The sequence below is a fragment of the Somniosus microcephalus genome, chromosome 11, assembly GCF_052327205.1.
Source record: "Somniosus microcephalus isolate GS21.2 chromosome 11, FLI_Smic_1.0, whole genome shotgun sequence".
NCBI lineage: Eukaryota > Metazoa > Chordata > Chondrichthyes > Squaliformes > Somniosidae > Somniosus > Somniosus microcephalus.
This window is the reverse complement of record NC_140997.1, coordinates 149,132,878-149,204,966: the sequence shown is the minus strand read 5'-3', so window position 1 is coordinate 149,204,966 and position 72,089 is coordinate 149,132,878.

The window sequence follows — 72,089 nt, the reverse complement described above, 5'->3', positions numbered from 1 at the left end:
CGGCGCCAGAGTGTCTGCCGTCAATCAACAACTCGCCGCACCGGCGCTGTGCCCGGCCTCGGGGGTATCACTCAGCACCGCCGGCTTAGCGCCTAAACATAGTCGTGCATCGCCTGTTTTAGCGCAGCAGCAGCCTCTTGGGGCGATGCGACTGAATATCGGCGAAGGTGGCGCGACTTTACGCCGGGCGCAAACTTTAGCGGCCGCCCGACTTTAGCGCCCCAAAAGTGGCTATACTGAATTTCTAGGCCCATGTCTCTTGCAACTGACTCAACAGCAGACACTCCACTTCAAAGTAATAATTCATTGTATAGGAACACTTGAGCTTGCTCCACCATTCAGTTGGATCATGGTTGGTCTGTACCTTAACTCCATTTACCTGCCTTGGTTCTATAACCCTTCATACCCTTGCCCAACAAAAATCAACCTCTGTTTTGAAATTTTCAATTGACCCTTAGTCTCAATAGCTTTTTGGGGGAGAGAGTTCCAGATTTCCTCTGCCCTTTTTGTGGAGAAGTGATATCACCTAGTTTTTCTTTATTCGTTTATGGGATGTGGGCATCGCTGGCAAGGCCAGCATTTATTGCCCTGGTGGTGGTGAGCTGCCTTCCTGAACCACTGCAGTCTGTGTGGTGAAGGTACTCCCACAGTGCTGTTAGGTAGGGAGTTCCAGGAATTTGAACCAGCGACGATGAAGGATCGGCAATATAGTTCCAAGTCAGGATGGTGTATGACTTGGAGGGGTACTTGGAGGTGGTGGTGTTCCCATGCACCTGATTCCCTTGTCCTTCTAGGTGGAAGAGGTCGTGGGTTTGGGAGGTGCTGCTGAAGAAGCCTTGGCAAGTTGCTGCAGTGCATTTGTAGATGGTATACACTGCAGCCGTGGAACGCCAGTGGTGGAGGGAGTGAATGTTTAAGGTGGTAGATGGGGTGCCAATCAAGCGGGCTGCTTTGTCGTGGATGGTGTCGAGCTTCTTAAGTGCTGTTGGAGCTGCACTCATCCAGGCAAGTGGAGAGCATTCCATCACACTCCTTATTTGTGTGTTGTAGATGGTGGAAAGGCTTTGGGGAGTCAGAAGGTAAGACACTCGCCACAGAATACGCAGCCTCTGACCTGCTCTTGTTGCCACAGTATTTATATGGCTGGTCCAGTTAAGTTTATGGCCAATGGTGACCCCCCAGGATGTTGATGGTGGAGGATTCGGTGATAGTAATGCCATTGAATGTCAAGGGGCGGTGGTTAAACTCTCACTTGCTGGAGATAGTCATTGCCTGGCACTTCTGTGGCGCGAATGTTACCTGCCACTTATCAGCCCAAGCCTGAACGTCGTCCTGGTCTTGTTGCATGCGGGCATGGACTGCTTCATTATCAGAGGAGTTATGAATGGCACTGAATACTGTGCATTCATTAGCGAACATCCCCATTTCTGAACTTATGTTGGAGGGAAGGTCATTGATGAAGCAGCTGAAGATGGTTGGGCCTAGGACACTGCCCTGAGGAACTCTTGCAGCGATGTCCTGGGGCTGTGATGATGACCTTCAATCACCACAACCATCTACCTTTGTGCTAGGTATGACTCCAGCCAGTGGAGAGTTTTCCCCCCGATTCGCATTGACTTCAGTTTTACGAGGGCTCCTTCATGCTACACTCGGTCAAATGCTGCCTTGATGTCAAGGGCAGTCACTCTCACCTCACCTCTGGAAGTCAGCTCCTTTGTCCATGTTTGAACCAAGGCTGTAATGAGGTCGGGAGCCGAGTGGTCTTGGCGGAGCCCAAACTGGGCATCAGTGAGCAGGATATTGGTGAGTAACTGCCGCTTGATAGCACTGTCGATGACACCTTCCATCACTTTGCTGATGATTGAGAGTAGACTGATAGGGCGGTAATTGGACGGATGGATTTGTCCTACTTTTTGTGGACAGGACACACCTGGGCAGTTTTCCACATTGTCGGATAAATGCCAGTGTTGTAGCTGTACTGGAACAGCTTGGCTAGAGGTATGGCTGGTTCTGGAGCACAAGTCTTCAGCACGATAGCCGGAATATTGTCAGGGTTCATGTCCTTTGCTGTATCCAGTGCGCTCAGCCGTTTCTTGATATCACGTGGAGTGAATCGAATTGGCTGAAGACTGGCTTTGTGATGGTGGGGATCTCAAGAGGAGGCCGATATGAATCATCCACTCAGCACTTCTGGCTGAATATGGTTGCAAATGCTTCAGCCTTGTCTTTTGCACTCACATGCTGGGGTCCATCTTTGAGGTTGGGGATATTCATGGAGCCTCCTCCTCCCATTAGTTGTTTAATGGTCCACCACCATTCATGACTGGATGTGGCATAACTGCAGAGCTATGATCTGATTCATTGATTGTGGGATTGCTTAGCCCTGTCTATAACATGCTGCTTCTGCTTTTCAGCATGCATGTAGCCCTGTCTATAGCATGTAGCTTCCCCAGGTTGGCACCTCATTTTTAGGGATGCCTGGTGCTGCTCCTGGCATTCTCTTCTACACTCCTTATTGAACCAGGGTTGGTCCCCTGGCTTGATGATAATTGTTACGTCCGTGTATAATCAGACACAGACTGCGGAGAACGGTACAAATGGTGTTTACTCAACATGGCTCAGACTGCAACTGATCTGTACAGATTACTACTCAACGTTATATACAGGTGTGGTCACTGCCAGTACTACAGTATACATGAGCTGTAAAAGTAGTTCCCCCCCTTAAAGGTACATACATTACAATTCCTCCCCTTTTAGATTAACAGTACCATAACATTCATTTAACAATTAAATATCAAACTAATTACAATTAACACTTTTAACATGCAACATTAGCTGAAAATAATCTATTTATAAATTCAGTCTTTGGGGAGGCTTCCTGATCCTTTCTGGATAGCGCCTTTCCCGAGTGTCTTGCTCTTGGTGCGGAGGCGATTCTGGCCCCCTGTCGTCGGTTGGTTCATCAGCTTCCGATGCTACTGTTTCTGGGGTAGATGCTACCTGTACGTCGGGTTCATCACCAGGTACGTATGGTCGAGGCATGCGGTTGACTTGTTCCTGTGACTCTAGGATCTGGTCAGCATGGCGTCTCACGATGCTCTCCCCAACGTCCACTGTGTACATTAGTGGGCACTGCCGTGTGCATAGCGTTCCTGGCTGCCATTTTTCTGTTTCGAAGTCGCGGGCCAAGACTGGTTGCCCTACATTGAAGCTCCTTGTTGGCTTTTCATGGATGTGCTGGAATTGATTACTCTCAACATCTCTTCGTACGTTTGGTCTGAGCAAATCCAGGCGAGATCTTAACCTTCGGTTAAAGAACATCATGGCTGGGGCCTGGTTGGTGACTGCATGTGTCGCATTCCGGTAGGCGAACAGGAAATTGTCCACCTTGTGTTGCAGCGGAATGTTGTCATTGTACATAGCCTTTATTGCCTTCTTAAAGGTTTGTACGAACCTCTCAGCCAATCCATTTGTGGCTGGATGATACGGGGCGGATGTGTAATGCCTTACCCCATTCTTTTTCAAGAACCTCCGGAACTCTTCGGACACAAACTGTGGTCCATTGTCGGAGCAAATCTGTTCTGGCAAGCCATTCCTAGCAAAAATGGTCCGTAGGACTGCAATAGTTTTCTCCATGGTGCTGGAGGACATTTTGATGACCTCAGGCCATTTCGAGTGCGCATCCACGGCTATTAAAAACATTGAGTCCATGAATGGACCAGCAAAATCAATATGCACCCGTTGCCATGGAGATGAGGGCCACTCCCATGGGTGTAGAGGGGCCTGTGGTGGTGCATTTTGGACTTTCTGGCATCCTGAGCAGCTCTTGGTCAGGTCCTTGATTTGTTTATCGATTCCCGGCCACCACACATAAGCCCTGGCTAGGCTTTTCATTTTTACCCCTCCCAGATGACCCTCATGAAGCTCATTGAGCACTCTATCCCGTAACTTGGGTGGAATTACCACACGGGATCCACACATCAAGGTTCACCGGCACACTGACAGCTGTTCTCTCCTTGTCAAGAATGCTGGCAACAGTGAGTCACCATATGCTGGCCATCCCTTCACCGTCAAATCATATACCCGAGACAGTGTCGGGTCATTTCGGGTTTCCTTTTCGATACAAGCGTTAGTTACCGGTAGGTATTCAACTATAGTCGAATGGAATATTTCGACAGGATCCACTGCTGGTGCTTCCTCCGCAGCAGGCAGTGGCAGGGGTGATAGCCCATCAGCATTTCCATGCTGTTTCGTGCCCTTATAATCAATCTCATAGTGGTGCGCCCCTAGAAAAAGTGACCATCTTTGTAGTCGTTGCGCAGTCATCACCGGAACGCCCTTCATTGGATTAAAAATGGAGACAAGAGGCTGGTGATCAGTCAGCAAGGTGAATTTCTGCCCGTGCAGATAGTGATTGAACTTTTTCACTCCCCACACTAGGCTGAGGGCCTCCCTGTCAATCTGGGCGTAGTTACGCTCGGCTGAGGTTAGTGATCGTGACGCAAAGGCTATTGGCCTCTCTGAGCCGTCCGAGAATTTGTGCGACAGCATCGCTCCAATGCCATAGGGTGACGCATCACATGTCAACCGAATTGGTAATGCTGGGTTGTAATGGGCCAATACCTCTTTCGATGTGATTAGTGTTTTGCTCTTCTGGAAAGCTCGTCTACATTCGTCACTCCACTTCCATGGCACCCCAGTTTGCAGTAGGGTGTTCAGTGGGTGTAGTATTGTAGACAAATTTGGCAAGAACTTATGGTAGTAGTTTACCAGCCCGAGTAATGACCTCAGTTGTGATACATTTTCCGGTGCTGGAGCCTTGACTACTGCCTCAATCTTCCCTGGGGACTTATGTAACCCCTCTTTATCGATAACATGGCCACAATACGAGATCTGTTTTCTAAAAAACTCGCATTTGGGGCGGTTAGCTCGGAGCCCATATTCCTGCAATCTAGTGAGCACCTGCTCCAGGTTGGCAAGGTGATCACTGTCATTTTCGCCCGTGACCAGGATGTCATCCAAATAACACTGGGTCCCTGGGATCCCTTGCAGGACTTGTTCCATTGCCCTCTGCCAAATAGCCGGAGCTGATGCTATCCCGAATACCAGCCAGTTGTATTTGTAGAGGCCTTTATGGGTGTTGATTGTGAGGTATTTTTTTGATGCTTCTTCTACCTCCATTTGCAGATACGCCTGGACCAGATCAATCTTAGTGAAGCGTTTCCCTCCAGACAGCGAGGCAAAAATATCTTCAATCCGCGGAAGTGGATATTGTACGGTGTGAAGGACCGGGTTCACTGTTACCTTAAAGTCCCCACAGATGCGAACCTTCCTTGGTTCCCCAGGCGTGCTGCTCAGCGACTTTTTCATCACAGGGACGATGGGTGTCGCCCACTCGCTCCAGTCTACCTTGGACCGTACACCTGAGCATTCCAGACTCTCCAGCTCTGCTTCAACGGCTGGACTTGCGTTTTCTTCAATTTTAATCGTCACTGTCATGCCTTTTAGTGTTCTGAGTCCTTGCTGGAACACTTCTTTCGCGTCAGTTAGGATCTTTGACAGTCGCCCAGGTGTGACGTCATCATCCTTTTTGTCAGCCACAGTCAGTGCCTGTATGGAATGCCAATCCAGTTGTATTTTCCGGATCCATTCACGTCCCAGTAATGGTGGTCCTCCATCTTGCAATACCTACAGGTCTAGTTTTGGTGTTTCCTTACTGTTATATATAACGGTCAACCTTATTTTTCCTTTGGGGTAGACCTTTTGCCCCGTGTACGTCTTCAAAATAATTTTTGTGTCTCTCAAGGGTATGTGTGAGAATAGCCGCTCGTAGTCCCGTCGGTTTATGACTGTTAGAGATGATCCTGTGTCCAACTCCATCTTTACCTGGACTCCTGCTATCTTGAGAGTGACCCAAATGGTTCGGTGATCCTCCGTTGTGATCACATTATGCAGTTTCAGACAACTCAGTTCCCTGCTTTCGGAGTCGTTATCACTCTTTTGTTCATCTGAACTATTCTCCGTCATCTTATGTACCTTCTGGTACTTTCCTTTAGTAGGTTTCTTATTGCTAGTTTTCTTTCCCAACCTGCAGACTCGTGCTATGTGTCCTACTTTTCCACACTGTCTGCACACTTTGTCTTTGAACCAGCAATCATTCTGGCCGTGTGTTGTTCTGCCGCAGCGATAGCACTTCTCTGTTCCATATGACATTTCGTTTGTGCCATATTCTTGCGGTCTCTGTTGTACCTCTGCAGCGCCCCGTGCTGCTGCTTCATATGATACTGCAATGCTGAAAGCCTTTTCCAGCGTAAGGTCCTTTTCAGATAAAAGCCGTTTCTGGGTTCCTTCACTTTGAAGCCCACACACAAACTTGTCCCTTAAGGTATCTGCCAGTCCCGCTCCAAACTGGCAGTGTATCGATAGTTTGCGCAGTTCTGTTAAATAATCAGCATTGCTTTCTTCCTTATGCTGGTTCTGTTTGTGAAACTTGAATCTTTCTGCTATCAGCAGCAGTGTGGGGTTTATATGTTCCTGTAGTATCGTTACTATGTCTTCAAAACTCTTTTCCATTGGCTTCGTTGGGGTTACTCGATTTCGTAATAAACCATACGTCTTTGCACCCATTAAATTTAACAATACCGACGCTTTCTTGTCATCTGACACCTCATTTGCCTTGCAGTATACCTCTATTCGTTCGACATATGTAGTCCAATCTTCGACTTCATTGTCAAATGCGGTGATACTGCCACTCTTCGGCATTTTGCGTGTGGTTTGAAATGGCGTCTCCCAATGGCTTAAAATAGCGTCTCCCGCGCTTTCCTTCCTCCCCCGCTGCTGCCAACGCCACTCCCGGCGGTTCTCGTGGCAATGGCGGCACCCTGTAGGTTTTGCACGCTTCTCCTGCGCTGCTGCCAACGCCGCTCTCGGCGGTCCTCGTGGCAATGGCGGCGCCTCGCGGGTTTCTGCGCGTCTCTCTCTCACTCTCTTTGACGCTGCTCGGCCCCTGAACACCGGCTGCGCCCTGTGCACTCTGCCCTCTCTCTCTCTCCCCCATCGATGCTGCGCGGCCCTTTGCTGTGCCGCTCGGTCGGGCTCTAGCCCGCCGCTGTCCGGGAAGGGTCTGCGCACTACCTGTTGCCAGCCCGTTTCGCTGGACCACCTCGACTGGAAAGCCAAGCCTGGCTCTCGACAGCCTCCCCTGCAATTCTCGAGTCTCTGCTGGATGACTGGGCGGTTGCCCGTGGTTGACGCCCGAGTCTCTGGCCTTGACCTCCAATCCACTGATCTCCAGGAACGAATCCCCGGGAGGTGATGCAGAGTTGCAGGTAGGTTCGAACCTGCCTCGTCGCCAATGTTACGTCCGTGTATAATCAGACACAGACTGCGGAGAACGGTACAAATGGTGTTTACTCAACGTGGCTCAGACTGCAACTGATCTGTACAGATTACGACTCAACGTTATATACAGGTGTGGTCACTGCTGGTACTACAGTATACATGAGCTGTAAAAAGTAGTTCCCCCCCCTTAAATGTACATACATTACAGTAATGGTACAGCGAGGGATATGCCGGGCCATGAGGTTACAGATTGTGGTGGGATACAATTCTGCTGCTGCTGATGGCCCACAGCGCCTCATGGATGCCCAGTTTTGAACTGCTAGGTCTGTTCTGAATCTATCCCATTGAGCACGGTGGTAGTGCCACACAACATGATGGAGGGTGTCCTCAGTGTGAAAACGGGTCTTCATCTCCTCAATGACTGTGTGGTGGTTGTTACGTCCGTATATAATAAGAAACGGACTGCGGAGAACGGTACAACAGGTGTTTACTCAACGTGGCTCAAACTGAAACTGAACTGTGCAGATTCCTACTCAGAGATATACAGGTGTAGTCACTGCCGGTACTACAGTATACATGAGCTGTACAAAGTAGTTCCCCCTTAAAGGTACATACATTACAATTCCTCCCCTTTTAGATTAACAGTACCATAACACTCATTTAACAATTAAATATCAAACTAATTACAATTAACACTTTTAACATGCAACATTAGCTGAAAATAGTCTATTTATAAATTCAGTCTTTGGGGAGGCTTCCTGATCCTTTCTGGATAGCGCCTTTCCCGAGTGTCTTGCTCTTGGTGCGGAGGCAATTCTGGTCCCCTGTCGTCGGTTGGTTCATCAGCTTCCGATGCTACTGTTTCTGGGGTAGATGCGACCTGTACGTCGGCGAGGCATGGGGTTGACTTGTTCCTGTGACTCTGGGATCTGGTCAGCATGGCGTCTCACGATGCTCTCCCCAACGTCCACTGTGTACATTAGTGGGCCCTGCCATGTGCATAACGTTCCTGGCTGCCATTTTTCTGTTCGGTAGTCGCGGGCCAAGTCTGGTTGCCCTACAATGAAGCTCCTTGTTGGCTTCTCATGTATGTGCTGGAATTGCTTACTCTCAACATCTCTTCGTACGTTTGGTCTGAGCAAATCCAGGAGAGATCTTAACCTTCGGTTAAAGAACATCATGGCTGGGGCCTGGTTGGTGACTGCATGTGTCGCATTCCGGTAGGCGAACAGGAAATAGTCCACCTTGTGCTGCAGCGGAATGTTGTCATTGTACATAGCCTTTATTCCCTTTTTAAAGGTTTGTACGAACCTCTTAGCCAATCCATTTGTGGTTGGATGATACGGGGCGGATGTGTAATGCCTTACCCCATTCTTTTTTAAGAACCTCCGGAACACTTCGGACACAAACTGTGGTCCGTTGTCGGAGCAAATCTGTTCTGGCAAGCCATTCCTGGCAAAAATGGTCCGTAGGACTGCAATAGTTTTCTCCGTGGTGGTGGAGGATATTTTGATGACCTCAGGCCATTTCGAGTGCGCATCCACGGCTATTAAAAACATTGAGTCCATGAATGAACCAGCAAAATCAATATGCACCCGTTGCCATGGAGATGAGGGCCACTCCCATAGGTGTAGAGGGGCCTGTGGTGGTGCATTCTGGACTTTCTGGCGTCCTGAGCAACTCTTGGTCAGGTCCTCGATTTGTTTATCGATTCCCGGCCACCACACATAAGCCCTGGCTAGACTTTTCATTTTTACCCCTCCCAGATGACCCTCATGAAGCTCATTGAGCACTCTATCCTTTAAATTGGGTGGAATTACCACTCGGGATCCACACATCAAGGTCCCCCGGCACACTGACAGCTGTTCTCTCCTTGTCGAGAATGCTGGCAACAGTGAGTCGCCATGTGCTGGCCATCCCTTCACCGTCAAATCATATACCCGAGAGAGTGTCGGGTCATTTCGGGTTTCCTTTTCGATACAAGTGTTAGTTACCGGTAAGTATTCAACTATAGTCGAATGGAATATTTCGGCAGGATCCACTGCTGGTGCTTCCTCCGCAGTAGGCAGTGGCAGGCGTGATAGCCCATCAGCATTTCCATGCTGTTTCGTGCCCTTATAATCAATCTCATAGTGGTGCGCCCCTGGAAAAAGTGACCATCTTTGTAGTCGTTGCGCAGTCATCACCGGACCGCCCTTCTTCGGATTAAAAATGGAGACAAGAGGCTGGTGATCAGTCAGCAAGGTGAATTTCTGCCCGTGCAGATAGTGATTGAACTTTTTCACTCCCCACACTAGGCTGAGGGCCTCCCTGTCAATCTGGGCGTAGTTACGCTCAGCTGAGGTTAGTGATCGTGACGCAAAGGCTATTGGCCTCTCTGAGCCGTCCGAGAATTTGTGCGACAGCATCGCTCCAATGCCGTAGGGTGACGCATCACATGCCAACCGAATTGGTAATGCTGGGTTGTAATGGGCCAATACCTCTTTCGATGTGATTAGTGTTTTGCTCTTCTGGAAAGCTCGTCTACATTCATCACTCCACTTCCATGGCACCCCAGTTTGCAGTAGGGTGTTCAGTGGGTGTAGTATTGTAGACAAATTTGGCAAGAACTTATGGTAGTAGTTTACCAGCCCGAGGAACGACCTCAGTTGTGACACATTTTCCGGTGCTGGAGCCTTGACTACTGCCTCAATCTTCTCTGGGGACTTATGTAACCCCTCTTTATCGATAACGTGGCCACAATACGAGGTTTGTTTTCTAAAAAACTCGCATTTGGGGCGTTTAGCTCGAAGCCCATATTCCTGCAATCTAGTGAGCACCTGCTCCAGGTTGGCAAGGTGATCACTGTCATTTTCGCCCGTGACCAGGATGTCACCCAAATAACACTGGGTCCCTGGGATCCCTTGCAGGACTTGTGCCATTGCCCTCTGCCAAATAGCCGGAGCTGATGCTACCCCGAATACCAGCCGGTTGTATTGGTAGAGACCTTTATGGGTGTTGATTGTGAGGTATTTTTTTGATGCTTCTTCTACCTCCATTTGCAGATACGCCTGGGCCAGATCAATCTTAGTGAAGCGTTTCCCTCCAGATAGCAAGGCGAAAATATCTTCAATCCGCGGAAGTGGATATTGTAAGGTGTGAAGGACCGGGTTCACTGTTACCTTAAAGTCCCCACAGATGCGAACCTTCTTTGGTTCCCCAGGTGCGCTGCTCAATGACTTTTTCATCACAGGGATGATGGGTGTAGCCCACTCGCTCCAGTCTACCTTGGACAGTACACATGAACGTTCCAGACTCTCCAGCTCTGCTTCGACAGCTGGGCGGATCACATAAGGTACCGGTCTGGCCTTAAAAAATTTTGGCCTTGCGTTTTCTTCAATTTTAATCGTCGCTTTCATGCCTTTTAGTGTTCTGAGTCCTTGCTGGAACACTTCTTTCACGTCAGTTAGGATCTTTGACAGTCGCCCAGGTGTGACGTCATCGTCCTTTTTGTCTGCCACAGTCAGTGCCTGTATGGAATGCCAATCCAGTTGTATTTTCCGGATCCATTCACGTCCCAGTAATGGTGGTCCTCCATCTTGCAATACATACAGGTCTAGTTTTGGTGTTTCCTTACCGTTATATATAACGGTCACGCTTATTTTTCCTTTGGGGTAGACTTTTTGCCCCGTGTACATCTTCAAAATAATTTTTGTGTCTCTCAAGGGTATGTATGAGAATAGCCGCTCGTAGTCCCGTCGGTTTATGACTGTTAGAGCTGATCCTGTGTCCAACTCCATCTTTACCTGGACTCCTGCTATCTTGAGAGTGACCCAAATGGTTCGGTAATCCTCCGTTGTGATCACATTATGTAGTTTCAGACAACTCAGTTCCCTGCTTTCGGAGTCGTTATCACTCTTTTGTTCGTCTGAACTATTCTCCGTCATCTTATGTACCTTCTGGTACTTTCCTTTGGTAGGTTTCTTATTGCTGGTTTTCTTTCCCGACCTGCAGACTCGTGCTATGTGTCCTACTTTTCCACACTGTCTGCACACTTTGTCTTTTAACCAGCAATCATTCTGGTCATGTGTTGTTCTGCCGCAGTGATAGCACTTCTCTGTTCCATATGATATTTCGTTTGTGCCATATTCTTGCGGTCTCTGTTGTATCTCTGCAGCGCCCCGTGCTGCTGCTTCATATGATACCGCAATGCTGAAAGCCTTTTCTAGCTTAACGTCCTTTTCAGATAAAAGCCGTTTCTGGGTTCCTTCACTTTGAAGCCCACACGCAAACTTGTCCCTTAAGGCATCTATCAGTCCCGCTCCAAAGTGGCAGTGTTTCAATAGTTTGCACAATTCTGTTAAATAATCAGCATTGCTTTCATCCTTATGCTGGTTCCGTTTGTGAAACTTGAATCTTTCTTCTATCAGCAGCGGTGTGGGGTTTAAATGTTCCTTTAGTATCGTTACTATGTCTTCAAAACTCTTTTCCATTGGCTTCGTTGGGGTTACTAGATTTCGTAATAAACCATACGTCTTTGCACCCATTAAATTTAACAATACCGACGCTTTCTTGTCATCTGACACCCCATTTGCCTTGCAGTACACCTCTATTCATTCGACCTATGTAGTCCAATCTTCGACTTCATTGTCAAATGCGGTGATACTGCCACTCTTCGGCATTTTGGGTGTGGTTTAAAATGGCGTCTCCCAATGGCTTAAAATGGCGTCTCCCGCGCTTTCCTTCCTCCCCGCTGCTGCCGACGCCGCTCCCGGCAGTTCTCGTGGCAATGGCGGCACCCTGTAGGTTTCGCGCGCTTCCCTCTCTCCTTCTCTCCGACGCTGCTCGGCCCCTGAACACCGGCTGCACCCTGTGCGCTCTGCCCTCTCTCTCTCTCCCCGTCGATGCTGCTCGGCCCTTTGCTGTGCCGCTCGGTCGGCTCTAGCCCGCCGCCATCCGGGAAGGGTCTGCGCACTACCTGTTGCCAACCCGTTTCGCTGGACCACCTCAACTGGAAAGCCAAGCCTGGCTCTCGACAGCCTCCCCCGCAATTCTCGAGTCTCTGCTGGATGACTGGGCGGTTGCCCGTGGTCGACGCCCGAGTCTCTGGCCTTGACCTCCAATCCACTGATCTCCAGGAACAAATCCCCGGGAGGTGATGCAGAGTTGCAGGTAGGTTCGAACCTGCCTCGTCGCCAATGTTACATCCGTGTATAATAAGAAACGGACTGCGGAGAACGGTACAACAGGTGTTTACTCAACGTGGCTCAAACTGCAACTGAACTGTACAGATTACTACTCAGGGTTATATACAGGTGTGGTCACTGCCGGTACTACAGTATACATGAGCTGTACAAAGTAGTTCCCCCCTTAAAGGTACATACATTACAGTGGTCACTGCTACCAATGCTGTCATATACAGATGCATCTGCGACAGGTAGATTGGTGAGGACGAGGTCAAGTAGGTTTTTCCCTTGTGTTGGCTCTCTCACCACCTGTCGCAGGCCCAGACTGGCAGTTATGTCCTTCAGGACTCAGTCAGCTCGGTCAGTAGTGGTGCTACCGAACCACTCTTGGTGATGGACATTGGAGTCCCCCACTGTGGTAAACCACTGTTTGTATTCCTGTTTGTCCTGTTTGTATTCCACTGTGTACATGCCTGGACATGCCTCGGCTGACTCCTCCCACAGGTCCTAGTATAAAGGTGACTGCTCCCCAGCCCTTTGTATCCTGGACCGGTCGACCACTCGAGGCAGACCTCCATTCTGTTGTTAATAAAAGCCTTTAGTTACTCTTCTAACTCTCAGTCTTTTATGAGTAATTGATAGCGCATCACCCACCCAGAGTGCATTCTGTGCCCTTGCTGCTCTCAGTGCTTCTCCCAAGTGGTGGCCTAGCTCTAATTTTAAAGGGTCTTCAGGAAGATTCCATAAACAAATATTAGGCAGGACGCAAGAGAACAGAACTCCCTACTCTTCTTTGAGCAGTGCCATAGAATCTTTAGGCCACAGCTTAACATTCCAAAGAATGGGCTGGCTGGATTACACGTTAATCTCCAAAGTGGGGCTTCAGACCACGATTCTCTGACACAGAGGCAAGAGTGCTGCCAACTGAGCCAAGCTGTCATTAGATATTTGAATTATAATTACATCTGTAACAAGTTAAGACACCCAAGCAGTTTAAATTACCACCTGAAGGAACAGGAACAGAGGTATTTGACTCTTGGTAATAACCGTGATGTCATATACCCATGACAGAAATTGAAGGTCAAAGCAAAATCACCCACAGTCTTCAGAAGCTGAACTTGTTGGCAGTAAATTCCTTGAATATAAAGCTCAATTCTTGGTACAAAACAAGCTCTCCCACCGTGAGGTGTAAGAGCTCACAGAGAGAGAGGGCGCATCAAGCCAAAATTTCAAAAATTCCACAAAGCTCACGTACTAATGACCTCAAACCGAGGTCAAGAAAAAAGTCAAAACAGGCAAACAACAGTTCAAATCACAACAAAGAATGGCATAGCTGGGCTGAGCAGATGACTGCTCAGCATTGCATTCCAACCTACAAGTGTCGCTCAGAGTCTGAACAGTTTAGAATGCAAAACAATCATCCCATACAATGCAAGCAATTTAAAAACATGATGTGTTTCCTAAATTACTTGCTAGTATCAGTCTCTAAAATCAGGAAACCACAAGACATCCTGGATCCGTATTGTTCCTCTGCACTTGCCGTGTATAAACTCTACTGTTTGTGGATAACTTTCTGAATTCATGTTGCCAGCTTTGAATATCAGCCAATCATATCCAAAATCAGGGCGGACAATCACACAACACGTGTGCCCAATCAGTGAGCAAGGCTCCCAACAGAGCGACAAGGTTGGAAAATTATCCCTCACAGCTTTTGACATCTAAGTAATCCTTCTGCATTTTCAATATATGTTTACCGCAAAGTCAGTAATGGAACAATGAGTTGGATTTTCCAATCAGCAGGATTGGTCCATTGGATCTCCATTGCACAATGTGAAGTGTTGTCTAAGTGCTTCATTATAATATGTAAATGCAATCACATTTGGCATGGAATCATGCTGTGCATGTAGCTTGCCCATCTGGAATGGCCATACAAGTGAAAAGAAACTCTTGAAAGGATATTTTTATTTTTATTTGTTTCAATGGCTTCTTAGTGCTGTTTCTCCACCTTTATAACTAGGTAAATAATGGCAGGCTTGCCAGTGATGCCCACATCCCAAGAATAAATAATGAGGAAAACTATCTCCACAGGCTCTGGTTGTACAACTGTGCCATTTGCTGCAAGCATTCCTACAGCCAAACTACAACAGTCAAGGTTACTGCAACCTCTCAGATTCCACCTCCTTCTGTACTAGCAAATAGATTTCTGTTAAATCAGCAAATGTGCTACCCAGAAACAGGTGGCAGATGTATTGGCTGGCAATTTCATCTGATTTTCCACTGAACAAGCAACAAAAGCATGGCACGGTTGTCCAATTTCACTGCACTGCTTCAATTCCTAAAGTTAATGATGGCAGCCATGTGGCCAAATAAGTAGCAGGTTGCAACTTTTCCTCCAGCATCACCACATGCTCTTCCTCACCCATGCACTGCGACCAACCTCAAGCTCACTAATTACATCCTCTTGGATGTGTGTAGCTGTGCTGGTGCTTGCAAACATTGGTGGGAAAGCTGCAGGGTGCTGTCTTGTTCTCGGACACTGTCAATGTTCTCAGACTGCTTTTCCAGCCTTATAATGACAAAGGAACAAATATTAGAATGCTGGCACCAAGACAGACCTTCAAACATAGCTGGCATTGCAAGATACTGTGGTTGTGTTTTCAGGTGTGAGAAAGAGGATAAGAAACAAGAGCAGGATGACACTAGCCCTCAGCTTGGAGGAAGCTTCTTGCTGCATCTTTCCTGAATCCACTGATGCTTTTTATAGCAAGGATTTCCCGGGTGGTCTCCCCCAAAGGGAGTCAAGGGCTTGTCATTTCTGTGCCCTCCTCCAGTTCAGGCCTGTTCCCTTGTATTACGTGCAAGTACAGACATTGTCTTGAGATGTTGTAAGTCGAAGACGTGCTTACAGTGACAGACATGTGATAAACCTGCAGCCCATCCCATGTACCAGTAGATGACCATGCATCACGCAGCTACACTGTGTTACAATGAGTAGCAAAAGATGCCAGTGTACCAAGAGTTTCAGTTGTAAGTTGCAGCTTGAGTGTATGTTCTTCTGGAATATAGGGGCACGTGGTAAGCAATGAAAGAGTTGTAAGGTTGTTAAGGGCCTGTTAAAGGCCAACAGTAAAGGTTCAGCAAGTAATAGGTGATATATTTCAGCATGTATACATCAGCTACCTACCTGGTACAAGGGGTGTCTTGTGAAGCCACATCTTGGTGACTTTCTTGCCATTTGCTTCACTAGGTGTTCCCACGTAGTGAAGCAAATTAGAAATCCTAATGAAAGACTTACCATTGCACACTAGTTCCTAAGTATCAGGGAGCTGTAATCACTGATAATAGTGAATGGACAACAGTTAGTCCTGCAATAGGAAAACATCTGCCATGTGTTGTATCCGTGTGTTAATGGAGACACGGAATGCAGGAGTTGGTTTAACAGGTGTTTACTGAACAAAGTCTGGAGGTGAACTAAAAGATACAAGACGCTATACAGGCTTATATACCCGAGTGGTCACTACCGGTATTACAGTACACGGGCTCTTAAAGGTACATACACTATAATTCCTCCCCTTTTAGATAATTAGTACATAACATTTTAAATAATCATTAATTAACATGTTTACAAGAACAACAATCTACACATTTGCTGCAGTTAATCAATTATAAGTCAGTCTCTCTGGAGGCTTCCTGACTCGGTCCGGATAACGCCTCGGTGGTGTAGTAGTTTTCGGTGGTGTAGTAGGTTCTTTTGGCAAGGTCGATTCGGCTTGAATGCCAGTGTCGGGTTCATCTGGTTCCAGTATCACCGGATCGGAGGTAGATACTATGGGTATCTCTGCTTCATCATTAGGCGTATAGAGTTGTGGTGTAGGTTGTCCCTTTTCGGATGACTCTATGATCTGGTCAGCATGGCGCCTTATTATGCTTTCACCAATGTCCACGGTATACATCAGCGGTCCTAGTCGTGTGCAAATAGTTCCAGGCTGCCATTTCTCTGTACGGTAGTCCCGGGCCAAAACTTGTTGACCTATCTGGAAGGTTCTAGTTGGCCTTTCATTCATGCCTTGAAATTGCCGGTTCTCTACGTCCCTTCTGATGTTTGGCTTGATCAAATCCAGCCGGCATCTTAGTCTTCTATTGAAAAACATCACGGCGGGAGTTTGGTTTGTAACCACATGTGTTGCATTCCTGTATGCAAACAAGAAGTTATCTACCTTATGTTGTAGATTCATGTCTTCATTACCCATGGCCTTTATGGCCTTCTTGAAGGTCTGGACAAACCTTTCAGCTAATCCATTGGTGGCGGGATGGTATGGGGCGGACGTGTAGTGCTTAACCCCATTGTTTTTTAAGAACTTCCTGAATTCTTCGGACACAAATTGCGGTCCATTATCAGAATAGATCTGTTCAGGCAGCCCATTCCTGGCAAATATGGTCCTTAATACTGTGATGGTTTTTTCCGTGGTGGTGGAGGACATCTTTATTACCTCCGGCCACTTGGAGTGTGCATCAACCGCAATTAAGAACATTGAGTCCATAAATGGACCAGCAAAGTCGATGTGTACCTTTTGCCATGGAGATGAGGGCCACTCCCATGGATGTAGAGGGGCTTGTGGTGGGGCGTTTTGGACCTTCTGGCATCCTAGGCAGCTCTTGGTCATTTCTTCGATGTCTCCATCGATACCTGGCCACCACACAAACGCTCTGGCTAGGTTCTTCATTTTCACTCCACCCAGATGCCCCTCATGAAGCTCCTTTAGCACTTTATCCTGGAGTTTGGGTGGAATCACCAACCTGGATCCACACATCAAGGTTCCTCGGCACACTGACAGCTGTTCTCTTCTTTGCGAGAATGCTGGCAACAGTGGTTCGCCATGTGCTGGCCATCCCTTCACCGTTAAATCGTAGACTCGTGAGAGAGTCGGGTCATTTCTCGTTTCCTTTTCAATGGTAGAATTTGTTACTGGTAGACATTCTACTATGTTTGAGTGGAACATCTCTACTGGGTCCACTGTAGGTGCCTCTTCTACCGTTGGCAACAGTAGGCACGATAAACCGTCAGCATTCCCATGCTGTTTTGATCCTTTGTATTCTATGTCATATTGGTGTGCCCCTAGGAAAAGGGACCACCTCTGTAGCCTTTGCGCTGTCATAATGGGAACGCCCTTTTTAGGGTTGAATATGGAGACGAGGGGTTGATGGTCAGTCAACAAGGTAAATTTTTGTCCGTGTAGGTAATGGTTGAATTTCTTCACTCCCCACACCAGGCTGAGTGCTTCCCTGTCGATCTGGGCATAGTTACGCTCAGCTGAGTTCAATGAGCGTGACGCAAAAGCTATCGGCCGCTCCGAGCCATCAGGGAATCTATGCGATAATACTGCTCCTACGCCGTAAGGGGATGCATCGCACGCCAGTCTGATTGGCAGTGATGGGTTGTAATGAGCCAACACTTCCTTGGACGTGATCAAGCCTTTGCATTTATGGAAGGCACGTTTACAGTCTTCGCTCCATTTCCAAATTACTCCCGTTTGTAGCAGTGCGTTAAGAGGGTGCAGAACAGTTGACAAGTTCGGTAAAAATTTATTATAGTAATTTATCAATCCCAGGAACAACCTTAATTGTGAGACATTTTCAGGTGCTGGGGCTTTTATGACCGCTTCAATTTTTTCAGGTGACTTATGCAAGCCTTCTTCGTTAATTATATGGCCACAATATGATATTTGTTTCTGGAAAAATTCGCACTTGGGGCGATTTGCTCGTAGGACCCGTTCTCTCAGCCTAGTGAGCACCTGCTCCAAATTGGCAAGGTGCTCGTTGTCGTTTTCTCCTGTTACAAGGATGTCGTCTAAGTAGCATTGAGTCCCCGGAATCTCTTGCAGGACTTGCTCCATAGCTCTTTGCCAGATAGCTGGAGCTGATGCTACTCCGAAAACCAGTCGATTGTACTGGTACAGGCCTTTGTGTGTGTTTATCGTGAGATGCTTTTTAGAGGCCTCCTCAACCTCCATCTGTAGATATGCCTGTGCCAAGTCAATTTTGGTGAAACGTTTCCCTCCAGATAGTGAGGCGAAAATATCTTCTATCCTTGGAAGAGGATACTGTATCATGTGAAGGACCGGGTTTACAGTCACCTTGAAGTCCCCACAGATGCAAATTTTTCTCTGTTCTTCATTATTCAACGTTTTCTTCATGACCGGGACGATGGGTGTTGCCCACTCGCTCCAGTCTACCTTGGATAACACGCCTGCTTTTTCCAAATTCTCCAGCTCTGCCTCGACTGCTGGACGAATTGCGTATGGCACCGGCCTTGCCTTAAAAAACTTGGGAATTGCCGCATCTTCCACTTTTATTGAGGCGGTGACGCCTTTCAAGTTTCCTAGTTCCTGTTGAAACACTTTTTTGGCATTAACCAAGATGTCTTTTAATCGTTCAGGTATGACATCATCATCATTTTTTTTCTTACTGGTCACCGTCAGTGCCTGAATGGAGTGCCAGTCTAAACGTATCTTCCTGATTCATTCACGTCCCAACAACGGTGGACCACCATCTTGCAGAACGTATAAATACAACTGCTGTATTTCCTTGCCGTTGTATACAACAGGCACCTTTATTTTCCCTCTGGGGTATACTTTCTGCCCCGTATATGTCTTCAAGATAATGGATGTGTCTTTCAAAGGTATATGCGGAAATAGCCGCTCGTAATCCCGTCGACTTATGACGGTCAGAGCTGATCCTGTATCTAGCTCCATTTTAATTGGGGACCCCGCTATCGTGAGGGTAACCCAAATGGTCTGGTAATCTTCTTTGGCAATTACATTATGTAATTTGAGACAGCTTAGCCTCTTGTTTCCGGAGTCGCTATCGCTCTTCTGGTCTTCGGAGCTACTGTCCATCATCATTTGTACCTTTCTGTACTTTTCCTTATTGGTTTTTTTTCTGTCAGTGGATTTTTTGTTTCCAGATCGGCATACACGTGCAATGTGTCCCATCTTTCCGCATTGCCTGCATGCTTTGTCCTTGAACCAGCAGTCCCTCTGGTCATGGGTGGATCTGCCGCAGCGATAGCATCTCCCAAAACCCCATGTCATTTCATGGGTGCCGAAGTCCTGTGGCTTTTGCTGTATCTCTGCAGCTCCTCTTGCTGCTGCTTCGTATGATACAGCCACACTGAAAGCCTTGTCCAGTGTCAAATCTTTCTCAGAAAGTAGCCTTTTCTGTGTTCCTTCACTTAGGAGACCGCAGACGAATTTGTCTCGTAGAGAAACTGCCAGTCCTGCCCCGAATTGGCAGTGATTTGACAGCTTTCTTAATTCGGTGAGGTAATCAGCGTTACTTTCATTCTTGTGCTGATTCCTCCTGAAGAATTTGAATCGTTCCACTATCAGCAGCGGTGTTGGGTTTAAGTGCTCCTGTAGGGTATCAACAATCTCCTTAAAATTCTTGTCCATCGGTTTGGCTGGAGTGATTAAGTTTCGTAACAGCCCGTATGTCCTTGCGCCCATCAGATTTAGAAGTACCGATGCCTTTTTATCATCCTCTACTTCATTCACTGTGCAATATACCTCCACTCTTTCCACATATGTGGTCCAATCCTCTATATTACTATCGAAAGCAGTAATATTGCCAGTCTTAGGCATCCTGAAAATCAAAAATGGTACCTCCCGCGCTTTCCTTTCTTCCCTGCCGAGAAAAAATGGCGCCTCCCGCGCTTTCCCGCCGCTGCCGCTGCTGACAACGCTGTTCTCCGCGGTTTTTTATTTACACAGATATTTTTAATAGTTGGAGACTCGTTCCCACCGGACTCTCTGGGACTTTTCCCTCCCTCTGCTTGGTCCGAATGCCAACCTGCTTTGCAGCGCCGGCCGTCTTCCGAGTGCTCCACCCTCCGTCTCTGTTTGCCTCCGCCTTCTGACTCGCTGCTCGGCCCCGCTGCAGAGCCACCCGATCGAGCCCCAGCCCGCCGCCCAGGAAGGATTAGTGCAGTACCTGCCACCAGCCCGGCTAGCTGGTGAAACCACAGTTTTTTTTTCTTTGACCTTCGTCTGAAGAATCGATCTCCTTGAGGTGCTGCCGAATTGCAGGTAAGTCCGTTTCCAATTCATCGCCACTGTTGTATCCGTGTGTTAATGGAGACACGGAATGCAGGAGTTGGTTTAACAGGTGTTTACTGAACAAAGTCTGGAGGTGAACTAAAAGATACAAGACGCTATACAGGCTTATATACCCGAGTGGTCACTGCCGGTATTACAGTACACAGGGGCTCTTAAAGGTACATACACTACACCATGTGTATAAATATAAAATTCAGGCTTTAGTCACTAAACATAATGGCCCAGAATTTGCTATAAAGAAAGGTGATGCTTTCAGCACTCACTGTTATTAAAGTGTAAATCGGACAGCAACTTCCGGCGACCACACACGCGCAGTTAAACGCAGAAATCAGGACGTTGCTGTCCGAGTTACCCTGCTCCTCCAGAAGCTGCGCTATACCAGTATCTCGCCGAGAGACTCGGCATTGAAACACATGGAACACTGTGAAGTTGCTGTACCTAGGTGATAGATACCCACTAAACTCGCCAGAAAAAGTTAGGACTTGTCCATTCAGGGGTAAGTGAATTTTTAACAGCGTGATAAGTCTTTATTACTATCAAACAACCTCCCTAGCACTGAAAATTAACTTTTACAAGTGTGGAGTCTCATTCGTTCAGATTTTAATTATTGTTGGAAGTAAAAAAAAAAGATTTAATAAAAACAAATACTTTTTCTTTCTGTCTCTTATCTCTCTTAATTCCATCTTTCTTTCCCTCTCTTTATTTCGCTTTTTATACATGATTTGACATTGAAATATATATTCTAACTGACTCTTCCTGGTTCAGACTCTGTATGCCTCAGGAAGGATTCTTCAATCTGATTGCTTGTCCATTTCACACAGATCCCAGATCCCCTGTAGAGGGCGCTGCGCCGAAATGGCTTTCAGCACTGCAGGTTCCAGTGCCAAAGCTCACAGGAAGTCAGTGGGAAAGTGTAAGTGTAATGAATGGCTGGTGCCATCCATTCACTGCTGACCGCAAATTCCAGCCCAACTTGAACCACCTTGCTCCATACCCCACCTCCCCAAAGTTGTTCTTGAAGTAGCTACTCTTCAGTTATGTGGAGAGACTAGAGAAGCTGGGATTGTTCTCCTTAGAGCAGAGAAGGTTAAGGGGAGATTTAATAGAGGTGTTCAAAATTATGAGGGGCTTTGATAGAGTAAATAAGTAGAAACTGTTTCCAGTGGGAGTGGCAGAAATGTTGGTAGAGGACACAGATGTAAGGTAATTGGCAAAAGAACCAGAGGGGGAGATGAGAATTTTTTTATGCAACGTGTTGTTATGATCTGGAATGCACTGCCAGAAAGGTTGGTGGAAATGAATTCAATAGTAACTTTCAAAAGGGAATTGGATAAATACATGAATAGGAAAAATTTGCTGGGCTATGGGGAAAGAGCAAAGGAGCAGGACTAATTGCATAGCTCTTTCAATGGCAAAATAGCCTCCTTCTAGCTGTACGGATTCTATCATTCTTTTGTTCAGTGTTCAGAGAAAGCTAGAGAATATATTAGCAAGAGCCATAACTTTGGGACCCCGCCCAAGTGTACGTAGGTAGGGTTTAACTCGGGAAAACCATGCCGTTTACAATTACAGAGCACAACTAGGCGTGTCTAGCCAGGACCACTGTTGAAGTATCTGCTTATTTTACCATAGGAAGTGCTTGAGGCAATTAGCTTAGATGCTTTCTAAAGAAAACTAGATGGGTACATGAGAGAAAGGAGAATAGAAAGATACGCTGAAAGGCTGAGATGAGGTAGATGGAATGGGAGGAGACTCGTGTGGAGTATGAACATCTGCACAGACCCAATGGCCTGTTTCTTTGCTGTATATTCTATGTAATTCTATGTTCAATAGCAAAGCAAGACATAATGTTGGCCTGGCCATATTACAATTAAATACTAGGGATAAATAATGGGATAGAGCTTCAAGATTATGAATGAATGCCTTATCACATCGCTCAGAAACATCTCCAATTGCTTCACATAAATTGAAGTGAACTAGCATTAAGTCACTTTTATGTAGGCAAACAAGGCATCCATTTTGTACATAGCAAGATCCCATAAACAGCAGCGAGATGACTGACCAGTTAACCTGGTGCATTTGGTTGAGGGACCAATGTTGGCCAGAGCATTTGAAAAACTCCCTTTTCTTCAAATAGTTTTTTTTTAATTGTTCATTCTTTCAAACCGTACCACCTTCTCAGGGCAATTATGGGTGGGCAATAAATGTCGGCCTCTTGAAGGAACAATGGTTAACAATTCTGCTAAGTCCCGATGAAGACTGCTGCCTGAAACATTAACCAAAATTTCTCTTTTAGATGCCGACGACAACCAGTTCTAGCATTTTCTGTTCTCCTGAAGGGGTGAGTGAGATTTGAGGCAACGCATTCCTCTTAGCCCCTTCCCATAACTGCCCGTGCTTAATTTTACAAACCCTGCAAGTTTGCAATGCTAATGTTCTTTTCAAAATCAACCACATCTCAGCCTTATCCCGTCCATCAAAAAAGTTCAATTACGTACAGCTTTGTAAACTAATTTCCTTTCTATGAGAAAACCCATTAGATACAAGTTTAATAAAGGAGCTATTAATCTTGCAGGTATCATCAAGAATAACCAAGGTTGGGAAACTAGGGAAATAAATCTTCATTGTATCAGACAAGATATTACAAATGCCTTCCCAAAAGGGTGTAGTCAAAGAGCACTCCAACGACGCAAGAAGAGCACTCTGCTTCTCATACCATTAAACCACATTTCAAGTACCGTGTCCAGGTCTGGTGACTGATACCCACGGGAAACATTCACGACCTTAGGTTGTTTAGATAAGATCCACAAGACAGACCTCTAGTGTCCAAGCACTGAGCTTTGAGGAAAGTCTGAAGAACCGCTATCCTGGCAGCAGCCACGATGCCTTCATCCTGCACCAGACCAGTGTGCCAGCACTCTTCCAGCCACCACATCAAGCTCGCGGCTGGCTGCTCGGAGACAAGAGCTATCCGCTCTCCACCTGGCTCATAACTCCCCCCCGCAACCCCAGCACTCCTGCCCGGCACACATATAAAGAGAGCCATGCTGCCACTAGGAACATCATCGAGCAGACCATCGGCCAGTGCCTCATCCTGTGCAGATCCCACTACTATACTAGCCTCTAAAGAATGCGTAGTGCCAGTATCTAAGCTGGTGCCTGTGGGTGAGGCATGCAGTGACGCAGTTTGTTCTTCATCCTCCTCCTCTTCTCCCCTCTCGCTCTCTGTGGTGCTCTCAGGGACAGGCTGCTCAGGTGCTTATTGATTATCTGAAAGCATAAAGACACAAAAGTTGGGTTAAGGTGAGGGGAGTGGGGCAGGAAGGGAGAAATGCATGCATATAGTATGATTAGCTGGAAAGTGCAAAAACGCTAGTGGGGTGAGGAGGAAATGGGATGTGAGAAGGAGTAGGGTTCAACATATCGTTGTTGTCCCCAAGGGGGTCATCGTTGCCGGTGGCCACGGCACCACCACATGACACCCAATAATCTGCAGCACTCTATTCTCCACTTCAGACAGTGTTTCGGTGTCACATTGTCCCCTGCCTGTGTGCTCCTGCTCCCTCCTGTTGTGAGTCACCTTGGCCTGCAAGAGAAAGGAAAGTGTGTGAGTGAGTGTGGAGCAATGTGTTTTAACATAAGAACATAAGAACATAAGAACATAAGAAATAGGAGCAGGAGTAGGCCATACAGCCCCTTGAGCCTGCTCCACCATTCAATAAGATCATGGCTGTTCATCGCCCTCAGCTCCACTTTCCTGCCTGATCTCCATATCCTTTTGGGTGATGTGCCTGCCATGGTTGAATAGCTGTCATTGTGGGCAAGGTGTGCGATGTGGGTGTGAGTGTTGGTAGGTAGAGATTGTTGGTGAGTGAGTGGCCTGCAAGAGAAAGGAAATTGTGTGAGTGAGTGCGGAGCAATGTGTTTCGGTGATGTGCCTGCCATAGTTGAATAGCCGTCATTGTGTGCAAGGTGTGAGATGTGGGTGTGAGTGTTGGTAGGTAGAGATTGTTGGTGAGTGAGTGCTGGGGGTGTGATGCTTCGGGCAGTGTGTGAAGACTGTGGTTCAGATGGTGGTATGTACCATTTGTTGAAACATTGACTCACCCTGACCACCCGCGTCAGGTCGTTAAATTTCTTCCTGCAGTGTGTGTGGGTCCTGGGGACCACAGTGCTGCCCAAGACTTGCTGCGCTACCTCCCTCCACATGGTGTGGAAGACTTGCAGCGAAGGCCTCCTGCCACTTGCCGGGTAGAACACCGCCCTCCGTCTCGCCACAGCGAACACCAACGCCTCCAATGCATGGTCGCAGAATCTGCAGGCTCTGTCCCTGGGGCGTGGATCTGCCATGAGTACAGCTGCTTCAGTCGTCCGGCTCCTTCTCCTTGACATGCTGCTATTTCCTGAGGCAGCTGCACAGCCAGCAATGCTGAGAAGGAGGTTCTGCAGCATCAATGAACCTCCCCTTCAAGAACTGGAAAAAGCCTGCAGCAATGATGCATACAATATTGGTCCACCCTTTGAGTGTAATGCCAATGAGCTTGGGCTTTAAGACTTGAATTAGTGCTCCAATTATTTATTTGAGCATTCAGCGTGAATTTTGCATGCAGTCTAAAGCATTAGCGCCCGGTGCTAATTCTCCAACTTTTCAAATGATACTGCCCATTCCTGAGCGATAATGAATTTCTAGCCAATTCTCTCTGTATCTACTCTATCAAAACATTTCATAATTTTAAAGAAATCTATTATGTCACCTCTCAGCCTTCTCTTTTCAAGAGAAAAGAGACCCAGCCTGCTTATCCTTTCCTGATAGCTACACCTACACATTTCTGGTATCATCCCTGTAAATTTTCTCTGCACCCTCTCCAGTGCCTCGATATCCTTTTTATAATATGGCAACCAGAATTGTATGCAGTACTCCAAGTGTGATCTAGCCAAGGTTCAATACAAGTTTAGCATAACTTCACTATTTTTCAATTCTACCCCTCCAGAAATAAATCCCAGTGCTTCTCTTCCCACTCCCGCATTGTTACCTCTAGGGACCCCCGAGGATCTATCCTTGACCCCCTCCTATTTCTCATCTATATGCTGCCCCTTGGTGACATCATCTGAAAACATGGTGTCAGTTTCCACATGTATGCTGATGACACCCAGCTCTATCTCAGCACCACTTCTCTCAACCCCTCCACGGTCTCTACATTGACACACTGCTTGTCCGACATCCAGTACTGGATGAGCAGACATTTTCTCCAATTAAAACATTGGGAAGCCCGAAGCCATCGTCATCAGGCCCCGCCACAAACTCCGTTCCCTAGCCACCAACTCCATCCCTCTCCCTAACATCTGTCTGAGGCTGAACCACACTGTTTGCAACCTTGGTGTCATATTTGACCCTGAAATGAGCTTCAGACCACATATCCATGGCATAACTAAGACCGCCTCTTTCCATCTCCGTAGCATTGCCTGTCTCCGCCCCTGCTTCATCTCATCCGCTGCTGAAACCCTAATCCATGCCTTTGTTACCTCTAGACTTGACTATTCCAATGCACTCCTGGTTGGCCTCCCACATTCTACCCTACGTAAACTTGAGGTCTTCCAAAACTCGGCTGCCCATGTCCTAACTCGCACCAAGTCCCGTTCACCCATCACCCCTGTGCTCGCTGATCTACATTGGCTCCCGGTTAAGCAACGCCTTGATTTCAAAATTCTCATCCTTGTTTTCAAATCCCTCCATGGCCTCGCCCCTCCCTATCTCTGTAATCTCTTTCAGCCCTACAACCCCCCGAGATATCTGCACTCCTGAAATTATGCCCTCTTGAGCACCCCTGATTATAGTCACTCAACCATCGGTGGCCGTGCCTTCAGCTGCCTAGGCTCTAAGCTCTGGAATTCCCTCCCTAAACCTCTCAACCTCTCTACCTCTCTTTCCTCCTTTAAGATGCTCCTTAAAATCTACCTCTTTGACCAAGTTTTTAGTCATCTGTCCTAATTTCTTATGTGGCTCAGTGTCAATTTTTTGTCTTGTAACACTCCTGTGAAGCACCTTGTTACATTTTACTACGTTAAAGGCGCTATATAAATACAAGTTGTTGTTGTTATTGTTTATGGCCTTGTTAACCTGTGTCGCTACTTTTAGTGATTTGTGTAGTTTTACTCTGAGATCCCTTTGCTCCTCTACCCCACCCAGACTTGCACCCTCCAGGTAATATGTGACCTCCCTATTCTTTCTTCCAAAATGTAATACCTCACATTTATCTGTGTTGAAATTTGTTTGCCAATTATATGCCCATTCTGCAAGTTTATTAATATCTTCCTGTAATTTGTTGCAGCCCTCCTCAGTATTGACTGTGTTTGATGATGGAACGGGTGAATGAGTCAAGTTGGCCTAAATGGTCATCAACATCTGTATTTATCTTGTGATCCTTCTGTTCTTTGGGAATTCCTCTGGGTAATTTAAAATATTTTAATGAACTTTAGCTTGTATCAGTATAATCCATACATTAATCAATGGTTATTTCATAGTTTTACAGACAACTTGTCATCTGACTGCTGTGATATTTATAGGCCGGTCCCAAGAGCAAATGTCCATCACTGTTTTATTCTCATCTTGATCAAACTGTCAAGGATTTGCTACAGCAAACAGGGTGATCTCTTACCTCGCATCATTAAAGGAAGGCCAGCAAAGCCGTAAGATTAGTGGAGCAATGTCTGTAGCTTCCATTCTAAGGAATCCTCATCGAGTTTTCCTATTGGGTTAATCAGTATCATTTGTAAATAAAATCTACTTAGTTCAGTGGACCAGGCCAAGGACACCCACTCCAGATTTTGTCAAAATTTTCACTTATACAAGATGAAACTAAGGCTGCGATTTTGCTGACCTCGGTGGTTCTGTGGCGGGTGATGTTGGTGGCGGGTCCCGACCCCGCTGCTGGCTTCGGCCCGCTCTGTGAAAAGAATTTCCCCTGATTGGGCTTGTTAAGCCTGCCCAGCGTGTTTCCTGGCCAATTAGAGGAAGCGGGTCTTGTGACGTCATTTGATGACACGACATCAGCCGGTTTCCTTAAAGGGACCATGGCCAAATTGATTTTGACATTTGTGCTGTCAGTGTTCTATAGCACTAAGGTACTGCAAACACTGACAATCACTGCACAGAGGTGCAGGGCTCCACCCATCCCTCTCTATCTACATTATCACATCCCCATCTCACAAGCCACCCCTCACACTCACCCTCATCCTAGTACAATCATACCAACTAACAACGCACAAGGGTAGCCACTTGGGTGTTTTATCCAATGTTCATGTAAAGTTTCTGTTAATGTGGTGTCAAACATTGAAACCTTTATTTTCAACACTTTGCGTTCCTGGACAGATTTGTGTGCACTTTTGGAAGTGGCTTAGTGAGTTGCAGTGAATGGTGAGACATAATGGTACCCCCGCAATGGTGGTGAGTGTGAAAGGAATAACTTGGACATTGTAGGGATGCTTTGTGGTGTTGGTGTGGGGTGGTGCCAACCTGGTGCATTATGTGGCAGCCAGGGTGTACAGCACCAGGTGAAGTAAATCTGGCCATGGGTGAGGCCATCTCTAACCTCCCAGGCATCAATGTGCTCGGGTGCTGATGCTCTGTGTCCTGTGCAGCATTAGTTGATTGCGGAGAAGTTTGGTGCTGTTGTTGGTGCTACTGGTGTGCCTGTTGATGTTGGTGTTGGGGCTGATCATGGTGGGAATCTGAGGACCAAGGTGAGAGAGTATGAATGCTAATGGAATAGATGGCAGGTGAAGTAGAGAAGACAGAAGCGATCTGTCAAGGGTGAGAGAGGTAATGAGGTCAGACTGGATGGAGACTTGTGTAAAGACTTGCAGCATCCTGAATCTGTTGTGGAAATGCAGTGAGGAAGAGCTTGTGGTTGAAGGAAGATATCTCTGTAAGGTGGGAGCTTTTACTGTACATTTGAAGCTGTCAACTCAACAGCTGATTCAATGGCCACTAAACTCCTGCCTCAGCTTAAAAGACTTGATCCCCGAGCAGCGAGGACCCTGTGGGTGAGCACATAAAATCAAAAGGTGAGCTCAAATGTATTCTTAATGATCTGTAAACAAGGTCAAAATGACCTGAATTGGGTCCCCCACCGCTGCATGTCAAGTCTGCTCAGCATTGACACGGGGAAAGGCATGTGGCGGCGGATTCACAGCGGGGTCCTGACCCGCTGGGGGAAAAAAAACACTTTCCCACCTGCCACCGATCACGCCTGCTGACCCCCCCACCCCCTCCCCGCCCCGCCGCCCCCCACCCCCGAAAATCTTGGCCTACCAATTTTCTATCAGCTTCTCCATAACCAATGGCAATATTGCTCCTTTGCTGTGAATATATTTCTCGGCCACCAAATTGGAGTGTGCTCCACAATTAAAAAGGAGAAATTATCTGAAAGCCATACTGAAAACTGCCAAAACTCTTTGTATCCATGGTTGGCAATTTTGAGGGTCAGCTCGGACTGTTGTCTATGGTCACCTCTCTAATAACTAGGGAGAGTTGAATAGATTATTCAATTATTACAATTGTTTTTTGCTGCATTTAGATTTAAGGCACAGTAACAATTCACACATATATTGGTGAGGATGATCGGGATCACAACATCTAATAGTTTCTTTAATGATTCCACAATTTCTGCTTCCACTACCACAGCTGGATGTCCATTCTACTCGTTTCAGTTTTGGAGCTCATAAGCCCGCACCTTGTAGGACCACCATGAAACACAGATACTTCTTTCTCCTTTCCACAGATAGACTATACCATTAGGGCAAATGGACTTGAGCTCACTTCAACATTGTCAGACAGTTTGTTCCTTCCTTCCCACCATTGGCCAGCCGGTCAACATTGCCATGGAGTAGATTTTAGACTACCCGAAAGATCAGACTCTGCTACAAAAAACTAATCTACTCACTGCTAGGCTGCCAGTGACACTAGACCACAGAAATTTCATACCTTCTAATGTCAACAGTAATTATACATTTAATTCAAACAAATATTTAAACCAAAATTGCAGGAGAAAGTAATTTGGATGATTGTGGCTTTAAAGCCAAAGAAAAGAGACAAGGATGGGAGGTCACCCAATGTCTTGCTTGGCAACAATTTGTTGGCCTATATGTTATGATTTATGATTGTAGCAAGGATATTATTGGTCATTAAAAAATACACACAGGCAGAACACAAAGCATCTGCAAAGGGATGGATTAAGTGAGTGGGCAGTAAGGTGGCAGATGGAGTATAATGTAGGGAAATGTGAGGTTATTCACTTTGGTAGGAAGAGTAGAAAAACAGAATATTTTTTAAATGGTGAGAAACTTTCAGATGTTGGTGTTCAGAGAGATTTGGGTGTCCTCGTGCAAGAAACACAGAAAGCTTGCAATAAGGAAGGCAAATGGCATGTTGGCCTTTATTGCAAGGAGATTAGAGTATAAGAGTAAGGAAGTCTTGCTACAATTGTACAGGGCCTTGGTGAGACTACACCTGGAGTACTGTGCACAGTTTTGGTCTCCTTACCTAAGGAAGGATATACTTGCCTTGGAGGCGGTGCAACAAAGGTTCACCAGATTGATTCCTGGGCTGTCCTATGATGAGAGATTGTGTAGAATGGGCCTATACTCTCTGGAGTTTAGAACAATGAGAGGTGATCTCATTGAAACATACAAGATTCTGAAGGGGATTGACGGTAATAGCTGAGAGGTTGTTTCCTCTGGCTGGAGTGCCTAGAATTGGAGCATAGTCTCAGGATAAGGGGTAGGCCATTTAAGAATGAGATGATGAAGAATTTCTTTACTCAGAGCATTGTGAATCTTTGGAATTCTCTGCCCCAGAATGCTGAGTCTGAGTATATTCAAGGCAAAGATTGGTAGATTTTTGGACTCTAGGGGAATCAAGGGATATGGAGATCGGGTGGGAAAGTGGAGTTGAGGTCGATGATCAGCCATGATCTTATTGAATGGCAGAGCAGGCTCAAGGGGCCGTATGGCCTACTCCTGCTCTTACTTCTTATGTTCTTATGTTCTTAACACTATGTACAATGACAAGATCACATCAGTTCATACGAGTGATAATCCGACAGATCAACCAGCAAGTTACTGCCTGAAATGCTGTTAACAACGCAGGCACCCAGTCCATTCTACATTCTCCACAGCAGCAGCTGACATCTGTTTCCTGCATAAACACTCCAAGGTAGCAGATGATGCTCATGAGGCGGAAACAAAACTATTTTGACATCTTATTCAACAACTGGAAATTTAATTAACCTCCAAGTGCTGAATGTTCTTATTCAATTATTACCATCATTATGATTAATAAACTTGCTGCTTGGAGTTTTCCTGCATTTAGATTATCTTTTAAGGCACAGTAACAACTCCCACATATATTAGTGAAAATGATCTTGGCACAGATGGCGCAAGCTCATCTTGCCTTTTCTGCAAACATCACAAACAGTTGGAGTAATTTTATAGGTGTATTCTACCAGGAGTGGGTGAAGAAAGAGTGGAGAAAAGACACCTGTGAGAATTTCCAGTGTGTCCAAATGATGGGCAAGATGCTCCACCAACAGTACCGACCTGCAAAATGACCCCAGGAAGCAGACAACTTCCTGCCAGCCCTTGGCCCAAATGGCTTTCTAACTAGTCGTTAGAAGATGTAACATCAAGGGGCTAGAAATACATTATAGCCCAGGAATGGGCGGTATCATTAGAAAAGTTGGAGATTGATTAAGAAAGGGAAGATAGATTATGAAAGTAAATTAGCAAAAAATATAAAAACAGATAGTAAGAGTTTTTATAGTTATATAAAAAGAAAAAGGGTGGCTAAAGTAAATGTTCGTCCCTTAGAGGATGAATCTGGGAAATTAATGGTGGGAAATATGGAGATGCCAAAAACACTGAATGAATATTTTGTATCAGTCTTTACAGTAGAAGACACTAAAAATATCCCAACACTGGACAAACAGGGGGCTATAGGGGGGGAGGAGCTAAACACAATCAAAATCACTAAGGAAGTGGTACTCGGTAAAATAATGGGACTCAAGGCGGATAAATCACCTGGACCTGATGGCTTACATCCTAGGGTCTTGCGGGAAGTGGCGGTAGGGGTTGTGGATGCATTGGTAATAATTTTCCAAAAATCCCTGGACTCAGCAAAGGTCCCGGCAGACTGGAAAACTGCTAATGTAACGCCCTTATTTAAAAAGGGCAGTAGACAGAAGGCTGGAAACTATAGACCGGTTAGCCTAACATCTGTGGTAGGTAAAATATTGGAGTCCATTATTAAGGAGACAGTAACAGGACATTTGGATAATCATAATTTAACAGGACAAAGTCAGCATGGTTTTATGAAGGGGAAGTCATGTTTGACTAATTTGCTGGAGTTCTTTGAGGAAGTAACATATAGGGTGGATAAAGGGGAACCAGTGGACGTAGTGTATTTAGACTTCCAAAAGGCATTTGACAAGGTGCCACACAAAAGATTATTGCTTAAGATAAAAAATCACGGGATTGGGGGTAATATTCTGGCCTGGATAGAGGATTGGCTATCTAACAGAAGGCAGAGAGTTGGGATAAATGGTTCATTCTCGGACTGGCAATCAGTAACTAGTGGTGTTCCACAGGGGTCAGTGCTGGGTCCCCAACTCTTTACAATCTATATTAACGATTTGGAGGAGGGGACCGAGTGTAACATATCAAAGTTTGCAGATGATACTAAGATGGGAGGGAAAGTAGTGAGTGAGGAGGACATAAAAAACCTGCAAGGGGACATAGACAGGCAAGCAAGTGGGCAGAGATTTGGCAGATGGAATACAATACTGGAAAGTGTGAGGTTATGCACTTCGGCAGGAAAAATCGTAGAGCAAGTTATTATCTTAATGGCAAGAAACTGGAAAGTACTGAAGTACAAAGGGACCTGGGGGTCCTGGTGCACGAAACTCAAAAGGTTAGTATGCAGGTGCAGCAAGTGAATAAGAAGGCCAATGGAATGTTGGCTTTCATTCCATTCTAGGGGGATAGAATATAAAAATAGGGAGGTATTGCTTCAGTTGTACAAGGTATTGGTGAGACCGCACCTGGAATACTGCATACAGTTTTGGTGTCCATACTTAAGAAAAGACATACTTGCTCTCGAGTCAGTACAAAGAAGGTTCACTCAGTTAATCCCGGGGATGAGGGGATGGACATATGAGGAGAGGTTGAGTAGATTGGGACTCTACTCATTGGAGTTCAGAAGAATGAGAGGCGATCTTATTGAAACATATAAGATTGTGAAGGGGTTGGATCGGGTGGATGCGGGGAGGATGTTCCCAATGATGGGTGAAACTAGAACTAGGGGGCATAGTCTTAGAATAAGGGGCTGCTCTTTCAAAACTGAGATGAGGAGGAACTACTTCACTCAGAGGGTGGTAGGTCCATGGAATATGCTGCCCCAAAAAGCTGTAGAAGCTACATCATTACATAAATTTAAAACAGAAATAGACAGTTTCCTAGAAGTAAAGGGAACTAAGGGTTATGGGGAGCGGGCAGGAATTTGGACATGAGTCTAGGTTCGGATCGGTCATGGCCCTGTGGGTAGCGGAGCGGGCCCAGGGGCCGTGTAGCCTGATCCTGCTCCTATTTCGTGCGTCTAATTCTGTTAGATTCAGGAGATGGTTCTCTGATAGTAGATTGGCGGTTAGGATCAGATCAGCCATGATCTTATTGAATGGCGGAGCAGGCTCGAGGGGTCGATTGACCTACTCCTGCTCCTATTTCTTATGTTCTTATGTTCTTATGTTAATTAGTGGCAGGCGCTAATGCTTTAGACTGAACGCAAAATTCATGCTCACTGCTCAAAGAAATGATTGGAGTCCTCATTCAAGTCTTGAAGCCCAAGCTCATTGACGTTACACTCAAAGGGTGGACCAATATTGCATGCAGTCTAATCACAAGTCATGATTGCCACAGGCTTTTTCCAGTTCTGAAAGGGGAAGTTCATTGATACTGCAGAGCCTCATTCTCAACATTGCTAGCTGTGCAACTGCCTCAGCAAGTAGCAGCAGGTCAAGGAGAAGGAGCCAGAGGACTGAAGCAGCTGTAGCAATGGATGATCCACACCCCAGGGAGAGAGCCCGCAGATTCTGCAATCAAGCATTGGATGCATTGGTGTTCGCTGTGGAGAGACGGAGGGCGGTGCTCTACCCGGCAAGTGGCAGGAGGCCCTCACCACAAGTGTAGGAGTTTCACAAAATTTCCCCTATTTCCCTGAAGATTGAAAATATTGGTCCACATCGTGGACGAAGAATTGGGTGATGTGACTGGCCTACAGTATAGGACTGGAAAGAAAGGGGTTTAAAGTCAACCCCAACCAGGCAGCTGGGAGTGAACCCGAGAATAGGAATCCTCAGCCCACAGTAGGTACAAGTTCACAGGCAAGTGCTGTGGCTTGTGTGGGGGGAGGAGCCATTCCTGGGCAGAGTAAGCTGTTTAAGCCAGGGAACACAGAAGGAGAGTTCTGGGACCCCTGTAGAGCAGGTCTAGTAGCAGAAATCCAGGACAAGGGAGGCACAAAGGGGATAGTTTTGGCCCCAGACCAAAGACAGGTCCAAGTCCAAAATTCCCCATTTAAAGCCACCCAGGTAAGAGAACATGAGTTTGCCCACCAGTCAAGTTCAAGTTCACAGGCTGTGAACACAGGCACTGTGGCTTGTTCCCAGGGAAACGTTGTCCAGCCCACAAATTGGGGCACTTCCCTACCCCAGTGGGACCCTAGTTTTGCCCAAAGTTTGAATTTGAGCAAGTTAGGTAGCTTAGAAATGGAGAAACAGCAGCCTGGGATCAGAAATCTGCAGGCTGCTGCCACTCCATCCACTGAAACTGCTCACGCAGGCGCGGTTCCCCAGCCCATACCCCCAGCGGATCCTTTTCAGTTTTCCCACACAGGCGCAGTTGCACGCCTGAGGGGAGAGCTTTGCCAAAAGGAGGGCTGCGCAGGCGCAGCCACGCGACTGAGGGAAGAGATTTCTCAACACCGGGTTCGCGCAGGTGCAGTCGCGAACCCAGAACTCCCAGCGACCCCTTTCCTCAGTGAGGCCAAGCGCGCAAGCGCAGTCGGCCATTTAAAGATCCCCGCTTCCCAGAATAAACGCGCAGGCGCAGAAGCCTGCTTGGAAGACCCAACGGTTCTTCCAACCGTTTTTAAAGAGACCGAACGCGCAGGCGTGGTTGCGTGCGCTAGTGTAGCAGTTCCCAAGCCCTTTAAAGAAATTGTTCACGCAGGCGCGGTTGCCTGTGGGACCCTAGCGGCCCCTCTTCTGTTTTCCCGTGCAGGCGCGATTGCCTGTTTGAAGCCAGAGGCTTCACAGCCTCTGCCGTGGGACAAGGGAGAGGACGTTTGTGCAGGCGCGGCCGCCTGTTTGAATACAGAGGCTTCACAGCCTCTGCCGAGGGACTCCGAAAAGATTGTTCATGCAGGCGCGGTTGCTTGCGGGACCACAACGGCTCTTCCTCAATTTTTTCAAGCAGTTACACCTGCTTGTTTGAAGACACAGGCTTCACAGCCTCTGCCACGGGACTCAGGGGAGAAGGTTAGCGCAGGCGCACTCGCCTGTTTAAAGGGACCAGCTTCCCAGCCAGCCTCTAGAATGGTTCCCCCCATGATGTGGGACCCTGGGGGGGCAGGGATAGCAATTCCTCTTGCAGGGGAGCTGGTAACAGGTTTTGGACATGGGGGAGAAGGTTCCCAGCCAGCTAGGGCTGCGACCCTGACTCAGGGTCCGCCAGCCAAAGTTTCCCCCACTGAGACGCCCCTCAGAAGGACGCAGTGGGCCCACAAGCCCAAGAAAAGGTGGTCACCAGGGTACGTGCCACACAGAGCAATCTCCCAAACCGGGGAGAAGCCAAAGGGCAGGGGTCCCCACTCAACAGCCATAAGCTGCGGGGGACCAGAGACAGGAGGCAGTCCAGCTTCGCTGCAGACAGCAGCAATCTGTGACAGTGCCAGAGATTAGCCTGGCCGTCCGGAGACGGGCGGCATTTGTATTATAGCTTTGGTGTGAATATAGCGTGCTTTTAAGGTGTATTTTAGTTTGTTGATATAACTAGTTTTAAGTTTAAGTTTAAAGAGTTTAAATTTACATGTGTGCCAAATGTTTGTATTTTGGTCCGAGGTCGAGGGACCCGACCATGTCTCCACCTAAGGCAGCAGGTCAGTGAGACCTGGCTGCGTGTCCTTTTAAGTTTTTGCAGGAGATTGGACCATGAAGCAGCCATGTTCGCCCAGCCCGAGCTGGGCATCGAATGAAGATACGGATACGGAATGTTGGGGATCACTTCGCCACTGGACAAATCCAGGAGACCCCACAGTGATCTTCAGGAAAAACCGGACAGGGTCCGGAGGAACTTGCCTACTCCTCCTATGGGGAGGAGATGGCCCCAGCTGGATGGGGCATGGCCCCCAACCCAGCACTGTCCTGACCGAAGTTCACTTGCGGGAGACCTCGCTGTTGAGGAGTCATGATGGGGAAGCGTGGGCGCCTTGTCTGATAGGGACGCGTTCCCCGGGGGTGGGTGGTGATGGCCCGGGAAAGATTGTAATAGAGGAAGGGGAGACCCAAGAGTCGCGTGGGTGCGGTCAGGGGAGGGAGGAACTCACCCGGGGGCCCACGGGCAAAGAGGGTAAGTGTGGCTGGGAAGGATGAGTGGGTGGCCGGATCTGGGATCCAAGTTTGTGTGGGGCCAGGGAGAGCCGCCACATAGGCACCTATCATTTTCTGCAGCTCGTCGAGGGAAGACAGGAGGGGGAGGGACTGGGAGTCATGGTCCCATACTCCCCGGTCTCGGTCTGTGCCCGGGAATTTTAAACATGAGGGGTACCCCACCTCCACAAAAGGACAAGGGAACGGCTCGGGGCTGGCGGAGCAGGCTGGTCAGTAAATCCATTCTGCCTGTTTTAAAGTTTAAGACGATCAAAGGGGGGTGGAAGGTACTTTTACTGCCCGGGTGGGAGGAGCAATACCCACTCGAATTTTGCGACCCATCATTGGCACATGATGGTCGGGGTTTGTTTAAGCATGTTGTTCAAGTTTTTTTGTATTTTGTGTTACAGCCCCAAGTTGAGCAGAGGCGAAGGATCCTCTCCATGCTTGGGATCATTTTGTGACAACTCCAAGTCGAGCAGAGGCGTTGGACCCTCTTCGTGCTTGGGATCATTTTGATTACATTGTGTAACTAAGATTGCAACATTTTGTAATAAGTTATAATGTAAAAAGTGATTGTAAATTTTGATTGCAGTATAGTTTTACAAGCGTGTAGGGGTATGAGACCCCTTATTGTAAACTGATGTATCTGTAAGATGCCTACCGTACCACAGTTTTTCTCGAATTTTAGGTGAAAGGACGGTTCGGGGGATCAGTGGCAGATAGTTGTTAGGTAAATACAGGGGATGGTTGTTTGTGAGGGGGTCTGAAAATTTTGCTCACTCCTTCAAGTTGATACTACAAGCAAGTTGGGAGTACCAAAAGGGGGGAATGTAGGGGTTTCGCAAAATTTCCCCTATTTCCCTGAAGATTGAAAATATTGGTCCACATCGTGGACGAAGAATTGCGTGATGTGACTGGTCTACAGTGTTTTAAAATGTGCCGAGAACCGCTAATGACTGTTCTGAGATGGAAAGAACGTGGACAACACGGGAGTCGAGGAATTCTGTGGAAAATATTCACACACCTTGAGACAGTACATCTTAATAAAATCGTTCCCTGGAGTTTGGGCAATCACAAAAGGTTTTAAAATGGCCACAGAAAGCATAGCCAAAGGAGCAGCAAGCAGCTCGAGTTGCCTGTGCGTATAAAGTGGGAGGATACAGGGGCTGTGAGTCAGACCTGCCAATCAAAGGGAGTTTCCCTCTCAGCACTTGAAGTTGTTTATTGACTTAGGCAATTGCCCACTTGAGAATTGACCGCAGGACAATTGATTTGTAACTGCAATGTTTACACAGCCATTCAGAGCTCCCTCACAGACAATGAGAGACTGAAACCCTGAAATTGACTTTTGATCTGCAACCGTTTAAGAACTGAATGGGTTTAAATCACCTATTATTGGACAATAGGGCTGTTGCATTCCCTTTGTTTCAGCCCAGGTAAACTCCGGATGTGGGCGAGAACATTTTGGCCCCACAGTGCAGACACACTAACCCAGTCCAACCACTTTGAGTTAGCCAATCATAGCTTTTCTCTTGTGAATTGGAATTTTTGGGCGCGAATTTTCCAGACAGGCAAACAGCAGGTGCTCACAAGGTATATATGATAGCTCCTGAGAAGCTATCGCTCTCTTTACTTCCTGGGACCACAGGTGAGCCTCGCTCTCTCTCTCTCTCTCTCACTTCGCTGGACCACATGTGAGCAGAGTTTCTGACTCCTCAGCAAAGCAACCTAGTAAGGATTTGGGGGATGGTAATTAAGGGGAAATTGCTAAGATTGTTTAATCAACATTGTAGTCACTCACCCCTCATTTTTACCGTCTGCATTCCCCCATTTAAGCAATTTTACTGTAATTACTGTGTTCGTGTGGTATAGTTTGATATTTGATTATAGTTTCTTTTAGTTAATAAAGCTTGATTTTTTTCTCATCCAAACCACGTGCCCATTTTAACATCATTAATTATAAGTCCTGCAGTCAGAACTGGAAGGTGGGGTAGCGATTCGAAACCGCTGTTTGAAAATTGGTTTATTTGGAATTGGTCAGAGTGCAGGCAAAGGCTGCAGACCAGGTGAATTACCTTAAACCAGTTAAAAGAATCCCCCTTTACACAAGTCTTCCGCACCATGTGGAGGGAGGTAACACAGCACACCCTGGGCAGCACTGTGGTCCCCAGGACCCAAACGCAGTGCAGGAAGAAATTTAATGACCTCACTTATGTGGTCAGGGTGAGTCAATGCTTCAACAAATGCTACATACCACCATCTGAACCACAATCTTCACACACTGCCCAAAGCACCACACACCCAGCACTCACCCACCAACAATCTCTACCTACCAACACTCACACCCACATCTCACACCTTGCACACAATGATGACTATTCAACTATGGCAGGCACATCACTGAAACACATTGCTCCGCACTCACTCACACAATTTCCTTTCTCTTGCAGGCCAAGGTGGCTCACAACCGGAGGGAGCAGCAGCGCACATGTGGGGGACAAGCAGACACCCAACCACTGTCTGCGCTGGAGAATCGAGTGCTGCAGATTATTGGGCACCAGGTGGTGGGCACCATGGCCACTGGGGACATTGACCCCCTTCTTACAATCCCACTTCCCCCTCTCCCCACAAGCATCTCGCACTTTCCAGCTAATCATGCTGTATGCATGCCTTTCTACCTTCCTGCCTCCCTCCCTTCACCTTAACCCGACTCTTGTGCCTTTATGCTTTCAGATAATCAGCAAGCACCTGAGCAGCCTGTCTCTGAGGACACCATAGAGAGTGAGGTGAGAGAGGAGGAGGAGGAAGAACACATCACGTCACTGCATGTCTCACCCACAGATATCAGCTCAGATACTGGCACTACGTGTTCTTTAGAGGCTAGTATAGTAGCGGAATCTGCACTGGGTGAGGCACCGGGGACGAGTGGGCTAAAGCAAGGCCAGGGGGAAAGAGTAGCTCGGGGGCCAGCTACCCGAAGGGCGAGTTCGTGCACGAGTTCTGCTGCACAGGACTCAGATTAGGATCTCGATGGGGAGGCCTTTAAAAGAAGGGTGATAGGCATGCACACGGAGATGATAGATGCAATGGCAAGGGTGCCCGAGAGCCTCTCGGCAATGGTAAGGAGTGTGGAGGAGTCCACCTCCAACATTGCACAAGGCTCTGCGCACACCATGGAGCCCATCATTTCCAGTTTACAAAGGATGGTAGACTCCCGTAGAGACCGTGGCGACCCAGGCCTGATGCCGCGTGTGATGGGCGATCTGGCAGCTTCCATTGCAGCACAGGTGGATTAGCGCAATGTCTTAGTGTTGAAATGGAGTCTATGCTTGGTATCATTCAATCTCAGACTGCTCTCATGCAGTCTCAGCTTCATGCCTCACAAGCTCTGACTGCTGCCATCGTGGCTGGGTCTACCACCATCGACCGGGGCTTTCACGGTGTCTCAGCAGCTCAGCAATCTGCAGCAGATTGCTAGGGATGCTGAGGTGCTGCCCCAGGGGAGTAGCAGTGGGTCAGTAGAGCAGGAATCTGCTGTTCTCTCTCAGGCTGACAGCATTCCTGCTCCCACCACTGCCACTCCGCCATTGCCCTTGTCGCTGCCTGTCATCCAGCCAGCCCAGACTGCTGCCGCCCAGCTTGAGGTGGTGCAGTCTACAGCCGGGCCTTCCAGGCTCAGAACTGCTTGAGGGCGCCCTGCAAGGCCATCTGAAGTCTCCCGCGTGGAACCTCAGCAGCCTTCCACCAGCCGTGCTGCAGCCACTGGGCCAACACTTCATAGGAGCACTAGAGTAGACAAATGTACTGTAATGAGAGACACTAAGAGATTGCACAAGAGTGAATAGTTAATATTGTTGTTGTAAATATGTGTTGACTGATTATTGATAAATTTATTAATTCAGTTTGGATTCTTTTGTGGTGTCTCTCATTTCAGCTTTGCGTTGTGATTTGGCCTGTGACAGGGATGGCATGATGGGGATGTGGTGAGCAATGGGGAACTGGGGTTTAATTCATTCAAACCACAGCCTGATGAGGCAGTCATGGACCACCATTCCGGAAAGCCGATTGAGTGGCTTCCTCCTCCCTTGCTCCTGTTCCTCATCCTCCTCATCCCGCTGATCATCCTACTCATCTTCCTCTTCCTACTCATCCTCCTCTTCCTCCTCCTCCTCTCCCTCTTCCTCCTCCTGAAGTGGTCCCGCAATCCCTGGTGGCAAGGGCTGGGTCCTCATGATGGCCAAGTTATGGAGCATGCAGCAGACCACCACGAAATGGGACACTCGCTCAGCCAACGCTCAGCCAAGTACTGGAGGGCTCCTCCCGAGCGATCAAGGCAGCGGAACCATTGCTTCAGCAGGCCGATGGTCTGCTCGATGATGTTCCTGGTGGCAGCATGGCTCTCATTATATGAGTGCTGTGCAGGAGTGCTGGGGTTGCGGAGCGGAGTCATGAGCCAGGTGGAGAGCGGATAGCTCTAGTCTCTGACCAGCCAGCTGCAAGCTTGATGTGGTGGCTGGAAGAGTGCTGACACACCAGTCTGGTGCAGGATGAAGGCATCATAGCTGCTGCTAGGATAGTGGGCATTGACGGTGAGGATTCGCTGTCTATGGTCGCACACCAACTGCACACTAAGTGAGTGGTAGCCTTTGCCGTTACGGAAGATCTCAGGATTATTATGAGGTGCCCACAAGACACGTGGGTTCAGTCAATGGCACCTGTACCATGGGGAATCCTGCTATCCTGGCAAAGCCACACGCACGTTTGTCCAGCTTCTCTCTGGTGATGGCGTAGGAAATGTACTCCCTTCTCCTACTGTAGAGAGCCTCTGTGACCTCTCAGATGCAGTGATAGATGGCTATATCTCCTGTTGCAGACTGGAAGGATCCACTGGCAAAGAAATTGAGGCCGACAGTGACCTTGACTGCCACTGAGAGAGCCATGGTCAACCTGATCTGTGGCTGGAGGTCTGGTTGCAGGAGGTGGCAGAGTTCTGTGACCACCTCCTTGGTGAAGCTTAATTGGAGGTAGGAGAATTGCTCTCAGAATACCCTCGGTGGGTAATGCCTCCTGTTGAGAGCACTGATGACCCTCCTCCTCCCTCTGGGCACATGTTCCAGTCATTCTCGTGGCCTCCGCTCCCTCCACTGAAGATCCTGGAGGACGAGGTCAACTGTCAGTACAGCCCCCATTAATGTAACCAAGTGTAGCAGTTTAACTTTTTTATGAATAAATGTAGCTACTTTTTAGTTGCCACAACAGTCCTGATACTAAATACCCTTGAAATCATGGAATGAGACTGTTGCACTACGTGAGACTGATAAGAAAGCACTAAAACTCCACTAACCTACGGCTGTGACTCATTACCGACGATCCCATTAAATAACATCCCTGGAGCCAGCTTCCTGGTGCTCCACACCAGCTCTCCCTGTTGCTGTTTCCTCCAGGCGCAAAGGTAGGTGGCAACAATCAATTTCACAGACCGGGTGATCCGTGAGCATGGCACACTCACTGACATTAAGATCCACCTGGTGTTGAGGCTCCCGGTAATAACTGTTAGCGGCGGCAGCGCTGAGAGGGAGGACAGAGACCAGTTTCGGGAGGAGCAGAGAACGGCGGTACAGTGAGTACTTAAACTCACTTTCACGTGCTTTTTTACAGAGGCCAGTGTCAATGGAGCAGAAAGCGGCAGTACAGTGAGTACTTAAACTCACTTTCGCAGGCTTTTTTACAGAGGCCAGTTTCGGGAGGAGCAGAGAGCGGCGGTACAGTGAGTACTTAAACTCACTTTCGCAGGCTTTTTTACAGAGGCCAGTTTCGGGAGGAGCAGGGAGCGGCGGTACAGTGAGTACTTAAACTCACTTTCGCGGGCTTTTTTACAGAGGCCAGTGTCGGGAGGAGCAGAGAGCGGCGGTACAGTGAGTACTTAAACTCACTTTCGCGGGCTTTTTTACAGAGACCAGTGTCGGGAGGAGCAGAGAGCGGCGGTACAGTGAGTACTTAAACTCACTTTCGCGGGCTTTTTATCAGAGGCCAGTGTCAGGAGGAGCAGAGAGCGGCGGTACAGTGAGTACTTAAACTCACTTTCGTGGGCTTTTTTACAGAGGCCAGTGTCGGGAAGAGCAGAGAGCGGCGGTACAGTGAGTACTTAAACTCACTTTCGGGGCTTTTTTACAGAGGCCAGTTTCGGGAGGAGCAGAGAGCAGCGGTACAGTGAGTACTTAAACTCACTTTTGCGGGCTTTTTTACAGAGGCCAGTGTCAGGAGGAGCAGAGAGCAGCGAACAGTGAGTACTTAAACTCACTTTTGCAAGCTTTTTTACAGAGGCCAGTGTCGTGAGGAGCAGAGAGCGGCGGTACAGTGAGTACTTAAACTCACTTTCGCAGGCTTTTTTACAGAGGCCAGTTTCGGGAGGAGCAGAGAGCGGCAGTACAGTGAGTACTTAAACTCACTTTCGCGGGCTTTTTTACAGAGACCAGTGTCGGGAGGAGCAGAGAGCGACGGTACAGTGAGTACTTAAACTCACTTTTGCAAGCTTTTTTAGAGGCCAGTGTCGGGAGGAGCAGAGAGCGGCAGTACAGTGAGTACTTAAACTCACTTTCGCGGGCTTTTTTACAGAGACCAGTGTCGGGAGGAGCAGAGAGCGGCGGTACAGTGAGTACTTAAACTCACTTTCGCGGGCTTTTTTACAGAGACCAGTGTCGGGAGGAGCAGAGAGCGGCGGTACAGTGAGTACTTAAACTCACTTTCGCGGGCTTTTTTAGAGGCCAGTGTCGGGAGGAGCAGAGAGCGGCGGTACAGTGAGTACTTAAACTCACTTTCGTGGGCTTTTTTACAGAGGCCAGTTTTGGGAGGAGCAGAGAGCGGCAGTACAGGGAGTACTTAAACTCACTTTTGCGGGCTTTTTTACAGAGGCCAGTGTCAGGAGGAGCAGAGAGCAGCGAACAGTGAGTACTTAAACTCATTTTTGCAAGCTTTTTTACAGAGGCCAGTGTCGAGAGGAGCAGAGAGCGGCGGTACACTGAGTACTGAAACTCACTTTCGCGGGCTTTTTTACAGAGGCTTGCCAATCTCACAGACCGGCGGCGGCGTTCCAGAGCCACGTCATGATTCAAAAAGTGACACGGGCGAGAGGAAGCAGCTGATTGGGTGAGTAAGGCCAGGTGAGTATTTATACTACTCGATAGTTTGAAAGTTATGATAATAGTTTATAAAATTTGGAAGGTCTTAATTTTTGTGGTTATAGTTTCTAAGGTCTGTGTTGTGTATCGGGGAGTGCTAGTAACCAAGGGCCCTTGAGTATATCATTTAATTGTAGTGTAATTAGTGGTATTGATTTGATTTAAATTAATTTGAATTAATTAAAGGGTAAGTCATGGCATTGTCGGGAATAGTGAGAGCGGAGTTTTAGTGAGTATTTAAACTCACTTTTGTGGGCTTTCTTTCACAGGCCATTGTCAGGAGCGGTGAGAGCGGAGTTTCACTGAGTATTTAAACTCACTTTCGCAGGCTTTTTTTCACAGGCCAGTGTCGGGAGTAGTGAGAGCGGAGTTTCATTAAGTATTTAAACTCACTTTTGCAGGCTTTTTTTCACAGGCCATTGTCGTTAGTGGTGAGAGTAGAGTTTCAGTGAGTATTTAAACTCACTTTCGCGGGCTTTTTTTCACAGGCCAGTGTCGGGAGTGGTGAGTGCAGAGTTTCAGTAAGTATTTAAACTCACTTTCGCGGGCTTTTTTTCACAGGCCATTGTCATTAGTGGTGAGAGCGGAGTTTCAGTGAGTATTTAAACTCACTTTCGCGGGCGTTTTTTCACAGGCTAGTGTCGGGAGCGGTGAGCGCAAAGGTTCAGCAAGTATTTAAACTCACTTTTGCGGGCTTTCTTTCACAGGCTGGTGTTGGGAGTGGTGAGAGCGGAGGTTCAGTGAGTATTTAAACTCACTTTCACGGGCTTTTTTACAGAGGCCAGAGTTGGGAGCGGTGAGAGCGGAGGTTCATTGAGTATTTAAACTCACTTTCACGGGCTTTTTTACAGAGGCCAGTGTCGGGAGGAGCAGAGAGCGACGGTACAGTGAGTACTTAACACACTTTTGCGGGCTTTTTTACAGAGGCTTACCAATCTCACAGACCAGCGGCGGCGTTCCGGGGCCATGTCATGATTCAAAAAGAGACGCTGGCAAGAGGAAGCAGCTGATTGGGTGAGTACGGCCAAGTGAGTATTTATACTACTCTATAGTTTGACAGTTAAGATTAATAGTTTATAAAATTTAGAAGGTCTTAATTTTTGTGGTTATAGTTGCTAAGTTCTGTGTTGTGTATCGGGGAGTGCTAGTAACCAAGGGCCCTTGAGTATATCATTTAATTGTAGTGTAATTAGTGGTATTGATTTGATTTAAATTAATACAAATTAATTAAAGGGTAAGTCATGGCAGGACAGCTCGGCCCCATTGCATGCTCCTCCTGCGCTATGTGTGAAATCAGGGACACTTCCTGTGTCCCTGACAACCATGTGTGCGGGAAGTGTATCCAACTGCAGCTACTGACAGACCACATTGCGGCGCTGGAGCTGCGAATGGATACATACTGGAGCATTTGCGATGCTGATGCACAGGCTGCACAGGCAGGAAGGGAATGGGTGACCACCAGGCAGCGTGGTGCGGGGGTCCCCTGTGGCCATCCCCCTTTCAAACAGATATACCACTTTGGATATTGTTGAGGGAGATGGCTTATCGGAGGAAGGCAGCAGCAGCCAACTTCCTTGCACCATGGGTGGTCCTGCTGCACAGGACGGGAGGAAAAAGAGTGGGAGAGCTATAGTGATAGGGGATTCTATTGTAAGGGGAATAGATAGGTGTTTCTGCGGCCACAAACAAGACTCCAGGATGGTATGTTGCCTCCCTGGTGCAAGGGTCAAGGATGTCTCGGAGTGGCTGCAGGACATTCTGGAGGGGGAGGGTGAACAGCCAGTTGTAATGTTGCATATAGGTACCAACAATGTACGTAAAAATCAGGATGTAGTCCTAAAAGCTGAATATAGGGAGTTAGGAGGTAAATGAAAAATTGGACCTCAAACAGGTAATCTCAGGATTGCTACCAGTGCCATGTGCTAGTCAGAGTAGAAATAGAAGGATATTTCAGCTGAATACGTGGCTAGAGGAATGGTGCAAGGGGGGGGGAATCAAATTCCTGGGACATTGGAACCGGTTCTGGGGGAGGTGGGACCAGTACAAACTGGACGGTTTGTACCTGGGCGGGACCAGAACTGATGTCCTAGGGGGAGGGTTTGCTAGTGCTGTTGGGGAGGGTTTAAACTAAAATGGCAGGAGGTTGGGAACCTGTGCAAGGAGACAGAGGAAAGGGAAGCAAGGATAGAAACAAAAGACAGGAAAGAGAAAACCAAAACTGGAAGGCAGAGAAATCAAGGGTGTAAATCAAACTGGGCTACAGTAAATAAGAATTCTTAAAGGACTAAGAGTGTTAAAAAACAAGCCTAAAGGCTTTGAGTCTTAATGCGAGGAGCATTCCTAATAAGGTGGATGAATTAGCTGCGCAAATAGATGTAAACGGATATGATGTAATTGGAATTATGGAGCCATGGCTCCAGGGTGCCCAAGGCTGGGAATTCAACATTATGGGGTATTCAATAGTCAGGAAGGACAGGCAAAAAGGAAAAGGAGGTGGGGTAGCATTGCTGGTTAAAGAGGAGATTAACACAATAGTAAGGAAGGATATTAGCTCTGATGATGTGGAATCTGTATGTGTAGAGCTGAGAAATACCAAGGGGCAGAAAACATTAGTGGGAGTTGAAACAGACACCCAAACAGTAATGCTGAGGTTGGGGATGGCATTAAACGGGAAATTAGAGATGCGTGCAATAAGGGCACAGCAGTTAACATGGGTGACTTTAATCTACATATAGATTGGGCTAACCAAATTAGTAACAATGCTGTGGAGGAGGAATTCCTTCAGTGTAAACGGGATGGTTTCCTGGACCAATATGTCAAGGAACCAACTAGAGATCATGCCATCATAGACTGGGTATTATGTAATGAGAAAGGATTAATTAGCAATGCTGTTGTGCAAGGCCCCTTGGGGAGGAGCGATCATAATATGAAAGAATTCTTCATTAAGATGGAGAGTGAAGTAGTTGACTCAGAGACTAGGGTCCTGAATTTAAATAAAGGAAACTACGATGGTATGAGGCACAAGTTGGCTAGGATGGATTGGAGAACATTACATAGACATATAGAAATATAAAAGATAGGAGCAGCAGCAGGCCAGTCGGCCCCTCGAGACTGCTCTGCCATTCAATGAGATCATGGCTGATCATTCAAACTCAGTACCCTGTCCCTGCCTTTAACCCATATCCCTTGATCCCTTTAGCCTTAAGAAATATACCTAACTCCTTCTTGAATATATTAAATGAATTGGCCTCTACTGCCTTCTGTGGTAGAGAATTCCACAGGTTCACCACTCTCTGGGTGAAGAAATTCCTCCTCATCTCAGTCCTAAATGGCTTACCCCTTATCCTTAGACTGTGAACCCTGGTTCTGGACACCCCGCCATCAGGAACATCCTTCCTGTAATGATCAATAACATGTCATTCTATAGTGGACACTAGGTGGAGCCGTAGAGCTGTGTAGAGCTGTATATAGCTGTATGTATAAGACTACACTACCCAGCTGCATGTGTATTAAGACTACATTACCCATGAGGCACTAGGCTACCCACAAGGCAGCAGTCAAGATGGAAGCCTCTACAGATACTGTACCTAGTCCACATGTGCTCAATAAAAGTGTCTAGCAAAAGCTAGCTGTGTTCATAATAAGAATGTCTATTTATTAATGAACATAAGATGGTACCAGGATGGTGAAGATCTGCTGAAAATTGTGAAAAGCGATATGGAGAATTTGAAGCCACCAGAGCATTTGAAACTCACAGGAAACATCGACTACAATTGGCAGACGCTTAAACAACAATTCAAACTCTACATTGCAGCCATCGGATTCGGTACGAAGCCAGACGCAAGGAAGATAGCGTTGCTGCTTACGGTTGCAGGCCCACAGGCGATAGAGGTATTTAATACATTTGTATTTAATCCAGAGGAGAACAGAGAAAAATTAGAAGATGTGCTAAAAAAATTTGATGCACATTGCTCTCCCAAAAAGAATGAGGCCTATGAAAGATACATCTTCTGTTCTCGGACACAGCAGCAAAATGAGACTTTTGATAGCTTTATAATTGATCTGAAACTGAAAGCACAGACATGTAATTTCTCTGAGCTGAAATCATCCATGATTCGTGACCAGATTGTGTTTGGTATTCATGATAAAAAAGTCAGGGAACGTCTGTTGAGAGAAACCGAACTAAATTTGGAAAATGCAGTGAAAATATGCCAAGCCAGCGAGCTAGCTCGAAAGCACGCGAAGACTTTCAGTGAAATCAATAATGATGCGATTGTAATGAGTGATAATGCGGCTGTCAGTGCTGTGTCCTATAAGGGGAAGAAACGTGGGCAGAACAGAAATGAAAAGCAATTGGAGGATGAAATTTTTAATTGTAAACGCTGTGGTTACAAACACCAGTTAAGACAATGCCCAGCGTTTGGAAAAATGTGCACAAAGTGTAATGGAAATCACTTTGCCAAACAATGCTTTTCAAAAGTAAAAACTAAGAAAGGGCAACGAGTTAATGTAATTCAGGACACTGATTTAAGTGAGACATTTTTTGTAGGAATGGTGTCATGTGACAATATCAAAAAGGATACAGAAAATGTGCAGCCAACAGAAATGGACAATGCTGAACATAAAGTTAATGCAGTAAAAGAGGACAAATGGATGATCCCACTGCAGGTAAATGGAGCATTAGTTACCTTGAAACTAGACACTGGGGCAAAAGCAAACTTAATCAGTATGAGTGACATTAACAATATGAAAGAAAAGCCCAAAATACAGAAAAAGTCAGTACGACTGAAGGACTATAATGGACAGAAAATAGATAGCTTAGGTGTATGCAGACTTAAAGTGACAGTCAAAGACAAAGTGCATCATCTCATGTTTTCTGTTGTGGCTGAAAGACTTGATTCACTACTGGGTGACAAAGCTTGTGAGGACTTAGAACTGATCAAGAGAGTCTACCGTATAAACTGTGCCATAAGCAGACCAGATGACTCGATGGATTCTGTAGTGAATAATTTCCAGGATGTGTTCAAAGGATTTGGAGTTCTACCATTCACTTACAAGATCCAGCTAAAGGAGGATGCTCAGCCAGTGGTACATGCTCCACGAAGAGTTCCAGCACCCCTGCGTGACCGGCTCAAGAATGAACTGGACAGAATGACCACACTAGGAGTCATCAGGAAAGTCGAAGAGCCAACAGACTGGGTTAACTCCATGGTATGTGTAAAGAAAAAGAACAGTGATCTAAGAATATGCATGGATCCAAAGGACTTAAATGCAAACATAAAACGTGAGCACTACCAGATTCCCAAGCGAGAAGAAATCACCAGTGAAATGTCAGGTGCCAGATACTTTACAAACCTCGATGCCTCACAAGGATTTTGGCAACTAAAACTGGATGAAGAGAGCACCAAATACTGTACCTTCAACACACCATTTGGCAGGTATTGTTTCCTCAGAATGCCTTTCGGGATAATATCTGCATCTGAAATCTTTCATAGAGTGATGGAACACATAATTGAAGGTCTGGAAGGAGTTCGGGTCTATGTTGATGACATCATCATCTGGGGCTCCACACTGAAAGAACACAATGAGAGACTGACTAAAGTGCTACAGAGCATACGCCGGAATGGACTGAAGCTCAACAAAGCCAAGTGTCAGTTTGGCATCCAGGAAGTCACTTTCCTAGGAGATAATCTATCTGGTAAAGGAATAGAGCCAGATATGGAAAAAGTAAACGCCATACTCAAAATGCCCCGACCCACTGACAAAAAAGGTGTGCTACGCATCATGGGGATGATAAACTTCATTGGAAAGTTCATTCCTAACTTGTCAGCCAAGACAGCCTGTCTGCGAGACCTGCTACATAAAACAAATGAGTTCGCATGGACAGAAAGACATGAACAAGAGTGGATAAACCTCAAAACAGTGCTGACAACCACACCTGTACTCACCTTCTTTGACCCAACAAAAAGAATCAAAGTGTCAATGGATGCATCAAAAGATGGTCTAGGTGCGGTCTTGCTACAAGCAGAGGGTGCAGATTGGAAGCCTGTTGCCTATGCCTCCAGGCCTATGACTGATACTGAGTGTCACTACGCACAGATTGAAAAGGAATGTCTAGGCTTGGTAGTTGGACTAGAAAAGTTTCATGGCTCCATATATGGACTTCCCACCTTCACAGTTGAGACAGACCACAGCCCTCTGGTTGCCATCATAAAAAAAAACCTGAATGAGATGTCTCCAAGGATTCAACGACTCATGATGAAGCTGCAAAGATATGACTTTGAACTGATCTACACACCAGGCAAATACATAGTGTTAGCAGATGCACTATCCCGAGCACCCACAATGAGTCATGTGAGCTCCACTGAGGAAGACGTGGATGTTCATGTGAGTATGGTCACTGCTGCGCTGCCCGTGTCAGACACAAAATCAAAGCAAATAGCAGAAGAAACAGTAAAAGATACAGTATTACAAACAGTAATAGAGAACATTCATCATGGTTGGCCAAAAGGTTCCTGTCCAAAATATTTTCACATAAGGTCAGAATTGAGTGTCGCAAGTGGACTATTACTAAAACAGAACAGAATAGTCATTCCACAGGCTCTACGTCAAGACATGCTCAAAAGGATTCATGAGGGACACCTCGGAATTGAAAAATGCAAAAGGAGAGCAAGAGACACTGTTTATTGGCCTGGCATAAATAAGGACATTGAGAACATGATAGGCAAATGTGAGACATGTCAGAAACACCAAAACAAACAAGCAAAGGAACCAATGATAGTAGCTGACATACCAACAGCACCATGGCAAAAGGTTGGTATGGACCTTTTTCATTTAAATGGTAAAGACTATCTAATAGTGATTGAATACTATTTTAACTATCCTGAGATGGCGCTGCTCTCAAGCACCACAGCAAGCAGTGTCATAATGCATGTGAAATCCATCTTCGCCAGACATGGAATTCCCAGGATTGCCGTTAGCGACAATGGTCCGTGCTTCAACTGTAAGGAGTGGCAACAGTTTGCAGCACAGTATGACTTTCAGCACATCACATCCAGTCCTTTGTATGCTCAGTCAAATGGTAAGGCAGAAAAAGGTGTTCAAGTTCTCAAGCAGCTACTGAAGAAAGCGACAGAAAGCAAGTCTGATCCTTATCTCGCCCTGCTGAGCTACCGAGCCTTACCTTTAGACTGTGGTTCTTCACCTGCTGAACTACTAATGGGTCGCAAGTTGCGCACCACGCTACCCTGCTGTGCAAAAGAACAGCAAAGTGAGGAACTGAGACAGAGACTTCAACTGTTAAAGCTGAAACAGAAATCATACTATGACAAGTCATCCAAAACTCTAAAACCATTGACAAGGGATGATGTTGTCAGGATTGAGGATCCAGATGCATGGAACAGGAAAGCTACAGTTCTTGAGGAAGTAGGACCAAGGTCATACACTGTTAGAACTGAGGAAGGACAGATTCTCAGGAGGAACCGCCGTTCCCTCCTAAAAACACAAGAGACTATTCAAGACCAGATTGATGACAATGCCGCAACTGCATCTTGTCATTCACCGCCAGAACAATCTCATGAAGACGCATCAGACTCACCCGTGTTGAGAAGATCCACACGTGAAGTAAAAAAGCCTGATAGACTTAATCTTTGAGTACAATGTAAAGATTTGAAAATGTGTTGACTGTTTTGAAAATGTTTATGTTTATAGAGCACTAACAAAAGTGTTACTGATATTATCTTTATTGTTTTCTTGAAAGTTGATTGATATTGATTTTGTTAAACCTCAAAGAAAGGGGGATGTAATGATCAATAACATGTCATTCTATAGTGGACACTAGGTGGAGCCGTAGAGCTGTGTAGAGCTGTATATAGCTGTATGTATAAGACTACACTACCCAGCTGTATGTGTATTAAGACTACATTACCCATGAGGCACTAGGCTACCCACAAGGCAGCAGTCAAAATGGAAGCCTCTACAGATACTGTACCTAGTCCACATGTGCTCAATAAAAGTGTCTAGCAAAAGCTAGCTGTGTTCATAATAAGAATGTCTATTTATTAATGAACATAATACTTCCTGCATCTAGTCTGTCTAGTCCTGTTAGAATTTTATAAGTTTCAATGAGATCCCCTCTCAATCTTCTAAACTCCAGCGAGTGTAAGCCCAGTCGACCCAATCTCTCCTCATATGTCATTCCTGCCATCCCAGGTATCAGTCTGGTGAATCTTTGCTGCTGTCCCTCCATGGCAAGAACAGCCTTCCTCAGATAAGGTGACCAAAACTGCACACAATGCTCAAGGTGTGGTCTCACCAAAGCCCTGTACAACTGCAGCAAGACATCCTTGTTCCTGTACTCGAACCCTCTCACTACAAAGGCCAACATACCATTTGCCTTCTTAACTGTCTGCTGCACCTGCATGCTTACCTTCAGTGACTGGTGCACAAGGACACCCAGGTCTCGTTGCACTTCCCCTTCTCCCAATCTATTGCCGTTCAGATAATAATCTGCATTCCTGTTTTTGCCACCAAAGTGGATAACCTCGCATTTATCCACATTATACTGCATCAGCCATGCATCTGCCCAATCACCCAACCTGTCCAAATCATACTGGAGTTTCTCTGCATCCTCCTCACAGCACACACACCCACCCAGCTTTGTGTCATCTGCAAACTTGGAGATATTACATGTAGTTCCTTCATCTAGATCATCATTAATATATATTGTGAATAGCTGGGGTCCTAGCACCGATCCCTGCGGCACCCCACTAGGCACTGCCTGCCACTCGGAAAAAGACCCGTTTATTCCAACTCATTGCTTCCTGTCTGCCAACCAGTTCTCTATCCAAGTCAGTACCTTACCCCCAATCCCATGTGTTTTAACTTTGCACGCCAATCTCTTATGCGGGACCTTATCGAAAGCCTTCTGAAAGTCCAAATACACCACATCGACTGGTTCTCCCTTATCTATTCTACCAGTTACATCCTCAAAAAATTCCAGTAGACTAGTCAAGCATGATTTACCTTTTGTAAATCCATGTTGACTTTGTCCGATCCTGTCAGTGTTTTCCAAGTGCTCTGCTAGTACATCTTTTATAATGGACCCTAGCATTTTCCCCACTACTGATGTCAGGCTTACCGGTCTATAATTCCACATTTTCTCTCTAACACCTTTTTTAAATAATGGGGTTACATTAGCTACCCTCCAATCCATGGGAATTATTCCAGAGCCTATAGAATTTTGGAAGATGACCAGCAATGCATCTACTATTTCTAGGGCCACTTCCTTAAGTACCCTAGGATGTAGATTATCAGGCCCTGGGGATTTATCGGCCTTCAATCCCGTCAACTTCCCCAACACCATTTCCCTACAAATACTGATTTCATTCAGTTCCTCCCTCTCATTAGACCCTATGTTCCCCAAAATCTCTGTAAGGTTATTTGTGTCCTCCTTTGTGAAAACAGAACCAAAGTATGTATTTAATTGGTGAGCCATATTTTTGTTCCCCATTATAAATTCCCCTGATTCTGACTGCAAGGGACCTACGCTTGACTTCACCAAACTTTTTCTCTTCCCATATCTGTAGACGCTTTTAGAGTCAGCTTTTATGTTCCCTGAAAGCTTACTTTCAAATTCTATTTTCCCCCTCTTAATGAATCCCTTTGTCCTCCTTTGCTGAATCCTAAACTGCTCCCAATCCTCAGTTTTGCTGCTTTTTCTGGCCAATTTATATGTCCTCTCCTTGGATCTTATGCTAGCCCTAATTTCCCTTGTTAGCCGCGGTTGAGTCACCTTTTTTGTTTTATTTTTATGTCAAACAGGGATGAACAAATTCTGTAGTTCATCCATGCAATCTTTAAATGTTGGCCATTGCCTATCCACCGTCAACCCTTTAAGTTACCCCATTAGTCAAAAAAGGTGGTGGAGAGAAAACGGGGAATTACAGACTGGTAAGCCTGACATCAGTAGTGGGGAAAATGCTAGAGTCACCTTACCTGAAGAAGGATGTTCTTGCCATGGAGGGAGTGCAGCGAAGATTCACCAGACTGATACCTGGGATGGCAAGGATGACGTATGAAGAGAGATTGAGTTGATTAGGCTTATATTTGCTAAAGTTTAGAAGAATGAGAGGGGATCTCATTGAAACTTATAAAATTCTAACAGGACGAGACAGACTAGATGCAGGAAGGATGTTCCCGATGGCAGGGGAGTCCAGAACCAGGGGTCACAGTCTAAGGATAAGGGGTAAGCCATTTAGGACAGAAATAAGGAGGAATTTCTTCACCCAGAGAGTGGTGAACCTGTGGAATTCTCTACCACAGAAGGCAGTTGAGGCCAATTCATTAAATATATTCAAGAAGGAGTTAGATATATTTCTTAAGGCTAAAGGGATCAAGGGATATGGGGAGAAAGCAGGGACAGGGTACTGAATTTGGATGATCAGCCATGATTTCATTAAATGGCGGAACAGGCTCAAGGGGCCGAATGGCCTACTCTTGCTCCTATCTTCTATGTTTCTATGTTTCTATGGGATTTGGCGTGTGGTGCTAGATTCGCATCGCCCCAGCAATAATGCCCTAGCACCCCGTTAGCACCATCTGCTGGTGCTAACGGGAGACGCTATGGTACCGAATTTTCCCCCCGAGTGCTTGTCGGTTAACGTATTCCCAATAGACCTTTCTCCACTCGTCTCTTTGACAATACTTTCAGATATACCAAGGCAGCAGGCCAAGAGGGCAGAGCTTTAGGATTCTGAAGGGCAAGCTTAGAACAGGAAGTGTTTTTTAGGCAGATGGTGATCAACAGCTGGAATGGGTTTCCAGGCTAGGTAGTTGAAACCAAGAAACCATTAGATTCTGTGATGGGATGATGGCAGCGTTGGGCTTCTGGAAGGACAGTACCAAAGGGCCTTCTTATGATCTTGTGTACCATTTTAAGACTGGACACACACCATATGAAGAATTTCAGACCTAATAAACAGCAGCTCACAATAGCTGTTGCTGGGCAAGATTTTGTTTTTTAAAAAGATAACCTCCTTTAATGCTAGCTACATTCATAGAATAACTTAAGAATCAAGGTCCTCAAATTATACAGTGAGGTAATTGCATCTGAATACTTATCACATTGTCTGAAATTCCCTCTCTCCGCAAGGTGAACCTGAAAGGTTAGCAAAGTATCCCAAGTAAACTATTGCCGATACTAATGCTGAGTCCTAATAATATTCAGTCAGGTTAAGTTACACAACAAATGTTAATGAAACCCGTTTACCCTTTGTATGTTAACTCTATCATTTATTAATCTCTATTAATCTCAATGCTGTCATCAGCCTGCCAAACAGACATTTTCTAAATATAGCTTTTTTTTTTAACACTAATAATAAATTTGCCACAAGTAGAACATGTGGAAAATAAATATGTGCAAGTTAAATTCGGGATTTTAAACTCTGCTTCTTGGTATGCAAAGCAATGGAGCACCATCTGTTCAAACTGCTAAAGCTGCACATCTTGTCTAGCCTCAGAGGCTACGCTGGAAATAATGGTTCAAGATGTTTATTGCGCATTTGCAGTTACCTCTCAGTGCTACCGAGTGCCGAGTCTCCCAGCAACAAATATACTGGTAATGGGCACAAAGACTATAACAAGAAACCGCAATGGACTTACTTAGCAGATCGCAGGAGAGAGGAAACTCAGGCAGGTTGCATTCAAGGCAGAGTCGAGAAAGTTTTGATATCAAATTAAATAAAAAGGCATCTGAAAAGATTGATATCAGGTAGGCAAGGATAGGTGGCATTTACTATGTTCTAAATATCTTCTCAGCTTGTACCGGTAATAACCCCCATCACTGTGAGGAATGGCTGTTTGCTGCTGCGTGAAGTCAGTTAGTTTTGAATTTATAATGGCCTCTTTCACTTTTGACTGTCATAGTTATGCAGTACAGGTGGACTACCCTTTATCCGGACTTCCGAAAACCGAAACCCTCTAAAAACCGAAGGTTTTTTCGGTCAGCGTGATTCGTGCGCACGACATGACCAGAGTGGCGCACGACTTACAGGCCTAGCCGGATAAGGGATAGTGTAGCATTTTTCCACACTTTTGAAAACCGAAATCGCTCAGCGTAAGTGTACCAGCCTTTATCCGCACATCCGAAACCAGAAAACCTCTGAAAGCCGAAAGTGGAGCAAAGCATGACTTCTGAAAACCGAAATGCGCACGACCACGACCCCCCCCCCCCGACCCCCCGGCCGAACCCGACCCCCACCGACCCCCGACCCCCACCGACCCCAGACACCCGACCCCCGACCCCCCCGCCATACCCCACCCCCGCCGACCCCCACCCCATTTCGGATAAGAGATAGTGTACCAGCCTTTATCCGCACATCCGAAACCAGAAAACCTCTGAAAGCCGAAAGTGGCGCAAAGCATGACCCGACGCTGCCGATGCGTGACCCACGCAGGTGTTATGCTGCTCTGTGTGATATTTGCTGCTCTCTTAGATATTTGCTGCTCTCTTAGATATTTGCTGCTCTCTTAGATATTTGCTGCTCTCTTAGATATTTGCTGCTCTCTTAGATATTTGCTGCTCTCTTAGATATTTGCTGCTCTCTTAGATATTTGCTGCTCTCTTAGATATTTGCAGCTCTCTTAGATATTTGCTGCTCTCTTAGATATTTGCTGGCTTTTAACAATTTGTGAAAATGCTAAAAAGAGCTGCAGATACCCCAATGGGTAACCGTGAGAAGCAGAGAAGGAAGCATCGCTCATTATCGATATCGCAGAAAGTGGAGTTATTGCAGAAGCTTGATCGTGGTGTGTCTGTGCGACATCTTACTGAAGAATATGGTGTGGGAAGTACCACCGTATATGACTTAAAGAAACAGAAAGACAAGTTGTTGAAATTTTACACTGACAGTGATGACCATAAACTAATGAAAAGTAGGAAAACATTGCATAGGGCAAAAAATGAAGATCTTGACCGTGTGCTGATTGAGTGGATTCGACAACGCAGAGGTGAACGTGTGCCACTGACTGCTTTGATGGTCATGAAGCAAGCTAGAATATACCATGAAGAACTGAACATTGAAGTTGAGTGTGAATATTCAGAAGGTTGGCTGCATAAATTTAAGAAGCGTCATGGTATAAAATATCTGAAAATCTGTGGTGAAAAAGCTTCTGCTGATCATGAAGCGGCTGAAAATTACATAGATGAGTTTGCAAAAATAATATCGGATGAAAACCTTGGTCCTGAACAAATTTACAATGCTGATGAAACAGCTCTGTTCTGGCGCTACGTTCCTAGAAAAACATTAGCAACGGCTGATGAGAGTGCACCAGCAGGTTTTAAGGATGCTAAGGACAGGTTGACTGTTCTTGGGTATGCCAATGCTGCAGGCACACACAAGTTAAAGTTGGTAGTGATTGGAAAAAGCCAACATCCGAGATGTTTGAAAGGTGTATGCAATTTACCTGTGCATTATTATGCGAGCAGGAAAGCATGGGTAACCAGAGGAATATTTTCTCACTGGTTCAATAACCACTTCGTACCAGCGACATGAGCTCATTGCAGGCAAGTTGGACTGGAAGAAAACTGCAAAATTTTATTGCTCCTGGACAACTGCTCCGCACATCCCCCTCCTGAACTTCTTGTGAAAAGTTATGTTTTCGGCATTAACTTTCCCCCTAATGTGACATCTTTAATACAGCCTTGTGACCAAGGAATTTTACACTCCATGAAGAGCAAGTATAAAGACGTTTTTTTGAACTCTATGCTTGATGCAATCAACAGAGGTGAAGGAATCCAAAGCTTCCTGAAAGAATTCAATGTTAAGGATGCCATTTATGCAGTTGCTAATGCTTGGAATGATGTTGACAAACCAACATTAACAAATGCTTGGCACAGACTTTGGCCTTCAACGATGTTTCATGAAGATGGACCTGCAGATGACGAGTTTGAAGGATTTCCTGTCAGTCAGGAGAAGATGATGATATCAAACCTCCTCACTTACGCCAAAGGTTTATCATCCGAAAGTGTAAATACGTTAGAGGAAGCTGACATCGAAGAAGTGCTGAACATTGACAATGATGCACCTGTTGTGAATTCGTTGAGTGATGGGGAAATTGCTGAAATGGTGTTAAATAAAGACAAGCATGAGGACAGTAGTGATGATGATGATGACATTGTGAACACAGGTGAAAAAATCCCCATAGACGATATGGTGACAATGTGTGATCAGTTAATTGCTGGCCTTGAAAAATGTGCATTTATCAGTGAGCAAGAGATTATGCAAGTTTACTCAATTAAAGAGAGACTGCTTAGACAGAAACCAATGTTAATGAGACAGATGACACTGGAAGAAGTCTTTAAAAAGGCCGTCTGTCGTAGTCATGCTTCATCACTTGAGAATCCTGTTCCTGGCCCGTCTTCAGATGTCCAACTCCAACCTGATGACAATGATGACAACACTGATGTACCCTCTTCTCCAAGATCCTCAAGCCAGATGTAATGCTGCTTCATCACTTGAGAATCCTGTTCCTGGCCCATCTTCAGATGTCCAACTCCAACCTGATGACAATGATGACAACACTGATGTACCATCTTCTCCAAGATCCTCAAGCCAGATGTAATGCTGCTTCATCACTTGAGAATCCTGTTCCTGGCCCATCTTCAGATGTCCAACTCCAACCTGATGACAATGATGACAACACTGATGTACCATCTTCTCCAAGATCCTCAAGCCAGATGTAATGTACCTTTATTGCATGTTTATGTACAGGTATTTAGCTTAGTTTGTACCTGTACATGTTTGAAGTTTTACTGAATGTTTTCCTTACAAATAAACTGTACTACAGTATTTATCCCTGTAACTACAGTATTTATAGTCATTATTTATCCCACCCTTTCGGATAAGTGATAGTGTATCCTTTATCCGCACTCCCGAAAACCGAATTACCTCTGAAAACCGAAGTGTTTTCGCGCACCTTCCGAAATCTGAAATTTTCCTAAAACCGAAACACGGCTGGTCCCGAGGTTTTCGGATAAAGGATAGTCTACCTGTATATACATATATACCCGTACACATAAATAACATTAGCATCCATTTTTCTGTCTGTGAACATAACAGTAACTTAAGAATCAAATCCATTATGGGATGGCACATCAACCTGCAATGCAGTGGAGTGAGGGGAGGCGGTGACGGTTCGATCCATTACTCTGCTGATGATCCACGCTCAGTTGCATTCCACAGGTGGCATCTTGCAGAGGCCAGAGAGAAAGGAGCTTGGCAGAGATCGCTGGACACTCTAGCTGTGCTGGTCATTGTAGGGTTCACGGACAGCTTCAGTACAAGTATGGCATATGTCCACATGAAGAACTGTCACTTACAAGGTCCTTCCTCCAACAACAAATCTTACCAAATTATTTCTGTAATGGAGCAATGCGGACAGATATTTTTCCAAAGATTGCTCTATTTTTACTTCTTTGATTTACTTCCCCTGTCCCATAAGTCTCATCTTCCACACAGAGTGCAATTATACTAACACTTGCGTGTTGATGTAATTTTTTTATCAGTTTTGTATCAATGTGAAAGAGGCAGTAGGGTTAGATGAAGTGGGCTGAGAGGAGGCTCGTGTGGAGCATGTCCACCGGCGTGGACAAGTTGGGCCAAATGGCCTGTGTCCATGCAGTACATTCTATGTAACTGAAGAGTCAGACTGGCTATCTAATCTCTGGGCACTGAAGAGAGAGGTGCGAGACCAGACTGCTTGGAGTCAACAACAGGTGCAATGTAGTTCCAGCTCACTCCAAAGCCACGTTTTAAAATGACTAAGTAGTGCACTGGAACCCCTGGAGAGATTTTAAAACTTATTTTTCAATCTTTTTGATAGTAAGAAAAAGCAGCTCAAGCATTTTGAACATTGAAAATTAGCTGCCACAAAGCTGATCTTTGTGCATGAATCAACGACACACGTGAGCAGTTGGCAATTTAACTCGGATCTGAACATCACACTCTGCAGATACCAGTCCAAAACTGGTCGTTCTAGTAGAACTGTACCCTTAATATCTCCCTAAAGCTTAGTGCAGATTAGTACAATGCAAGGGAAAAAATGTTAAGTTAATGGGAGTGTGCATATAGGTCACCCATACATTTTCTCATCAAGATTACTGCAGAACAAGTGTGTATTTATAAGCACCTCTCATTACCACCAAGAGATTGGCTATATATATTTGGACAATTTAGACCATTGTAGGGGGGTGGCGGGTTGGCGCGTGCGCCCAGTCAGTTATGCCCCTGACTGTTGGTAAGTGGTTCGAATCGCCCCTGGGTTCTAGACACCGGACTTAGGTGCAGGCGGCGATACAGAAGAAAATCGAGTAGACAAGTGGTTTGGTGTAAGAAAACCAAGATTTTATTAAAACAGAAATAAAACAACAGTCTTATGAGAAATTACTGGTAAACAATTACAGGCATAAACAAAATAACTATACTTATACAGGGAATGGGGAACACACAGCACATCGAGGGAAAAACAACTACTTTAACAATCCCCTTATCCTTATCCCACCCCCTATACCTAACTAGATTAAGCTATGAGGGGCCAGGAATTCATGCTCACCAATCCAAAGCCTGTTGCTTTAACAGTTGCGAGTTTTGAGGTTTGGTCTCCTGTCCTTTGGGGTGCTCCGTCACCATGTGGTCTCAGGGCGCGGTGCTGGAGCTGATTGCTGCGACACACCTTTCCTCTCCTCAGCTACCATCGTCGTCTCGTCGCGATGGGTTCTCTTCTTCTTCTCCCTCGGGCGGTCGTCAGCGGTAAAATTGCGTTGGCAGTCTTTACTGCTTAGATTTTTCTACCCATTCTTAGAACGCCAGTATATTCATTACGGTGTGGACACCTGCGTTTAATGCCAGTTCATTCACAGTGTTCAATAGCCAACTTATTCTCTTCCCCAAGCGCCAGCTTATAACTAGGCGCTCGGTCGTTATCAATGCGTCTTTTGCTGCCCTTCTCTGCTCTTGTCGGGTCTCTACCTTATTCTTCGTCTCGTTTCGCTTCGCCTCATTTCCTCTACTCTCTCTCGTGGCCTGGGTGTCCTGGGTGACTTTGGACTCAGGTCTCGTTCCCCTTTCCTGTGATTGGTATGGATGTCCTTGGTTGCTAAACAAAGCGGAGAGCGAGAAGAGAACCCGCCACGGGGCCAGGGCACGAGTCCGGGCAGCAGCAGCCCACGAGTCAAGAGTAAGAGCAAGAGTAAGAGTCACGAGTAAGAGTCACGAGTAAGAGTCACGAGTAAGAGAGCGATTGGTACTGATGGGCCTACAATTATACTCCTTCAGAAGGCCCTAATCTGTGTGCCAAATCAGGTCAGTCCATTGTTTAACTTTTGGCGGGCTGTTTTAAATGATTACACCAATCTAAACTAACTGGCTTTAGATGGCCGTTTATCACACCTGCTGGCCTGATGTCCGAGTTGTATTGTCATTAATGCATTTTAATCGGCCTGTCCAGCCTTGGTGGCTTCCTTAAGTTGTTTCCGATTATTTATGCGGACAAACTAATGGCTTTACGCTTAGGCCTAACTGGGTTGATCTGTTGACGAAATGCATATTCAGTGTTTGCTTAACTGTCTGGTTTTTCAAACACAAAGTCCTTTTCACAGAAATGCATTTTAAGTTTCGATTTCCCAAAACTGCCTGTTCTGTGCTACAGAGTCCAAGCTTTTAAAATCTCACAGGCTTTTGGTCACGAGGTGCGGACGCCATCTTTTGGGTACCCTTTTTAAAATGTCCATGCAGGGTCCCTTTTATTAATAACTGTAAGGGATTCTCCTCTTTGGATCGCAGAGGTTTCTCTCTCTAGAGGCCTCTCTCTCCCTCTTGCACAGTAAAACCTTGAGTGGTTCGACCCACTCACCCCTTAGGTTCTAGACACTGGACTTAGATGCAGGAACTACAATGCAGAGAATACTCTCATCGACCAAGTTTAATAAAATGAAATGAAATTTTATTGCATAAGGAAAAACAAATCAAATGCAAGCAAATAAGAGGGTACATGGGAGGGAAAAACAAATCAAAATACAGTACTAACTAAAATAGATACAGGCATATTATACTTTACAAACATCATCATGAAATGGGGAAACACACGGAACATCGAGGGACAACAACTCATGTTAATTATACCCAAAATGCCCACCCCCTTAACCTATCTAGATCCGATTATGAAGGGCCAGAAACATGCTCACCAATCCAGTTGGAAAAATATAGAGTTTTGAAACACGTCTGCGTTTTGATCCCCTCAGGCGTCCTGTTTCCGTGTGGTCAGTGGAGCCACAGCGAGCTGCGCCACACTTCTCTCTCTCTCTCTCAAGGTGAAGGTCACGGGCAGGCTGGACACTGGCAGGCCTGGACGTCGGCGGGGACGGAGACCGTCTGTTTGACCACGGTTGGAGAGGTCTCTAGCTGGTTACCATTTTCACATGGGTTTCTTCTGTAGGGCTGTTGCCCTTTTGTCTCGTCAGCAGCCCGGGGTTTGTCGACGATCTCCCGATGGTTACCCCGGGGCGGGACGCAGACTCGAATCACCTTCTTGATGGCTGCCTCATTCTTCTTCTTCTTCAATCCTTCCGAGTTGGTGATCTGTGAAGGAGGATGATGAGCCTCCTGATCGCTTCCTGATGGCTTCCGGTGGCTACCCCGGGCCTCCAGTTATACTTCTCAAAGAAGCCTTTATCTCCTGCCAAATCAAGGTTAGTCTTTGTTTAACTTTTGACGGGCTTGTATCACAATGGGGTAGTTATTATATTTAAACTGCTTTCGGGATGGCCGGTGATAGCCATCTCTGGTCTGGAATGACTCTGCATTGTTTTGAATGTCTTCTTGATGTCTTTAATGGGTCTTTGATGCTCCCCTTATGAATATAAAACTGTTTCCCTTTGTCTGGGTAAACATTTAGATGGCCTTTATCTACAGGCCGATCTGACTGGATCTGCATCCAATCCATATGTATGTGTTCGTGTCTGGTTTCGTTTACTCAGAAACGGCTTCCAGAACTTACTGTGGGTTGAATCCACAAAGGCTGTCTGGGGACTGCAGGAACCATTTTAAAGTGTCCAGAAAGCTAGTCACGGGGTCTGGTGGCCATTTTATGTGTCCCTTTTCTGGGCTTCTTTTAAAGCAGTCTTTTAAAAGCAAAGGCCTCTTCTGCCACAGGACCCTTATCTGACAATATTAATTTTGCAAATCTTACATAACCTTGGGGGAATGTGGGAATTTTGCGAATCTTACACCATCCATCACCTACACTCTATTATACTGTGTGCAGTTTGGGAACTGTAGTTATATTTCTCATATCTCCACACTTTCAAAGTAATAAAAATGTTTATTATATTTTTAATGTGGTAAAAGTTGATTGTGCCACTGTCAGCTGAGTAATACGATACATGATTCCAATATCTGAAGTTGATCATACGTGTTGCAATATTTACTATGTTGTACACATTGCAATATCATCATTCGTGAGCCTGCAGTCTTCCGTGTGGAGGCATTCACAACATTTCCCAACAGCAGAGCATATGGAATCCTACCCTGTGGGAAGCCACAGGTGTGAACCCATCGCAAATCACTCATTCATGACTTGCATTTCTGTTCCAGTTTGCCGTCCTAACTTGATTTCTCTCAAAACCTTTTTTGAACATTGTGGCCCACCTCTCCTTGATGACAGTGCCACCTGGAAGCACATCCTATAAAGGAGCATCAGCCGACACTCCAATTGCTACAACTATGGTAAGTTTTGTTGGTCCTTGGGATGGGAGGAGGGGGGTGAGGGGGTTGGGAGAAGGGTCCCTTGCTGTAAAGAGCATGTGCAATTCAGAGCATGTGAAATAGATAGAGACCAGCAGGAACCTGACTAAAGAGTAATATTAATCCAGCAAGAGCCTGCGACCTTCCAATTCTAACAAGGCTGACTGAGTACGATTGTTTTTTGTACTGGGATCGGGAAAGATGGTAGGCTGCCAATAGTTTGATTGTTTAGCAAATCTTTTTTGTAATGGGAGGGGAGAGCTGTGTGGCATTTCTGTAATTATAATGTGGTATTGCAATGATGCATTTTAATGCAAATTACGTGTGTTTGGAATGCAGTACAATGTAATTTGCATTAAAATGCATCATTGCAATATGACTGTCTCATTACAGAAATGGCACATGGCTCTCTCCTCCCATTAGAAAAAAGATTTGCCAAACAATTATTTGAAAAACACATTTCCAGGAAGGCAAACAAAATATAAAAGTAGAGGATATGATGATGGCCTTCAATAGAGAGAGAGAACGTTTAATGTAATCCAATACATTCATTGGCATCTGAAATAATTGACATCTAGCTTGGGAGCACACACTTGGCACTATTTACTATATTGTACACATTCCATCAGCTCTCATAGCCTGCAGTAGTAATAACCACCATCACCATTATGAATAACAATGCATTCACTGCTTCAATTCTGCTTTGCCACTGGTGAGGCAAAATGTGTGATAAAGCCCACTACAATCTCCTTGACAGTAATGTTCTCACTGAGCACCATCCAGATGTATCACTTATGCTGGCTCCAGCTGCAGTAACGTAAATCTTCTCTTCTCGTTGCACTTACAGAAATGAATCTGTGCTGTCAAGCGGTAGCTTTAAATTATGCAGCAGCCTCCCATTTCAAAGCACATCAGCTGCCACAGCCCCAGGGTGCCAGCACTTCATCAGTGCCCGTGACAGTACATATTAGCCCTGCTGCAAGAATGAGACAATGGGGATTCTACAGGGAGGTGAAAATAATTACATGATCGCATTTCCACGTGGTTAAAGGAAGCTTTTAAAAGGCAATATTTCAAGTTGCCTGCTCAAAAGCGATGCGGACTGGAAGTGCAATTCGCGCCTCAGGTGCCATCCATTCCCGTTGGAGTGATTCCTGCTCAGTTCACCGGTTCACTGGCACCAGTGATTTTCCAGTACCTCAGCCAGGTAGGCATTCTTCAAGCGTGAACCTTGGCAGTGGGTGTCAGAGGTCCATTGCATCTAAAGGGAAGTATCACTGTCTCTTTCTGTCTTCATACAACATCCACACACACACAAACACACTTCCCATCACTAAGTACAAATTAGCTCCGCTGAGGTATCTGCTGGGAAAAGCACAGCCTAATGTGGAACCAACCCAACACAGTCCTGGGTTTGACCCTTTGACACGTTAGGTAATATATTTACCTGTTGAATTCTGCCAGTGGGGCATTAGTACGCTGGTGTTAATTCCACTTACTCAGAGTATTTCTGTTTCATAGAGTCCAACATACTTTTTTTTTAATTCAGTGCAGCTGTGAATGGGCTTTGAAATGTTTCATGTCCCTGGAATTTTGCAGCGATAAATATCCCAATTGCACTTTCAAATACAATTTTTGTGGCAGTACAAGTAGATTACAGGGACAATGTAGAACATGTATCAGGGCTTTTGCGTCTGAAATTAATATTCAATCATTTGGGCCCGGCCCTAATTTTAAAAATGCCACGGAATGGGTGAAATCACCCTGGTGGAAAGCAACTGAAGTGACCCTTTGTGACGAAAAGCAAATTCTAGGGGTTCTTGCAATATCTTAATGCAACAATGTTGACTCTTGGAGCACCTGTAACATAATAAAGCATCCCAAAACACTTCACGGTGGCAAAAATAAGCAATGGTAGAAGAGTTAGGGGAAGTGACCACAAACATGGTCAAAGATGTGGATTTTCATGGGGTTTTTGAAGTAACAGAAACAGGTAAAAGACAGGAGGTTTCAAAAGGAGAGCATTCAGAGCAGAAGACACAAGACAGCTGAGAGCTCTGTGGCTGGAGGTGGATAGGAGATAAGACAGCCCAGAGACCCTTCAGAAGAGCAGAAGGTGCATGCAGGAAAAAAAGACTGAAGGAGATGGCAGGGATAGGGAGGGGTGAGGCCACAAAGGGATTTCTAAATGAGCACCAGGATTTACAGCTCAAAGGAATGCTCCATTACCTTTGAGAGACTCGAGTTCAAATTATTTTGCTTTCTTAACTTTTTATTTGAGGGTGGTTCTCAAGAACATTTAGGGGGAGAAATTGACCTTTGCGCCTCCCGTTAGCGCCTCGGGGGGGCGTGTTAACATGGCACTACTGGCTTTGTGACCGGATACGGTGAGAGTACCAGCACCTGCGAACTTCCCCTGCAGGTTAGCAGTGGCGGTAAACCCTAACGTCATGATCTCCTGCGCCCCGGAGATCGTGAAGTCATCCGGTGCGCAGCACCCTGGTACTGCCCCATCTGCTGCCTATTGCGCTCCAGGAAGGAAGGGGAGCATGTGATTTTTTTAAAAGTTGAAAAGCATTAGCACCTGCCGCTAATTTTTTCAACTTTTAAAAGTTAGCGCCCCAAATGGGTCGATACCGAATTTCTCCCCCAATGTCTCTAGAATTTGGGGGGCAGTTTTAAGGGTGTCCCGCATCTAGTGTTTGGGATCATTTTTAAAAGAGTATTTAGCCTCTTGTTATCCATTTTCCATTCTAATTTCTGTGGACCATACCTGTTGGCCTTTGAACAAGAAGGGCTTGTTCAAACAGCCATCAGCACCTACAATAAGGACCAGGGATGACTCTTCCTCCAATTCTCCCTCCTTTCCCACATTGACAGGACTGACGTCAGGAGCTCAGCAGAATGTTGGATCAAGCCTGCATTCCTTCAGGCTTTGGCACTAAACACTAGTCCCCAAACCTGTGGTACAATCCTGTGGCTTCTGTAGGCGATTATCTTGCTTCCTTTCCTTTTTCACCTGATATTTCCCTGCAGCATGCATCATATTCAGCCAAAGGAGACAGATGCCCACCAATGCTGACCACCAATGAAACACTAGAGAAACCTCCTCTGGTTTTCTCATGCTTCTCTTGGGAAGACACTGCAGTGCAGTGATTATAAACTCACCGTGCGTGGAGTTTACCATTCTCTAGTACAGTGTATCGTTGCTATATTACATTACCCAGGTTGAGTTTTTTTTCCTTTCTCCAACTTTATTTCTGGGTATTTTGACTTGTCTTTCTCCATTTTAAGTTTCTCAAACCTCAAAGCCTGAACTCATATTCAGAGATGTGTTTAAACACCGCACAGACTGCAGCAGTTCAAGAAGGCAGCTCACCACCATCTTCTCAAGGGCGATTAGGGATGGGTAATCAATGCTGGCCTTGCCAGTGACACCCACATCCCGTGAATGAATTTTAAAAAAGCATTACCAAATCTTTAATGTTGCTCTGCAACCAGACAGTAGGGAGTGCTAAAAAGTAACCCAAGGCAAAATTTCTGCAGTTTTCTCCTCACTTCTGTTGGCTGAAGTCTTCATCCTCACCTTGATGTCTGCCTGACAACTCAGCACAAGACCAGCAACTTGCCATCTAGGAGCAGTCATCATCTTCAAAGCCTACATTTCAGACTTGGGTTTTCTGGCCCAGTGAAGCTTATAAAATCAGGTTTCAACACTGAAATTATGGAAATAGCCTCATAGCTGAGCCATATTGTTCTGGTCCATTCTGTCTCGGTCCATCAGGAATGATGGGAACGTGAGCATCAATCTGTAACAAAAGCTGTATTCACCTGCATGGGGCTTCCTAAGGCGAACTGTTTATAATCATCGTCGCTGGGTGACAATCCTGGAACTCCCTCCCTAACAGCACTGTGGGAGTACCTTCACCACACGGACCGCAGCGGTTCAAGAAGGCGGCTCACCACCACCTTCTCAAAGACAATTAGGGATGGACAATAAATGCTGGCCTTGTTAGCGATGCCCACATCCCATAAACAAATTAGAAAAACATTTTTAAATCTGTTGGGGATCCTTAAAAGTAACCTTGCTGGTGTCACCACTAGTTATAGGTCAATTAATTCCTATTCCTATCTCAGAAGACAAGCAGTAATAAAGTAATTGCAATGAGATACAGATGGAATTGGACAATGAGCAATTATTTGGTCTGTTATCTTCAGCACCAAGAAGACCAGGTCGATAATCCTGTCTGGAAATATTGATCAGGATTTTGCTCACCCAGGTCTATTCTGACAGATCTCTTGATTCACAAACATTTGGCTCCATGAGCCGCAAATCACACTTAATTTTTGCTGGGCAACCAAGAGGTAATGGTGACTGGATATACCAGTAAAAGAGCGCGAATCCTCAAGAAATCGTGGCCAGCTTTGTCACTGTCTAGAACTTCAGGAAGATGGCCTTCTTTGTCTGGCCAATCCAAAGTTGTGCAGATCAGTGGATTTGATAAGGAGGGCCTACTGCATGCCAGAGTTTACCCTTTACAGCATCTGATAAATATGGCCGAGCTCTCCGTCTTCCATAAGATTATGACTGAAGCAGCACCACAAGTGCTGCTAGCACTGAAGTCAGGCTCTTTGTACCAGAACACGAGAGCCACACCTCAACATTCTGTATCAATCCAAGATGTCTACAACACATTTCTACAGTGCCCCTCTTGTTCAGAAAGCTCCATCAGAGCTCTTTGTGGGATCTGGAAAACACTGGACACCAAGCAATAGAAAAAAGGGAAGACAAAAGTTTTGAGAGGGTCAATTGCCAAGAAGGATTTTTAGGAGGCCCATAAACAAACACCAGTGAAGCTTTGCGTCCCTTCTTCTGCCAGTGACGTTCTTTCCCCAGACAGTCTGTTCAGCTCAGACTCAATCTCTCGTATTCAAGACTTCAAATGCAGAATTAACCACATCATGCTGAACTACTGCTGCTCAATTCTGCTTTACAACAACAACTTGCATTTATATCGCGTCTGTAACGTAGTAGGACATCCCAGGGCGCTTCACAGGAGCGTTATCAGAATTTGGCACTGAGCCACATAAGGAGTCATTAGGACAGGTGAACAAAAGCTTGGTCAAACAGGTAGGTTTTAAGGAGCATCTTAAAGGAGGCGAGAGAGAGGGAGGTGTTTAGGGAGCTCTTTGTTGGCCGGCGCGGACACGATGGGCCGAAATGGCCTCCTTCCGTGCTGTAACTTTCTATGATTCTATGAATTCCAGAAATTTAGGCTGTAGGATATTTGTGCCCTTCCTCTTGGCACTCCAGTACAATTTCTGCAAGTCTTTCAGAGCTCCTGACAACTACCCGGGCCAAGTGTGCAATTAATCTGCCCAACTTCTGGCTACATCTGAGGTTTCCCACCTAATCTACAAAACAAAAAGATTGTTAATGGCACAGTTGAAATTTTGTCCCACAGCGAAACTAAATATCAAATCAATTCTTGTCCCAGCATACAGCCGACATTAAAAAATAAATTCAGGCTTCAAGGTGTAGTCCATTAAAAAGTAAAATTCTTTTTATATTCACAATAATAGGATGACCTGGGGAATGATAAGAATATTTTGAAGTGCATACTTTACATTGGCAGACCCTGCTAATCTGCAAATAACAAGGTGCTAAACTCAACTGACTCAGTCAGGCAAACAGTGAACAAGATTAGTATTTGCAGCAAGATGCACATTTTAGAACAAAAGAAAAATCCCTTCAATTTACTCCCCTCTTCTCCTAAAGGTAATGATTCAAGTCTGGGTCGGCTACAGTTCCACAGGCACACAGCAACTAAGCAGCTATTTGTTCTTCCTGTGTAACCCTCGACAGTGAGCCTTGGGATCTGACATAGGGGGATATTTTCTCCAATTAAATATTGGGAAGACCGAAGCCATTGTTTTCTACATTCCCTAGCCATTGACTCCATCCCTCTCGCTAACATCTGTCTGAGGCTGAACCACTGTTCGCAACCTTGGTGTTATATTTGACCCTGAAATGAGCTTCCGACCACATATCCGCAGCATAACAAAGACCGCCTACTTCCACCTCCGTAACATCGCCCATCACCGCCCTTGCATCAGCTCATCCGCTGCTGAAACCCTCATCCATGCCTTTGTTAACTCTAGACTTGACTATTCCAACGCACTCCTACATTCTACCCTACATAAACCTGAGGTGATCCAAAACTCGGCTGCCCGTGTCCTAACTCGCACCAAGTCTTGTTCGCCCATCTCCACTGTGCTCGCTGACCTACATTGGCTCCCGGTTAAGCAGCGCCTCGATTTCAAAATTCTCATCCTTGTTTTCAAATCCCTCCATGGCCTCACCCTTTCCTATCTCTGTAATCTCCTTCAGCTCCACAACCACCAGAAATATTTGCACTCCTCTAATTCTGCCCTCTTGAGCATTCCTGATTATAATCGCTCAACAATTAGTGGCCGTGCCTTCTGTTGCCAAGGCCCTAAGTTCTGGAATTCCCTGCCTAAACCTTTCTGCCTCGCTACCTCTCTTTCCTCCTGTAAGACACTCCTTAAAACCTACCTCTTTGACCAAGCTTTTGGTCACCTGCCCTCGTTTATCCTTATGCGGATCGGTGTCAAATTTTTTGTCTTAAAATACTCCTGTGCAGTGCCTTGGGATGTTTTACTATGTAAAAGGCACTATATAAATACAAGTTGTTGTTGCTGTTGATGATATCTCAGCTGAACTTGAATTAGAGGTGCTACATGCTCAGAGGTGAAACACCGCTGCATAGACACAGCTAGTGGAATCCTCCACACTTGCCCAAATATCTTGCAGAGTCCTTTCTTGTACTCTCATATGACTCCACAAATTGACAATGTTCAGAAAGCCCCAATCTATTGTCGGCGTGCCCTAAACGTCATCAATCCCAGAACTCATTGGCTGCAGATTGTCTGGAGCTGGCCCTCTGACAAGCTCCTTCCCACTTCTCTGGCTCCACCTGCACTTGCTCCTCGCACTAGTCCAGGTATCCCTACTGTAACTCAAAATCAGAATCCCAGAGTGAATACTCCAGTGTTGATGTTAGCTACAGGTAGAGAGAGCGTCTCTGTGTGCTATGTGGTACTGGGCTTAAATACTTCAGTTCCTGTTATTCAGGGACATCTATGGTGACACGGCAGCAATAAGGATTAAATTACATCAGCAACACACTCATTCCCTACACCATGATGCCCTGATGTCCACTAAGTTTGGGATTGGCAGAGTGCCTTAGTGTGTGAAAGATTTGGGATAGGAAGAAAGAGCATCAATAATGGGGTTGTCCTCCTGCATGAACCTCTCTAACGTGCTCCACTCAATCCAGGTCAATGATTTGCAGAGTCATCTCCTCAAGGTAGTTTAGAGGCTTTAGATTGGGTGACCCTGAACAAGTAGCTCACCTCTTCCTTCTATTACAATCTTCCTTTTCTAACAATCATAAGGGAGTATTGTGGCCAATTCTGGGCAACACTCTTTAGGAAAGATGTTAAGGTCTTAGAGAGGGTGCAGAAAAGATTTACTAGAATGGTACCAGGGATGAGGGACTTCAGTCATGTGGAGAGACTGAAGAAGCTGGGATTGTTCTCCGTCGAGCAGAGAAAGTTAAGGGGAGACTTGATGGAAGTGTTCAAAATCATGAATGGTTTTGATAGAGTAAATAAGGAGAAATTGTTCTCAGTGGCAGAAGGGTCAGTAACCAGGGGGCACTGATTTAAGGTGATTGGCAAAAAACCAGAGGCGACGTGAGGAATCATTTTTTTACACAGTGAGTTGTTGTGATCTAGAATGCACTGCCTGAAAGGGCGGTGGAAGCGGATTCAATAGAAACTTTCAAAAGGGAACTGGATAAATAGTTGAAGGGAAAATATTTACAGGGCTATGGGGATAGAGCAGGGGGGTGGGACTATTTGGATAGCTCTACCAAAGAGCTGCACAGGCATCATTCTATGATTCTATGAAGTCAATTGGGGTAGTCCCTGGTGCCATAGAATCTTTAATATCCACCTGAACAGGCAGAAACAACCTTGGCTTAACAAGGTCACACTCCCTCAGTGCTGCACTGCAGTATCTATCTAGACTAATCAAAGGCAAAGTGGGGTTTAAAGCCACAACCTTCTGACTCAGGTGCACGAGTACTGAGTGAAACCTCAGCTGGTTTACTCAATGTTCCGTCATTGCATTAAAATGTACAAAAAGCTATGGAGAACTGATACAGAGCAGCAAGCAGCCAGCACAAGTACATGTGGAAAGGCACTCTTCATCCTGCTTCAAATAGTCAGCTGCTCAGCATAATAAACGGTTCAATACCCAAAACTTCTTGAATTTCCACCTCAAACCATTTCAAAAGTTTGAAAATGGCATATTCAATGTATTTTCTTAGTACTGCATACATATTATAATGATCTACTTACAGCAATTATAACTATAAATGCATTTGGCAGTGAGCCATTGTACTTGGAGGTAACCAGCCAGTGATGAAAAATGAGTACGGCTTGCTGGGACTAACAGCACTTTGCAGAGAAAAAAAAACCAATTAAAGCCTTTGTTCTGTTGCTTCTCATATCTACACAAAGCAATGCTCCTACCCTTTGAACTACAGACTGCAGAGCAACATGAACAGTAAATCTGCTTTGGAGAGCATTAGAAGATTACTCCGACTGAAATCATAGATTAGCCAAGTACTCCAAAGTGGAAGAATTTCAGTGATTCATATTCTCTCAAAAGTCCAGGAGGTTAATTCAATCATCTACAAAT